This window comes from Xenia sp. Carnegie-2017, unplaced genomic scaffold, assembly GCF_021976095.1.
Source record: "Xenia sp. Carnegie-2017 unplaced genomic scaffold, XeniaSp_v1 HiC_scaffold_6, whole genome shotgun sequence".
Lineage (NCBI taxonomy): Eukaryota > Metazoa > Cnidaria > Anthozoa > Malacalcyonacea > Xeniidae > Xenia > Xenia sp. Carnegie-2017.
Window position 1 is genome coordinate 6,106,748 of NW_025813526.1, and position 72,089 is coordinate 6,178,836.

At 34.7% G+C, this 72,089-nt stretch overlaps 2 protein-coding genes and 1 long non-coding RNA gene across 3 annotated transcripts; all 3 read right to left on the reverse strand.

Moving 5' to 3' along the window:
* Positions 1-3,418: 3,418 nt before the first annotated feature.
* LOC124458269 lies at positions 3,419-3,861 on the reverse strand. The gene is made up of 2 exons (XR_006953109.1): positions 3,831-3,861; positions 3,419-3,649 (listed from the first exon to the last, which is right to left on the reverse strand). It is a non-coding gene; the product is annotated as an uncharacterized LOC124458269 (long non-coding RNA).
* Positions 3,862-7,993: 4,132 nt separating this feature from the next.
* LOC124457010 lies at positions 7,994-10,997 on the reverse strand. The gene is made up of 2 exons (XM_047007310.1): positions 8,435-10,997; positions 7,994-8,002 (listed from the first exon to the last, which is right to left on the reverse strand). Exons 1-2 carry the CDS (start codon positions 9,746-9,748, stop codon positions 7,994-7,996), a joined length of 1,323 nt encoding a protein of 440 aa, XP_046863266.1. The 5' UTR covers positions 9,749-10,997.
* Positions 10,998-18,433: 7,436 nt separating this feature from the next.
* On the reverse strand, positions 18,434-19,683 carry LOC124457991. Its single transcript, XM_047008116.1, has one exon. The coding sequence runs from the start codon at positions 19,470-19,472 to the stop codon at positions 18,642-18,644; it is 831 nt and encodes a 276-aa protein (XP_046864072.1). The 5' UTR covers positions 19,473-19,683; the 3' UTR covers positions 18,434-18,641.
* Between the last annotated feature and the right edge of the window lie 52,406 nt (positions 19,684-72,089).

Genomic DNA, 72,089 nt, shown 5'->3' on the forward strand with positions numbered 1-72,089 from the left:
CTGTAATGTGAGGAGAGGGGTGGCGGTGGCAGGTGAAACTTGAGTGTACAAATATAAGGTTCATGCAAGTTAAAATCGGTTGCTCATGTGTTTAGAGAATATTCTACCCATTCTACGTTCTCAAATATAAATTTTTATATAAATGTCTTGATTTTTTAGATCTTTAGACATAACGTAATGGTTGAATTGTAAATATTTCAATATTGTTGTAATCATCAATATCGCCTTTTTTTATTTTAAGCATATTTAATAATTAATATTTTGAAATAGTTTATTACAGCACGTAATAATGATGGTACTATTTGCTTTGTTCTAATCCAGACCATACTTCAAATTAAATCAATGTTTCCTTTGATGCACTCAATTTAATATAATACACTTGTTTGCATTTTTTTAGTTATCAAATGCTGAAGATATGTTAGATAGCCATGACAATAATTATAATGATGATGCACATCACCCGTCGTCGGGTCGCGAGTGTTTGCCATTTTTATAGTCCCGACCATTTAACACTCATAGTGGCGAATGCACAGGAAACGAACATTATGATTTTGGCCAATCAGCGACGGACAGTGATGAGGCTAGCGAGGAATTCGACATGGTCACTACCCAGAAGCATTTCACTGAACATATTCATTACAATAAAGAAAGTGAACATGGAGATGCATCTTCTATTAAACAAGATTCAAAAAAAGAAGTTTCAAGCAGACACACCAACAATGTGGTCAAAACCTTAGCACAATCCAATAAAGAAAACAAATGCATAAAACGTAGAAGATGCATACCGAAAGTCCATACTCCAGAAAGGAACAACCAAAAACTATGGTGTCTCTGTCAAAAGAAGATGTTGGAAGCTATATTTTGTGCGATGAAAAGAAAGAAGGTTGTCTGGAGTTTTATCATCCAGAATGCGTTGGTTTACCTCATCTTAAAACAAAGAAACAACTCAAAAAATACAGTAATTGTATAGACGGCAAATCTTATATCTGTCCTATTTGTGCTAGCAAAAAATCCCGCAATGAATACCGTCCACAAGAACTGCTGTCACTTTCAAACAAAGAAACTGATGACAATGATCCAATGCACGTTTTTGGCACAAATGATATTCACGACGAGGGTGTCCTGGAGTCACATGGAGAAATTGAAGACGTGGTCGATAACACTGAATATAATGTACTCTTATATTCTTCTTCACCGTGCATTTATGAAAAAGATGAAGACATATGTACTTCAGATCGTGTATGTTACAGCATGGAAAGTAGTCCGTCGATTGAGAAAGTCATTTATCACTCTGACGAATTTCAAAAATGTCATTCCTATGATTCTAAGGAGGAGGAAAAAGCATAACTGACTGACTTCTCAAGCAATAGCGCGATTGTAATGATAAAAAAGTATCATCTCCCTTAACATTTTTTGCAAAACTTGACAATGTTGATAAAAGACCTTCTACTTGTGAAAGTGATTCTAGCGAGGGATGGGAGCCGATAAAAATATCAGAAGATGAAGATACTATGGATAATGTCTGTGCTAATGCAACATCTTCACCACTCAGCTATGTTGAATCGTATGAGATGTCTTCCAAGGAAAAGAACGTTGGCAAAACATATGCTAATATTACCCCAAAGAAAGATGGACTGCCCATATTTGCCACGACCAAATACATTCTTTATAGCCGATGTTTGTAGGTCTGCAACATTTTTTTTGAGTGAAGCAGAGTGGTCAAGGATCAGACCTACCACGGAAAAGCCAGTGAAGAAAAATAGCCAGTGAAGGAAGACAACAAACTCAGCTGGACAAAGACGTCATGACTTCCTTGAAGATGGCTATGGATGATTTAATTCAGCGAGAAAAACAGCGCGAGATGCCTCTCAAACAGATTGAAGGATTTGTTCAAGCAATTTCATTTTGTCCACTTTGGGTATATATGTGGAATGAAGATCAGGTACGATTTTGGCATTACTTATGCATGAAAGATATTGCATACATGGACGCAACCGGAACGATTGTGCAAGATTTTATGGGCAAAAGAGTACTTTATTATGCAATTATTGTTCGACACCCAAAGAAAGGAAATCGATAAGTGCCAATTGCCAAAATGATAACGAATGATCACAGTGCTCCCAGCATACGTTCCTTTATTGAGAGGTTTCGTCGAGATGAGGCAAACGTTTTCAAAAGAAACGTTCGAATACCTCGTCAGTTAAATACAGATTACTCAAAGGCGTTGATATTGGCTGCTCTGAAAGAGTTCAACGGAGAAACCCCTTGCTCAGTTTTTATTTCGAGCATTCAGGATTGTGCAGAGGATGGCATCCAACGACGATTTTGCATTTATGGTTTTACATGTTGGCTGCAGTCATTTCATGAACATAATCCATAGGCGTTTGAAATCAATTATGCGTATCAAAGTCAGTACGACAAACGAGGTGTGGTATCGCTTTAACATGTATTGTGTGTCGCTGTTGGTAAACTCTAGAACCCAAGAAGAATTTGATTATATTCTTCTACCTGTTGCAATTTGCTTGCTTCATAAGACTCAAAATGATGAAGTCCAAAACGCGTTCAGCACCTTATGGAAATTGATCCATGCAATGGAGGAACGAGAACAAATCCTTGAACATGTTGAAGCGCATGGAGTCTTTTCAAATGCAGGCGATGATGATGTCGATCTTTCTGAAACAGACAGAAATACAAGTCAAAATCCATTCAAAAATTATTACGATAGCTTGCTACGAAATGTCAAAGAAAGAGCGATGGAAGATGCAAAACATAGCAAGCCAAGTAATAGATGCTACGCACCAGAATTTTTTGCATTCATAGAATCTTATCTTTGTGAGATGCCGTTGTAGTTTGGTGTACTTTTAGGTTCATTAGACCGATACATAGAAGACAACGATCCAGTTTACGAAACATTATACGACTATCCGCACCTTTCATTTAAATCACAAAACTCAAAAACAGATGCTATGTGGAAGGTGTCATGCGAAACTTAAAACAAGAAGATTTTCCAAACAAAAGAAGACTGCGTCCTGATGCATTTGTTTTGGAAAATTATGACAGAATTAGGCGACGAATGACAGATTTCTCGGATAGAATAACTGCTAATAAACCTACCAGAAAACAAAGACGTCCAATAAATTCTTCGAAAAATTTTCAGACGCAAACATTGGACAAAACATCTGCACAAGAAATCGATATAAAAGAAAATACCAAAGGAAGCGAAAGCAATACTATCGTAAGTTCAGATGACACTTCAGATGACACTTCAGATGATGAAGTTGATGATTATTTGCAAGTCAGTGAAACATGGGGGAAAAAGACTCCATCAACACCAAAACTAATGCTAAAGTTGGACAATTCCAGCAGTCACCGGCAATTCCGTTAAGCAAACTCCAGAAATCAATAAATGTACACAGAGTAGACGTCCACCGTCATCATTCTTAAATTTTTTTCATAAAGGTAGTAAGAAAAAGAGAGCTTCTAAAAATCGCCCTAACGCGTTTTTAACGAAAGAGGCAGCTAAATTATGGCTAGATAGTTCCGCTTCAAGGATACAAGTATGTTAAAGAAAAACAAACAAAGTAAAGACAGCGAGCGTACAAAATCCAGCAAATCCATTGGTGCGTCGCACAAGATGCACGTGTCTTTGCTAAGAAAAGAAATAACAATAGGTTTAATCAATAAGGGTAACGATTGCTGGTTGAACAGTCTTCTACAATGTTTGCATGCATTAAAAGTTGAATACCCCGAAACAACGACAAAATGTTATCCAACTGTAGCGAAAGTACTGAATAAAATCTTGCGAATATTAAAAAACACGAATGACAAACCTTTGTATCCACAACAGCTGCACGACATTTTTAATAAGTATTTTGGTTATGCGAGTGGCCAACAACATGATATTCACGTGAGTTTTATAGTTTTGCATGAACATTGTGACGCAGGCTCCTTTAGAGGAATGTACAAATATAAAAAAATTTGTGATTTATGTGGAAAAACTCGGTTGCATGATGAGGAAATTTTCACGACGCTTTTTGTTTCCGTTGACAATGCAAACAAAACCTTAACAGAAAAAATCGAAGAGAGTTTAATCGATTCTGTATTTACAGACTGTAGCACATGCAGTGTGAAGACGAGTCACGTTCGCATAGGTGAACCCAAAACACTGCCTAAAATTTTATGCCTTGGTTTCAAAAGATTTGTTTCAAATGGATCAGGGATTACGAAGAGTTGTCAGAGAGTTCCACTACCATTAAAATTAACATTGCAGAATGATGGTGCATCGGCCACTTATCAATTATCCTCATGTGCATTGCATTACGGCTCAGGTATTGATGTTGGCCATTACACAGCTGTAATATTCAAAGATGGAAGAGTTTATGAGGTCGACGATACATTCGTCTCTGATATATCACAAAAGTGGAAGCAAAAGGTGTCAACTTATGTGTACATAGCCTTTTACTCCGCTGAAAATTTTAGTGACAAAGGTTATGGAGACGAACGACAGTCGTCAACCCAACTCAGCGATGATAGTGACAATGAGGACATACCCCGAAGTACAAGCTCACCAAATTTTGTGGGCTCTGTTCATAGCACAAGTGCGCCAACCGCACAAACGAATAGTAGAGATGTCCAATCAAAGGTCGATAGTTTGCCTCCGTCAATTGCACAAAAATATAAGAAAATGTGCAAGGTATTTCACTCACTTTGTGATCTCAATGTAAGAAATGAACGTGTTGCTTCATTTAAAACACACGGATACAATCTTCTGGGAAAAGATATCAAAACTCTTGAACCTTTGGAAAAGGGTTTTTCAAACGATACATATGTTCTTTCCAACCCTGGATGGCTCAATGATGAGGTTATAAATTGTTACCTTCTATTGCTAACAAAAAATACGGAAAAGTTTGGATTGCATAGTTTTGCATTCTCGACACAATTCATGACAAAACTTCGATCCGTACGCCAGCCGAACAATAAAGAGCGCTTTCATGAAATGTTAAGGAGGCACTACCGAGGTGTTTTGTTTCATCTTTACGACGTGATTGCAATTCCTATAAATGTTGGACAAGATAGTCACTGGTGTATGGCAATAATCAACACTGTTGAATGTTGCATTTATTTGTACGACCCCATAGCAAGAGGCAGTCAATATCTAACATTGGTAGATAATATAAAATTTTACTTCAAAGAACTTTACCGAATGAGAGGTCAATGTATCGAAATAGCAAACAAAAATTTCGTGTCGGAATTCTCGGCGCATTAGGAAGACAAATTTCCAGCGCAGAATGATTCCATTAGCTGTGGTGTTTTTGTCCTGGCTTATGCTCGTTATAGAATGGGCTTATATGACCATAGTCCAAATATTTTTATGGTAAACGCATTGCGACCAATAATTGCTAATGAGCTGTACATTAATGAGCTTCTTTTCATTTCAAAAACAATATTTCCTCGTGACGTTAGATGTTGTCAAATACCAACGTCTTACAAGCAGAATGTCGGTCGTCTCGTAACTCTTAAATGTTTTTGTAATGGGGAAATAACTAGACATTTCTAATGGAAACATAATGATAAGATTGTTTCTTTAAATCAAACTTATAGCTTCACATTGGAATATCATAATTGTGGTGAATACGTTAGTTATGTTCTTTTCAACGACGAGCAAACACATCTCACAAATACATGTATTGTTACCGCTTTATGAAAAATCAATTAATAAAGAAACTAACTGCATGTCTTGTATATACCGATAAATTCATCGTTGATGCGCAACTGGCTGCTCTAAAGCGCCGTTGCTGCAGAAATGTCAGACAACGCAACTGGCTGCTCTAATGCGCCGTTCCTTGAGAAATATCAGACAACGCAACTGGCTGCTCTAATGTGCCATTCCTGCAGAAACGTCAGACAACGCAACTGGCTGTTCTAATGCGCCGTTCCTGCAGAAATGTCAGACAACGCAACTGGCTGCACTAATGCGCCGTTCCTGCAGAAATGTCAGACAACGCAACTGGCTGCTCTAATGTGCCGTTGCTGCAGAAATGTCAGACAACGCAACTGGCTGCTTTAATGCGCCGTTGCTGCAGAAATGTCAGACAACGCAACTGGCTGCTTTAATGCGCCGTTCCTGCAGAAATGTCAGACAACGCAACTGTCTGCTCTAATGCGCCGTTGCTGTAGAAATGTAAGACAACGCAACTGGCTGCTTTAATGCGCCGTTCCTGCAGAAATGTCAGACAACGCAACTGGCTGCTTTAATGCGCCGTTGCTGCAGAAATGTCAGACAACGCAACTGGCTGCTTTAATGCGCCGTTCCTGCAGAAATGTCAGACAACGCAACTGGCTGCTCTAAAGCCCTGGTCAAACGAGCGCAACATTTTCAACTAACACCATCCAACTTTGTTGGAAGATGTTTGAAGATGTTGTGCCCTACTGGTCAAACGAAAACAACATTTTATATCATTGATGATTAAACATTACGCAATTCGAATAAATATGGCGGCCACTAATTTTGAAATTCATCAATATCACAAAATTCGTCGTTGTGCAGCTGCCTTATGTGTAGTAGAACTTCTAGAGGAAAACAAAAGAAGTTGGACAAGAGGAAAAACAAGACCATGGATGAAGAAAAGAAAAGAAAAGGGCTATTTTACCAACATTGTTAAGGAATTAAGAATGGAGGATACCGCAGGATATAAAGAAATGATGCGAATGAGCTATGACGACTTTCAGACGTTATTACGATATATTGAAAAAGACATTACGCCGTGTCAGGTCTCTGGTGGTCACAAAGTAATCACAGCTGCAGAAAGATTAACATTGACCATACGTTTTTTGGCCACTGGGGAATCATATAGATCATTAAGTTTTCAGTTTCGAGTATCAAGATCTGCAATTTCAAATATTGTAAAAAATGTTTGTGATGCTATAAACGATCATGTTCAACCAGATTATATGAAAGTGCCATCCAAAAAGCGAGAATGGTTGCATATTGCCAAAAAATTTAATGAGAAGTGGCAGTACCCTCATTGCCTTGGAGCCATTGATGGCAAACATGTAGTTGTACAACAACCACCAAATTCAGGCTCCTACTTCTACAATTACAAGCACACTCATTCTATAGTTGTCCTTGCTGTAGCAGGACCTGATTATGAGTGTTTGTATGCAGACATTGGCACAAATGGTCGTGTATCCGATGGCGGAATATGGAATAAATGTGGATTGGCATTGGCTATTGAGGACAATAAATTATCCTTACCAAGTCCTGAATATCTTGCCGGATGTTCAGAGTGTTTACCTTTTGTTTTGGTGGGTGATGATGCATTTGCTCTGAAACCGTACTTTATGAAACCATACCCCCAACAAGGTCTTTCCAAAGAAAAGAGAGTGTATAATTATCGACATAGTAGAGCTAGGCGCATATCTGAAAACCCCTTTGGAATTGTAGTTAACAGATGGAGATTTTTGAGGACAACACTTCAGCTACCACCAGAAACTGTGGAATCCTTAATCAAAGCTGCATTTGTACTTCATAATTTCTTGAGAAAAGGTGCCTCCAGAAATGATTATTGTCCACCTGGTTTATGTGATGCTGAAGATTCAAGTGGTAACCTCATTCCTGGTCAATGGCGACAAGACAATTCAGCTATACTTACATCACTCAGTGTATCATCATCTGGTCATAACTCTTCAAATCTTGCAAAATCAATTATGAATGCATTTATGGAATATTTTTGCACTCATGGTGCTATAGAATGGCAATGGGAAAGATGCTAGTTACTATTTACTAAAATATTGAATAGCCATTACATTGATAATTCATCAACAAACTCAATTTCATGCAATTTTGCAAAACAAAACTAAGTAAATTTTAGTCACTATACAAAGGTGATATGAAGTTTTCAATATGAACATAATAGCCCAACATAATACTTTTAAAAAAGCCATCACAATAATCAAATAGAGAAGGATTTATTAATTACGTTTCGTCTTTAACTTAAGACATCTTCAGATTAATTGAATTAATATCTATACACGAGGTTTTAAATACAAGCATGTAATATGGGGTGTTAAATTACATGTGAGAGGAGTAGGAAGTTTAGATGACGGAATAAGTGAGAATGGCGGTATATTAAAGAAGGTGAAGGGGGATTGAGTTGCCTTGGGTGTTAAGAGAGGGTTTAAGTTTGGATATAAGAAGGCTTTCATGAATCATAAGGTCATAATTGTCGGAGGAGGAAGAGAGAATTGAGAAATCATTAAAATCGGCAAGGTGAGATGTATTTCTTATATGAGAAAGAACTGCAGATGGTGGTGGACATAAGGAAGGCTTCCTGTTAAGGAGAGATTCCAAGTGTTCTGATATTCTGGTGTGTAAATGACGCGTGGTTTGACCCACATACGATGCAGAGCAGCATCGACACTTAAATGAGTATACAACACCAGATCTCAGGAGCTTGGGAACCCTATCCTTAAAAGGAAAGAAAGAGGAGAGACGCCTGGATGAACGAAAAACAAAGCGAACGTTGATATGAGGAAAGGCAGCATTGCAGAGTCGAGTGATTAGAGTGCGAATCTGAAGACAGTGTAGGCCAGTGAAAGGGAGACAGAAGTACATGATTTTCTTAGGAGCAATGTGAATAAGATCTTTGGGTTCAAATGTATTGTTGAGGAAGCGGTGAACATGATTGTCAAATATGTATGAAGGGAAGTTGTTTAAGGTGAACATTTTTCTAACGACTTCTAGTTCGGTATGAAAGTGTTCATAGCTGGAGCAGAGGTTGAAAATTCTGTGAAGTAAAGAGGAGATCAAGGAGCGTTTGTATTGAATGGGAATGAAACTATGGAAATTGGTGAAGAGACCAGTGAAAGTGGGTTTACGATACACGGAGGTGGAAAACTTGCCGTTTGAGCGAGTTATTTTTACGTCAAGAAAGGGGAGCGTGTTGTCTTTTTCCAGTTCAGATGTAAAGGAGATGTTAGGATGTTGGTGGTTGAGATAGGTAAGGAAAAGAGGTATGTGATCCAATGATCGGAAGAGTAGAAAGCAATCATCAACGTAACGTTGGTAAAGAAGGGGTTTGAAGGTGGAGGGACAGTTGTGAAGCCATGAATTTTCAGTGAAGGCCATAAATATGTTCGCAAATAGTGGGCCTAGGGGGCTGCCCATAGCCACACCATCAATCTGTTGATAAACTTGGCCGTTAAAGAAGAAATGACAGTTTTTGACGGAGAGGGAGAGAAGTTGAGTGAATTGTGAACTGTCAAGGCCTTGAAAGGACGTGTTACTGGAGAAGATGTGATTAGTTATTATGGCGATTGTTTCATCCACTGGGATGTTGGTGAACAATGATTTAACATCAAAGCTCGCCATCACAACGTTATTGGCGTTAATGTCACTTTGTAAAAGATCTTGGACAAAAGAGAAAGAGTCCTTGATAACATGGGAGTTGGCGGAGATTGGTGTAAGGAGAGGAATAAAGAATTTGGCTAGCTTGTAGGAGTAGTGGTCAATACTAGATAAGATTGGTCTTAGAGGTATGGAGGATTTATGAATTTTAGGGAGTCCATAAAGTATGCCGATACGTGTACCTGTGGGATAAAGTTCGTTGTATGTTTTTTCATTTATGCATTTTTCTGCCTTTAGTTTTCTCAGCAACGTCTTTACTTGATTCTCGCGTTTCAGTGTAATTTTGATGGCATCATCATTTAGAAGTTCGAATTTCGATGTGTCCGTTAGAATTTCCATCATCTTTTTGTGGTAGTCGTTTTTATTCAGAATAACAACTCCGTTGCCTTTATCCGGTTTCAGGATGACAATGCTGTTGTCATTTCTCAGATCATTTAACGCGTTTAGTTCATTCTCCGTGTATAAGGCATTCGGTCGGCTGTAACTGCGAAAACCCGAGTAAGCTATGTCCTTTAGTTTAGCTTTAATTGAGTCAGAGAAAAAGCCAGAGGGTGTGTGGACGGGTTCTTGTTGAAGGCGATTGTAAAATTTCTCAAATGGTGTGCGGAAAGTGCACGAGTTTAGTTTGGCAGGTGGTACAGCAAAGTTGAGGCCCTTCGAAAGGATTTCTTTTTCTTTTTGGGTGATGAAACGATTTGAGAAATTGAAAACCACGTCTTCAGGGTTGATTGGGTTTGTGTTAATCTGTCCAGTGCTAAGGCGAAATATCTTGCGGTCTTGGGTGCGTTGTTGATGGCTTAGTTTTTTAGAGTTCTCACGATCAGAAACATGTTTTAGATGAATGAAGTCAAGGTTTGAAACCAAAGATGCCAGTCTAGAATGTGCGGTCGTAGCTTGTGATGACAGTACTCGTATCCGAGCGTGCTTTGTGTTTATTTCTTTTTTGTAACAATTTGTGTTGACATTGTCGATAGGCGCTAGAGGATCGCAATCTGCGATTAGCAACCTTGCAATATTGATAAATATATCGAGTAGCAATATTGATAACTATATCGAGTTGTACCAAATAAATCTTGAAATATTGAAATCATGATATGAAGTTGATGAAAATGTTGCAAGCTGTCTATTTTTTTAAAAATAACACATCTATTTTAAGTAAAATACAAAATTTTTCTACCTCATTCTGTCATCCTCAATTACAACAATAGCAGCAGTAGAATACTAAACATGGAACTTATTATTTGCTATACATAGAAAGCTTCCTTAATATTGCACAGCATTTCTTAAAAATGGAATGCGGATTTCAGTTTCTGTAGTCACTTGTGGATTTAACTGCATTTCATACGGACGTTCTTCTGTGAATTGCTGACCAATGTTTTGATTTGCATTTGTATGATTTGAATAAAAAAGTGTTGGATGGGATGTCGAACTATTCATTTCATTTATTTCCAGCTAAAAAATTATATCTGTGATGCGTTTTTCAGCAACTATTCTGGTTCTTGGTGGAAATTTTGATAACTTCTCTGCCACATACATTGAAAATGGACACTGACTAACACTATTTGAAGCAGGCATTGGCTCTTTTAAAACGTCAATGCAAGTATTAATAAGGTCTCTTCTTTCTTCTGCTTCAGCTCGCATCCTAGTGGGTGTTTTATAACTGCCACGTGATGATTTGGATGAAACCGACTCCGAATCCAATCCTGTATCCATCTCATCATCAACAGAATCAAGACGAGGAGATATATTTGAAGATGAATGCTTTGAAAGGTTGTCTTTACTTTTGCCAGCGTTCATAACCGGACGAAGGAATTGTAATCGGTCCCAATAAGCCCACGACGATGAATAGTTCTGTCTCGAACTTTGACCAGATTTCGTTTTGTTTGTTTTCGCGATTTCTCGGCCAAGTTGCGCCCTTAGTGAAACAAGTCTAGCTTTAATATCTTTCACGCTAATCCCCAATATATTCTTCATTTCCTCGTAAGCTAGTTCCTTTACATCTCGGCAGTGGTAGTCCTTTTGAAATATGTGCCACAGACAAGGTCTTTCTTCGAACAAGTCAATCAAGGTGTTGGTCTCATTCGTGGTCCACTTTCTAACTGCTTTTTTCTTTTTGGTATTATATTCTTCTACAATTACTTCTTCGTCACTTAAGTTTGCTATTTCGTCCGCCATGTTTATTATCAAGCTAAACGTATATTGCGCATGCGTATGACCAACATTGTTGCTAACGCCAGGTCAAACGATCGCAACATGCAAAATTAGCATAATTTGTTGGATAAAAATTTGACTACAATCAAATTCCATGCAACATTGTCCAACATCATGCAACATTATAAAAAAGGGTGGTCAAACGGGGCCAACATTTTGTGACAACAAAGTTGGATGATGTTGGATCAAAATGTTGCGCTCGTTCTACCGGGGCTTAATGTGCCGTTGCTGCAGAAATGTCAGACAACGCAACTGGCTGCTTTAATGCGCCGTTCCTGCAGAAATGTCAGACAACGCAACTGGCTGCTAAAAATGCGCTGAGAGACTTCTCGTATTATATCACGAGAAAATGCGGCTGTCCATGTCGGAATTGCACCACCATATCGCGGTGTGGTTCCTAGGCATGCTGATGAGCCCTGATATTGGGCGAAACAGTCACATTCTTTATAGAATAGAAAAGAATGAAATAGATTATATTCAAAGTCGAAGCATCGTATCGTTACACTATTTTGTATTAGTACTTCACTATGATGAGTCATTTCTACGATAGGAGTGAGGTCAGCTCCTTTAAAAGCAAATTAGAGCTCTGTCTCTTATCCCAATACATTAATTCGCACGTACGAATTTTATCTTCGATTATTTTCTTAACCAAGCACAGAAAAAGTCTTCCAAAATTATCACAGCGGTGATATAATGATATTTAATTATATATTCATTCAAATTTTAATAAAAATATTTTCAATCAAAGTCGCACTTGTATTTTGTCCGTCGCTTAGGAGTGAATGTCGCAAGTAGAGTTTAGTTTGATTTTATCGAAGATTTAAATCTTGGTGAACGCAAGCCTAAATTATAGCGACGTAAACAGTGTTTGATTTGCATAATGTGAACGGTTATGTAACGATTGTAATGGATGTATTAATAGTAGCTATTGGTCTAGATAAACGTATGTTATTGACTACTTTGCATTTGTGTACACTTTTTCGTGAAGCCTTTAAAAGATACGCATCAATATCATAAAGTACAACAATGAAATCGATTAAGGAGGCAACATACATTATTTAATTAATAAAGAAGGACTAATTTTTACCTTCGAATTGGATTACAATTACGCATCAAAGTACATGTATGTATGATCGGGTAGACAAGAAAGACGAAGTATTCTCATTTGCAGTCATAAAGATTTTTTTGTCCTGTGATCAGCGTGGCGTAAAAGCCCGATACGGGCTTACCGTACATATACCATATATGTCACCGGTGCTTTGGATATTTGTGTTTGTTTTACCAGTCCTGATATACATGTTTTGGATATAAACTTCAAAGTATTTTATTGCTGTAATCGTGCATAGTTATATACTTACCAACTGTCAACAATTGAAGAAATTACTCGTGTACAATTAGATTTGTTGTTAATTTGACACTCAGAAGATAATGAAAAGCATTGCCATATGTAAAAGTTCCCAATCTCGCTGTCTCGCATGCGAAAATTGGATTACTTATTTTTAAAGAAACAAAGCAATTTTTCAATTGTAGGAAAGCGTAGGTTATACTTATGATATACGCAATATGTATCCAGTATGTAAATTCTACAAGTAGAGGATGCAACATATTTCGCTTACGATATATGGATTATAAGTAAAACCGGTTTCCACTTTTTCCTACGCCCGATAGGCAAGTTTCTTTTACTTAACAATAATATTTTTTTAACCATTACACGAGTTGTACCAAATAAATCTTGAAATATTGGTTGATATTTTCAGTGGCGAAGCTGGTTGAGATAACAAGGTCATGCTCATACGCTAGTGCACAGCCCACGAGACGCCACCATGGTTGGCGCCGAGCGTCAAAAATTTTGAAAATTAAATGCCTTAAACTCCCGGAAAACGCTTTTTTTGATTTTTATTTACGAAGCTATAACATGGAACGTCACGCCTCGTACAACCGTTTAAATTTATTTTTCAAATATCCTTCAGTCTTGGACTGTTTCGCCCTATGTCAGGGCTCATCAGCATGCCTAGGAAACACACAACACATCGACTCTGGAAGTATAAAAATGGGATTCCAACATAGACAGCCCTCATTAGAACCTTTTTAATGAGCAGTCTGGTTTTAAGGCGCCAGATTCTCGCCCTCACACCTCAGTTGAAAAGAGGAATTTGGTTAGAAATGGGAGAGCATCTGGGACATTTTTTAAAGAATGAAAATGCTCAATTCTCATCTTATCCCGGTCTTTTTCCAACCCTTTAAAACTATTTTACAATTTTTCTAGAAAAGTTTAACCTTTATCGAGCACATTTTTTAAGCGCAGTTTATTTGGTTTAGTGATTCTGCTTCAGAGGAGACAAATGGTTGTATCAAGTGCAATAACTAATTATCAAAAACATACATTTTCAAAGATTTCTTTTTGGTTTGCTTAAAGCGGCATTAGAGAGTGAAAAATGAGCCATGCAGACTCATTTGTATGAAAAATTTAGTCTGCGAGGTTTTTTAATAAACTTATCCAGGATGGCTGGATGTAATTGCTTTTGATCGTCTTTTGCTTTTAAAATATCTTTATGAATTGAAATTCTGCATAATGAGCCAAGGCGTTCATCCCCCATTGAGTTCCTTAAAAAAGTTTCACCCTATTTAAACATGAAAACGATCTTTCAGCTGAAGCACTAGAAATGGCAATAACAGCGTTAAGTTTCAATAATTTAACAAATTCGGCTATACACTGGTGAATACCAATATGATAAATGTATTTCAATAATTCCATGGAGTTATCTTTTAAAAAATCTTTATCTTGGTACACAAAAAAAGTTGACTTCGAAGCCTAGGTATATTAAAGAGAGGACCATATTTTGCTGATAGTTGTTGAATTTTTTCATTAGGAATAGCTGTTTTCCACTGCACAAAAAGTTTAGGATTGACTAAGTCAAGAAATGAAAAGCTCTCTGCATCCGTGAATCTTTCCTTAAGCATATTTGTTACACAATCAATGACTTCGTAATAGAGCTGTTTAAAATTTATATTTATCTCAGATTTTCGAGATGGAGGACCAGTTTTACTTTCAGTTGCAGAATAACAAATTTCAAAAGCTGTTTCATTGCGGAGGGAAATTAGAAAATTACCAAATTCTTCAATTTTTCTCATGCCAAATGCATAATCAGTAGACCTATTTTGTAGAATATCATATAAAATGGCTGATCTCTCCAAGATTTGGTAGTAAAGTAGTAAAAGGAAACAAAAAAGAAATGATTCAAGGTAGTGGAGAAGGCCATCAGTACGTGTACTTGTTTCATCAGTCCATTTCCAAGGATTTTCACTTATCTCTGTAAAGGCTTTCACTAGTGTATCATAATTATTAAAAATAGCAGACACAGCTCGAGATTTGAAATACCACCTAGTTTCCCCTGGAGCAGGTATATCAACCCCATGAGATTTCAAATGGGATTTTCTTTCAGGACTGGAATTTGTAAAGGTGGAAAATGCAGAAACATTAGCAAAAAATATTTTCACCTCCTTAATTTTCAAAGCAGATTGACATAAAACCAAATTAAGCCTATGTGCTGCACAATGAAAAAAATAAGCATAGGGGTACACCTGTCTTAAAATTGCCTGTAAACCATTTAGATGACCACTCATCACAGATGCCCCATCATAAGTCTGCATCACTAATTTAGGTATTACAGCCTCTCCATATCTCTCTAAGATGCCTTTAACTATATCACTAATACCTTGTGCACTTCGGTCGGTACTAACATTTCTAAATTTTAAAAATCTTTCCACAATTTCACTCCCTTTATCTAGTCGAATAATGGCACTGAGTTGTGCTTTTGCTATAACATCAGTTGTTTCATCAACTTGAATGCTAAAAAACTGATACTCTTTCATTTCATCATCAATCTCATCCTGAATGACTGAGTCAATACACTCAAGTAAATCATTTTGGACATCAGCTGAAACCCCAGTAAAAACTCCACCTTCATCCACTCTCTCTGTACCTTGCAGTCTACCTTGCAAACGACGGTCAAAAACAGAATCCAATTTTCCAAAGCATTTTAGTAATTCTCTATAATTACCCTGGTTAAGACTAGCCCTGCTCTCATCATGTCCTCTAAATGCTAATTCCTGTTTGGCAAGATATAAAACTGCCTCCCCAATATTTTTAGCATCTCTGTTTTGCCTTACCTCCTCATTGTGCCTCTCTACTGCTTCTCGCCGAGCTCTCGAAAACAAAACATCAACACTCTCCCTCGAATCAAATAACCTCCACTGTTTGTATGCCTCCATGTGAGATTTTGTTTTCTCGTGTTTTATGCTGTCACCACTAAAACTATGCATGTTATGATAGCCTGTTGAAGCCCATGGAGACTTTCTAGGGGAAGAATGAAACAAAAGACATGGCCAGCAAAACAATCTATTCTTCCTCACACTATACCACACAGCCAGTCCTTGTTCGAATACCAACTTTCTTGAAAGCTGCTATCATTCGTCTTTAGTGTAAGCTTCAGTATCGGCCTTGACATGCGAGCTATTTGTTTCTGCTCACTAATATTTCGTGAGGAAAACGATCTCTCTACCAGCTCTGCTACTATATCCTGACCATCAAAGGGGGAAAAGGAAATCGTCGATTGATTTTGCTCAACTCCTTCCATGACCGAAATAAACAATCGAAGTAATTATATGACCGTATAATAGCGTATCGTGAAAACAATCAAACTCCTGCGATGAGTTCATGGCATGACTTCCGCATGACTTTTGGCGGAAGTATGCAAGAACTTAGCCTAATTTGGCCAATCAAAGAAGCGTATTTTCGAAGGAAGTCATGCTCTCAAGTGGAAAGCACGAGTTTCAAACGTCATCAATAAGCAACGTATCCAGCGCTCAGGTGGCTAAGGTTTTCCCTAATTGCGGGCTTTTTTGCGTAACACAACGCGTAGTCCAAAAACTCAAGCGCATTTCTTCCATGCACTTTATTGTAAAAGCCTGCAAACCAAAAGCTACGTCTTACAGACAAATCAAAGAATTAATTATCGAAAAAAATCAAAATTGCCGAAAAAGTAAGTCATGCTCAGCATGACAAGCATGACCTCTAGCTACGCCACTGGATATTTTTCATGACTACTACACTTTAGAGACATGGTTTATAAGATACACATGCTCTTTGTCAATAGAAATATGTCATTAGCGTTGTGTAAAATCCTGATTCATAGGCAATGTGCGTTTGTCTGTGTATTCCCAAGTATAATACAAATAAATATAAGCAATGGGAAATGCTGCTCCCCCCTCTCTTGTCAGTAAAAATTCCCATGTATAGTCGGACACCCTTATTCTACGACTTCGTGTACAGTACATTACAGTGATTTCGTGTTCTAGGATATGTTGCAAATGAGCTTGGATAAAATATTTCAAGACAAGTTTCGTCACCTTCATGTGTTTTGATTCCGTGTTAAAAGGTTCAGCTTTTTTCCATGTTTACAGCTTTCTTCAATCTAATCTACGTGTCAAATGCGAATGATATTATGTACTGCTGACCTTATATGGGTGAGTGCTGTTGTGCTCGGTAGAAACGAAGTCGTGTGCTTGGAAACCGATGCCAACGGTTAAATTCCGGAATAATATCTCCCACGCTTTTATCCAGTCTTTATATGTTATTAACTTAATTCGTTTTAGAAATTTTAAAGATGAATTTATTGTCATTTTGTCGCCTATATCTTTTAATAACATTGTAATTGGACCTTGTTGCCTAATCTAGGCCAAATATGATTAAATGATATTTAATCTTTGAGCTGATCGAGTCATCGCATATAGTAAATATTTCGCTTTTTAGCACATATTTGCCGTCTGGTCCACAGTAATAAAACATAAACATCGGCTAGGTAACACAAGCAAATTTTATGTGTTAACCCTGATAACACAACATCTTTTACAAGCGACAGAAAAGTTGCTAGTGCAGTAGAAAGGCCAAACGGTATCCGGTTAAAGTTCGTGTAAACAACTCAATGTTGCAAATGCAATTTTGTGGCGGTCGTTCTCGTCCACAACAATTTGCCAATGTCTGCTTTCGAAATCCGAAATTGTAATATACTTAAAAGCGCCCAGAGTGTCAAAAAAAACATCAATGAGGGGTGCACATGACCAACATTGATAGAATTAAATTTGCTGCAGTCATAACAAAAATCTAAGCTCACTGCTGTTTTCTTTAACTAAAATAATGAGAGTTGACCATGAACTAGTACTGGGACAGATGACCTCGTTTTCTAACATTTTGTCAATTTGACAATTAGCCTCGTCCCTATGACGGTATGGCAATCGTCGGAGTGTTTGTTTTATGGGTAGACACTGCACAACATTGATCTTATGCGTGGTGACAGTCGTATGTCCTAAAGACTCTTTCATCAGATGGTAGCCGGGTATCGTCATTAACAGTTTCGAATTGTTCAATAAATGTATTCGACGTATTGCACCAAACTGTAGCGCAAACCGAGGAGTGAAAGCGTGATTCAATCAGAGGACAAAATTCTGCAAGTTGTTCACCCGCGATCAATTCAATTGGATGTGAAGACATTCTAAGAACGGGTAAAGGTACAAACTGTCGGTTGTCCTTGTAAACCAATGCACAAACTAAACTAAACCCCTGTCTGGTGTCGTTGGAGACGCCAGAGCGTGGCTCAATCATACCTAGTCGACTTGCGGCACGTCTGGCCAATTTCCCTGTTAGAATCATTTCAGTCGTAGATGCTACGACAACGTTGTCAAGAAGGGATATGGCAGAATTACCGTGCAGGGATGATTTACACAGTAAACGTGTGGAAAAATAGTTGAATTCAGCTGTAGGTAATCCCAGGGGCTTGCCTTTTTATATGGTGAATATTCGTCACACAAAAACAATTAGGAAAATTTACAAAACTGAAAAAAGATGCGGTTGATTCTCGCAAAAGTATACAATAAAAGTGTAAAAAAATGAGTCGTGGTTGCCATAACAACGCAAACAGAATTTCGGGTGAACTGTAAGGAGTCTTCCTAATAAATAGAACTTCGGTTAGTTGTATAGTCCGGATGGGCGACATTTAAGAGACTTGCCCTCTTTAGGAAGTTTTGTATACCTTTTACTTCCACGAATAGCTACGCAGTGGTTGTGATACGTTTTTAAGAAATGACAAGGATTCAAAAGTTTCTTATTCATTTTTTTCTTAAGAACCCAAAGAAGTCTGTTATCAATTCCACCAATGTTCATGTCCATTTTCATTATCTCTAGTACTTCGTCGCTTATAGCATTTGTCAAATTCATGATGTACGTATCATGAGATCCAACGTATCTTCTTTCACAGACTATTCCATGACTCATATTGCATCTTTTCTCTATTTTACCAGAGCGCGTTAAAACATAGGCAATGTTATGCTTTGTTAAAAAAGTTACATTTAGTTTTTCAAATCCTTCGCCAAGATAGACATCCATATTTGTTATAGCAATTATTTTATTTTGCAGTCTTTGGCTCACATACTTTAAGAAATGTCTATATGATGGCATTCCTTCGTAATAACAAATAACGAGCTTGTGCTTATTTCTTACCCCTAAGTGGTTTAAGCGCTTTTCAGCGGATCCTTGATTGACCAAAACGTGTACATTCTTGACGAAAGGGTGATTCAAATTTCTTTGAAGGGTTTCTTCGATTTCTTCCTGTCTTTCCTTTAAGCGACTTAGATCATTCTCACTTTGATTCCGCGACCATGGTGGTAGAAAGATTATGGGGTAATTTGTCACCAAGTGAAGTTGTTTACTTTGAAACGATGTCTCCATATTGATCTCTTTAAAGTTTGATACTGTATCGTCAGTCTCTGTAAGACTGATTTTGGTATTCTCCGCGACCATTTGTTTGTTTTGTTTACATCTGTTCGAGATAGTAATGCAGCCAATTGCAAATACAAAATAATAAATGCTTTAACGAATGTTCTCGAGATTTTCTTCATAATATTTTTCACAATATTACCTTGTCAAATAAATTGTCGATGTTGTCGCTCGTTAGATAGAATCTTGACTTTTATTTGCCACGTCAAACTTGCTGATGTCATTGTTGTTGTCCAGGGGCAGATCCAGGCTAATGCACTGATGCGAGTCAAAATTGAATAGTTCATATCTCGCAGCATTATAACTTACAATCAATACAAGCAAAACGCAAGAAATATATCAGATTGGAATGTTTATAGTTTCTAAATGGTTTAATAACCTAAATGCTGACAATATATAGACAGCAGATGTACATTGATGATTGAGAAATATTGATTAAAGTCTTCGTAGATTGTTAGAGTGCTTCTATGTCGAAAACTTAACGTCAAAAAATCATCGATTTGAGCATTCAATAGTTTAAACACATATCAATTATTGCTTTCGTAAAATGTAAGCAAAAATAATAATATAACGAGGGAGTTATGAACATTTGAAATGTCTAATTTTCTTGTCCGCCATTAAAATCAGCCATTTTGAATATTTGCAATCGGCAAAGGTCAGTGACGTCATAGTCTTAACACGGCAAGAAGCGCACATGGAAAAGTATACAAAGTAATACATAAATAGAGCAAAAAATTGTCAAGTTCATCGAGATCTAGCTCGCTCTCTGAGTCTTCGATCGAGGCAAATGCATCGGTTTCTTCATCGGACTTTACGACGGCAAATTCGGACGAATCTAATATGGAAATATTGTCATTTGCCGATAATATTGACCGCTTGCTTCGTCCAATGAAATTGCTGAGAACGAAGCTGCAGTTGCAGAAGAACGGCGGGTTGAGGATATGCTGCAAGATCATTTTGATGCCCGTGTTGATGTTACTTGATTGGCCAAAATCATAATGGTCGTTTCCTGTGCATTCACCACTATGAGTGTTAAATGGTCGGGACTCTAAAAATGGCAAAAACTTGCGACCCGACGACGAGTGATGCGCATCATCATCATAATTATTGTAAGGACTAGCTAACATGTCTTCGGCATTTGATAACTAAAAAATGCAAACAAGTGTAGTATATTTACTTGAGTGCATCAAAAGAAACATCGATTTAATTTGAAGTATGGTCTGGATTAGAACAAAGCAAATAGTAACATCATTATTACGTGCTGTAATAAACTATTTCAAAATATTAATTATTAAATATGCTTAAAATAAAAAAAGGCGATATTGATGATTACAACAATATTGAAATATTTACAATTCAACCATTACGTTATGTCTAAAGATCTAAAAAATCAAGACATTTATATAAAAATTTATATTTGAGAACGTATAATGGTTAGAATATTCTCTAAACACATGAGCAACCGATTTTAACTTGCATGAACCTTATATTTGTACACTCAAGTTTCACCTGCCACCGCCACCCCTCTCCTCACATTACAGCAATGAAATGCAACATTTATTCGACGTAAATATTCTCTTTTATTTTAAAGGCTATAAGCATGCGTCCTATTTATACTTCCATAGACTTCCATGACTACGTGTATTTAAATCCCTGTCAAATTCTACAAAAACGGTGTGAGGTTTCTGCTGACCTTCCCCTTCTCCCCCCCACCATACCCCCAACAGGAATGCTGACAGCGCCGCCAAGAAAAACAAAGAAAAGTAATAGTTAACGCAGTCGATAAATGTGCTACAATACAAATTCTCCATAATCAATGATCACTGACGTTACGCTCAAAAGATGCATTGACTAAAATTGATAGGACATAAATAGCCAAATATGTAAATAATATGCCAAAAAACAGCGTTTCTTCGACATTTAGACATTTCATATTAAAAAATGAAGTAGAAAAATACGATTCCTGTCAGTCATAGATTTATGGAAATGCATTACCCAAATCGAAACTATTTGCATAAATCATTCCCGATAGAGTTTACATTATCAATATATTTATTGGCATATAGCCACTTAAATGCATTAATTAAAAAGTGAATTATTACATAATTTACTGCAAGTGAGGCAAATGTTGCGTATGGTATTTTTATCGGTATATTTTTATCGAGGTAATTCCCAAAAAATAGTGCAATAGCCTTAACAAAAACAAAATTAAAGTACATGGGACATATATTTTTTTATGTCGCGATATCATTCATTGCAGTTTAGTATTCCGTAAAACATTATTTTTCCGGTTTGAAAATATATATTTAAAGCGCAATTTAGAATGAAAGTTTGCTTATTTCAAGGGCTGTTCCGCCATCTTGAAATGAGCAGCCAAAATAATTCGATTTCATATGTGACGTCACAACAGTGAGACTTTCGCTGATAAATATTGTTAATATTGCAAATTGACAAGCATTCTCATTTATTACGCAAAGTTTGGGACTTTTCACTGCTGTTACAGCACTCAAAATGGAAAATATTAACAAAGATGCTATGGTTCAGTCATATATGTTTGAGCCAATGCCAGATGAATTTGTAGAGAGTGAGAATTCTGACTCAGAAAGTTCGTCGTCGAGCGAAGTAGATGATCAGATAGACGAGGAGTTTGAAGCTATGTATAGTTGGCGTAAAACTTCACTCAGTTGGTGTAAATGCGGCCATTGTGAGTTGATGGCAAAAACGATTGAATGCTTTTGCTTTCATGAAAAAGCGGTTGAATATGACGAATATGATGGCAAACTTAAATCGGCACAGGATGCAGGCTTGTCTTGCGTTACTGAACTTGCTTCCTTCAATCAAAACATATCGGCAAACGTCCTTGAAATAGATACTTGGCAGTATATTGAACAAAACAGTCCGTTAGGTGATGACGAACTTGCAGTCATACACAAAATATACCGTCATGTTGCGTATCGAAGATGTTCGAGATGAATTTTTCATATTCTTTGCAAGAAATGTCGAAGGCCATTTCCATCTTGCATGTACAAATGCATACGAGGGAAGTATGCCAAGTAAATTGAAATTGGATTTGAGGTATTTGAGATTTCAAGGCTTTTAAATTTTCATCATGTATTGTTGCATTTCATGGTTTGGCAACCACAACTTTACGTACATGTACGATTCTTATTCCTACAATAACATCGGCTTGTAGCACATTTTCCCTTGCAAAGACATACTGTGTCATTTATTTTATCGTCGGGCAGAGCAGGCGTTGTAAATGTACTGTGTCTGCGAGTGATGACTTCAATTTTTGGCTGCCTTTGCTTCCCACACAAGTATGTTTCCACAAGTGAGGGAGGTTCTTTTGGAAGCAATGTTTTTGCATTCTCCAATGCTATTTTTGTGGTGTTGAAATCTTTGCGAAGTCTCAGACACTCAGTCTGAACATCTTGCATTAATGTGAAAATTTTAAATGTATTTCGCATTAACATTTTGTCATTAATGATTCTGATTTGTCTATTAATTCTTACTGTAGGTAGGACAGTCGCTTATTGGTTTGGCCACAGCTTTTTCTCCTTTGTGAGCTTTAGGGTATGCAACTGACCATCTTTTATCACCTTTTTGCGTTGTTGCTTGGGGTCTATTAGCATTTTCATTGTAATGTAAATTTGCACAAAATAACCTGAAAAATTCACAATGGGTAACTGTATAGGCTGGAATAACACACTCTAAATTTCCAAGTGTACAGCAAACACCGTATAGGTGTAAATTTACACAACTTTTGTGTAAACGGACAAATTACACCTCTGCGAGTGTTATGTTACCTTTTGAGGTGTATTTTGTTCCAACAAAAGTGTTAGGTTTACACTGATTTGGTGTAGATCGTATATTACCTATATCTGGTGTAACTTTACACCAGACTTTGATCAATAATCACTATTAATGTGTGTTATAACACAACAATAGTGTCATGCTTCTATGGAAAGTCGGCTTTCGCTTTATGGAAACCCTTGTACAAAAATATAAAACATTAAAAGCACTAAATTTCATTTATGGAAAATAATATACTTATATGTTACATGGTTTATTAATTTTCACAATCTGAGAGGTCATATCTCATTCTTACATATTTTCTCGAGAATCCATGTCTATTTATTGTATATACATCCAACGGAGGATAGTCTATTAGATCATCATATTTAACCGTCTCAATATTGTTGAGTATTGCTATTTCGTATGAGTGTAGGTTTTTAACATATTTCAATGTATGCATTTGTTTACAAATAAAAAATGCATCCCCATTAGCAATGACTAAATCTTCGATCATCAAGATACACGGCAGTATTGATTGCTTATAGACAAGTGCAGCTCGTTTGTGGTACTTGACTCCATGAGTTGATATCCAATTAGCCCTGAAAGTAGACAGTGGTAAACTTTGAGTCACGACAGTCGGTAAATCATTTGCGGGCAAAACAATTGATTTCATAGGAACTTAGTACAGCATATCTTGCATAATATAGCCCCCCCCCCCAATTATCGATTTTCAAGTGTGGCCCAAGGCAGTGAACTGGGTACAAGGTACAACAAACAACGTGTTTAAGATAGCGGAGCAAACCTATATAAATGAGGTGAGAATGTATGCAGTGTACACTATGCAACTTTTCAATATTCTTGATTAAAGGAGGTCAATTAAATGTTTTTGATGTCCAGGAAACTAAAGATGATTGTGTGAGACAAGACAATCCTCAAGACTTAGGAACAAGAGAGTGATGAAAAGGTTGGAAGTAGCACACTGACACAGCAATAGAATGTTTTCGCCTTCAGAACAAAAACACAACATTGCTGCTCTTTTGTTTTCTACATTGTGTATAAATTGTAGGTCAACTTTAATTTTGCATAGAACCAGTTTTATTGCAGGAAAAATAATTGTTAATTTCAAATCTTATTTGTATTAGGTATGACAGTTTCCATGCAACAAACCATGGAGATTGAGAAAAATAAAGTACTTTAACATTGATGGGCATGGAATAACATAGCCTTTTATTGCTATACCTAGCTTGTGCACAGTTGCCTTTGCTCCAAAAGGATTTGCTACTTCAAAGTCATCATAGTAAAGAAGAATCTGAAGAGCCTTATGGTTGACTGAAAACAGTGGATGGCGACCAGGATTAAACTGCTCTCCATCACAAAAGTCTCGCATATTCCCATCTAAACTTTGGTGAGGGTTACGAACCTAACAAAAAATTAACAGAAGTTACAGCAGCATATTAGTTTTTGCAATTGTAAACTTTTACTTTAACAACATTTCTTACTTGTGACATGATGTCAATTTGATTAAGCAATTGCTCCAAGACCTTTATTATTGGAATATACTGAAAGGAGTGTTTTTTCACTCGGAACTGACCATTCACTTCAGAAGTTACCACCTCTTCTCCAAGCACTATTTCAATTGGGTCCTACAAAATAAGTAGATAATACATTTAGGTAGTAATTAATACATTATACTATCATGTTCTTACAAGAAGTATTAGAATACTTTAAATACGTACCACCATATTTAATTTCCCTTAAATACTTGTTTCTATCCTTTGATGTCTGCAATACTTTTTGATGCAGAAAGTGAGGGTGGTGACTCAAGTAATTCTTCGAAACCTTCTATATCTTTAATGTCAACACTGGAATGCTCGATGCATAATTTAACTTGCTTTTAAAATAGTCCCTGTTTTGCTCCATTAACTGATAAGTATTTTCAAGCACTGCATCCGTTGCAGTGTCACCAAGTTGATTGAATTCCTGTGTCTTCAAAGCAAACAATGCCATTTCCTTGACTGAAATATACGTATTATGTTTGTTGTTGCAACCCATCTCAATTGAGTCCAGTGTCGAGTCTGCCACTAGATGGCCATTGTCTTGCGTAATATCGCCGTTCATATCATTGACTTCACAATCAACTGCATAATCAAGGTCACGTTTATGTTTTCGACGCACATGAGATGTTAAAGACGATATCAGTGAATAGGACCGACAACACGAGTCAAACGGACATTTAATCTTGAAATTGGGTTCATGAACATGATAATCTCGAACATGACTCATATATCTCTTGAAAGAGGCAAATGATAGATGCGAGCAATGTATGTTTATACATTTAAATTCTTGCTCTTTTCTTCTGGCCATTGAAAATATCTGAAGCAACCAGGGGCGGATCTAGAGTATGTCAAATCCGTCGCGCGACTGATGTTTGAAATTCAATAATTACCTATTCATATTAATTAAAAATTCATTAATTATTCTTATTTTCTTATCACATTTACTTCGTGATAAAAATCCCGCATTATTTATTATTGAAAACTAATGACTAATCCAATGAATATCTCGTTGGTAACCAGATCAGTTGAATTTTAATTGACCTGGAATAACCGACTGATAAGCGGGGTGGCTTGACTGGTTCGACGGATAAAGGAGTCTATGAACGTCAAAAACGCTTATTTTATTGGTCAATAGCCAGATCAGTGGACACTCTGGAATGGTCTCGACTGATAATAAGGGTGGCCGGACGTATAAGGGAGTCCAATTGCTATCTTACAATTGGTTCATTTGAATTTTGCTTTATTGTGATTGGTTTGACGGATTTCGACTATAGCCAACTGAACTAACATAGTCAAGCTCACTGTCTGAATTGAATGTTTGATCGTTTTATAGTAAATTTTATAAGCATGATAGAAACTAAACTACAATCAGATGGAATTTATGGAAATCTTTTACAAATTCATATATTGACATGAATGCTGCTGTCCAAAACGTGAATTTTTTCAAGAGGGTGGAAATTTATGGATAAATTTTAAATGCTTGGCAAAGACGATGTCGCGAGCGACATTTCAGTCATTGATGTTCGAAAGAAAGCCAGCATTGGTTTGAGTTTTATCAGCAGAAATTTACATCCAAAATCGTAAGTAAAGGACAAGTGAAGTGTATGCATGAATGTAATATATCAAAGTCAATTATGCGAGTGTGTGATGCGATTTATGTCAATATGGCGTATGGTAAGCAGATTGATGCTTCTAGAATTGTTGTTGCCAAAGGACTTTAGCTATGATTTCTTTAGTGCTTGGGAATCGTGGCCGTTATACGGCAGCGAAATCCTACATTCCTGCAAATATATTTCAATGGACAAAAATCTGTAGCCATAAGGCGCCATACTATTATTTACTTTATCATAAACAAATGTTTGGGTTTTCAGTTTATGATCATTGATCATTCAATCATTGGACAGTTATACTACATATTGTTTAAGATTTGAGAAAACTAACATTGATTACATGAGAAGCTGTTTACTATAACCTGTGATTTTGAGTCTTCTGATCCATGAAGCTTTTTATTTTGACAATTTGACTGGAATGGTATTAAACCTGAGTATTTCATATGCATGGAATGTTGTCCCATGTCACATATTGTCCCCTTTTCTAACTGAACACCTCATGTAGAGATGTAAAGGTCTGTCAATCTACAGCTCATACCAGATTGTTTGCCATAAATTCCAAAGGGCTATTGATGTATGAAAAGCATTTTCTATAAAGTAAAAATGCCTTTCTATGTATGCAGATAAACCTTGAAATTTGGCAAAACAGCAAAGTATTTTTCATGATCACTAGGTAAATTTTCATATGATCATTATAATTTCTAAACTAAATTATTTCTGATTTACATTTAAACAAGCTTTGATCATATGAAAGGACATTTATCATAACCAGTAAGCATGACACATGAACCAATTTTAACATTCATGTAATTATATAATTAAAGACATGTTGGTTACATTCTGTTTGTATTTGCAAATACAATGCTACTAGTGATTGCTATATAGCACACCTTGCATATACTTACAGGAGATAATAGTCTAGTGAAATGCCTAATAAACATTTATGGCATTAAGCTGTCTTAACTGCAAATTTTCACTCTGATAATTTTTCCTTAACCTTTGGCAGAAAAAAATTTTGAGTTTTTTCTCAAAAGGTGAATTTGCTGGCACTGATGTGGAGATGGGTAAAGGGTTACAATAAACTTGCATGGTTTGAAGTCTGAGCTTTTCTATATCTATGAACTGTCACTTGTAGTACCAAATTTCTAACTTAACTAAATTCATTAGATAGAGGTTTGAATGGGGGTCTCAGGGGTCTATGCCTGACAACTTGGTAGAAATTTTAAAGACTATATCTGTTTTTAATGGCATTATTGTAAAATAAATTTTACGTTCCTAGACATGCTAATGAGCCATATATTTGGCATGATAATGAGCCAAATATTTGGCAAAACATCAAGTATTGTTCACTTCATTTTTTTGAAAAACGTAAGCAAAATGTTTTGTTTTTACGCAAAAACGATGCCCACAAATACATTTTGTATTGCTCTAAAACGCTGAAAATGGCATTTTCAAGGCTCTGAAATTCAAAATTTCTCAGGGTAGAATGCCTCAGACCCCCCCAGGTGCGTAGCGCCTTCGACGTTTTATGACTGATGTTTGAAAAATCCTAGATCCGCCCCTGGAAGCAACGACTGCGAAAATTGCTTTGATTATTAATCACTAAATGATCAGCATTTACCGTGATATTATAGGCGGCACAGAAATCAGTTTGAATTCTGTTTCTTCATAAAAATCGATTTATGTAAATATATTCCTGCAATATAGCTGTCACATAGCTGTTGTCACAAAAATAACTCATGGCTCAGAAAATAAGTCCGACCTCTGAGTAGAATGTAAATCATAATTATTCCATTTTTGATCCCAGTCAATATAACCGCCGGCTCTTTACCATAAAACGTGCCGTGCAGTGTGTATAGCCATTCACAATTTGACCGTTTGTTCTGATTTAACTTGAAAGTATTTCGTTCGTCTTAAATCTGTTGAAAATGGGCTCACTTAAAGAAACATTTTCCGTTGAAGAAGTTGTGAATTGGCTGGATTTAAATGGTTTTCAAGACATCAGCCGGAGTAAATTATAGAATACCCGTCCAATTTGTAAAGGCACCCTTTTAATTCTGCGGATACGTGGATACGCAGTGACGAGTTTAAAGAACGAGGCATAAGATAAGAGGACTAGTTTAAAGAACGAGGCATAAGATAAGAGGACTAGTACCTATATAAAGAAAGTTAGTTGAAGCTAATGTTTTTAGTGGATACGTGGATACGTGGATACGCAGGACGAGTTAAAGAACGAGGCATAAGATAAGAGGACTAGTACCTATAAAGAAAAGTTAGTTGAAGCTATGTTTTTAGTGGATACTGGATACGTGGATACGCAGTGACGAGTTTCAAAACTCTCCAAATTTAAAATTTCATAAAGAATTTTGTTGTTTTCGATACCATTGGATAGTTAGTGTATCAAGGAATTTTGCAATGTGGGAGGCGATTTCTTGAATAACTTTAACAGGTAGTTGAATAATGACTCATTTAGGAAGTTATGTAATAGGAGGTCATATAATTTGTAATATGATTGTTGCCTACAAATGCTAGCAAAGGAATAGCCAGCAATAAGCAGATTAATACCTGAAATACGCAAAATGTATGGCGCTGAGGAAAAGAAAAATGTTGGGATTCAAGTAAGCAAGGAAGGGAAAAGCAAAAGAAATTCAAACAGATTTATCATTGCTAAAGTGCAAGTGTTGCAACGCAATGCGGCGAATGGATAGGAAGTTATCAACGAAAAGCAAACCAGTGTTTATTGACATACGAAGCTTAAAGACGGCGTACTTACCAGTAGAAATTGTGATAAGTTGGCTAATGGAAGGGAAGTTGATCGCTAGTAATCGGCTATGCCCCCTGTTGTGATAGCGTTATGAAATTGGTCGAGTGTGATGATAGGTCGGACGGTTGTAAATGGCAAATGTAGAAAGCAAATAGGAGGTAAACGATATAAGATTGAGTTATCTATTCGGAAAGGTAGTTGGTTTGAGGGCAGTAATTAAACGTTGGAAGAAGTTCTCAAGTTGACATATTGGTGGTGTAGAGATGTTAAACAGGAAACAATGAGATTTGAGGTAGATGTTAGAAATACAGTAGTTGATTACCGTTTGTAGGGAAATTTTGAGTTGAACTATTTTGAATGCAGAGAAAAATTGGTGGTCCAGGTGTAAGGGTGCAAATTGATGAGCAAATTTGGGAAACGAAAATATCATAGAGGACATAGGGTAGAAGGACAATGGGTATTTGGGGTATAGAAGAGGGTAGAGAGTTTTATGTTTGGTAGAAGACAGGAGTGAGAGAACGTTGTTGCCGATAATTGAAAAGTATAGAAAAGGCACGACAACTATGGACTGGAAGCTTATTTAAATCTAGAGAAACACGGTTACAAGCACTTGCGTGAACCATTCAGTGGAATTCGTGAACAAAAAAATGGAGATCACACAAATAAAATTGAAGGACATTGGCGCCAGGCCAAGGTAAAGTTTCCACCATTTGGCATACAAAAATATATGTTCTCGTCGTATCTGGCAGAGTTTCTGTGGAGATACGAAAATAAAGGCAAAGACTTATTCGAAGTTTTTGGAAGATGCTAAGAAGATATATGGAACTTTGAATGAAAGAATAAAAGAATAAGATAAGATGTAAATATACGCTAAAGTTGAAGCGATTAGAAATTCAGCAACATCAAGTCAATTTAAAGAAAATATATATATAAGTTTCCAGATGGCGTGTTGTATGTAAAGCCTGTTGAATAGCCATTTATATTCTTGGCCTGTATATATGGCTCTGCCTATGTTAAAATTAATATAAGATTTTGATGACTGCATATCGGCATATCCACTATAAATTGTCTTCGCAGTGACGTTGAATTTTCTTGTATTTAATTATCACTGACCGCATAACGTGTATGGACTACAAACCGTAGCCCGCACTGTTAACTGCTGACCGCACATCCGCATATCCATTAAAAATTGGATTTGTAGTAAGTGGACGGGTATTCTATAATCTAGCCGACGAGTGATAGGAGCTTTCAAGAAAGTTGGTATTCGAACAAGGACTGGCTGTGTGGTAGTGTGAGGAAGAATAGATTGTTTTGCTGACCATGTCTTTTGTTTCATTCTTCCCTAGAAAGTCTCCATGGGCTTCAACAGGCTATCATAACATGCATAGTTTTAGTGGTGGCAGCATAAACACGAGAAAACAAAATCTCACATGGAGGCATACAAACAGTGGAGGTTATTTGATTCGAGGGAGAGTGTTGATGTTTTGTTTTCGAGAGCTCGGCGAGAAGCAGTAGAGAGGCACAATGAGGAGGTAAGGCAAACAGAGAGATTCTAAAAAATATTGGGGGAGGCAGTTTTATATCTTGCCAAACAGGAATTAGCATTTAGAGGACATGATGAGAGCAGGGCTAGTCTTAACCAGGGTAATTATAGAGAATTACTAAAATGCTTTGGAAAATTGGATTCTGTTTTGACCGTCGTTTGCAAGGTAGACTGCAAGGTACAGAGAGTGGATGAAGGTGGAGTTTTACTGGGGTTTCAGCTGATGTCCAAAATGATTTTATTGAGTGTATTGATCAGTCATTCAGGATGAGATTGATGATGAAATGAAAGAGTGCCTTTTTAGCATTCAAGTTGATGAAACAACTGATGTTACAGCAAAAGCACAACTCAGTGCCATTATTCGACTAGATAAAGGGAGGAATTGTGGAAAGATTTTAAAATTTAGAAATGTTAGTACCAACCGAAGTGCACAAGGTATTAGTGATATAGTTAAAGGCATCTTAGAGAGATATGGAGAGGCTGTACCTAAATTAGTGATGCAGACTTATGATGGGGCATCTGTGATGAGTGGTCATCTAAATGGTTTACAGGCAATTTTAAGACAGGTGTACCCCTATGCTTATTTTTTTCATTGTGCAGCATATAGGCTTAATTTGGTTTTATGTCAATCTGTTTTAAAATTGAGGTGAAAATATTTTTGCTAATGTTTCTGCATTTTCCACCTTTACAAATTCCAGTCCTGAATGAAAATCCCATTTGAAATCTCATGGGGTTGATATACCTGCTCCAGGGGAAACTAGGTGGTATTTCAAATCTCGAGCTGTGTCTGCTATTTTTAATAATTATGATACACTAGTGAAAGCCTTTACAAAGATAAGTGAAAATCCTTGGAAATGGACTGATGAAACAAGTACATGTACTGATGGCCTCTCCACTACCTTGAATCATTTCTTTTGTTTCCTTTTACTACTTTACTACCAAATCTTTGAGAGATCAGCCATTTTATATGATATTCTACAAAATAGGTCTAACTGATTATGCATTTGGCATGAGAAAAATTGAAGAATTTGGTAATTTTCTAATTTCTCCGCAATGAAACAGCTTTTGAAATTTGTTATTCTGCAACTGAAAAAACTGGTCCTCCATCTCGAAAATCTGAGATAAATATAAATTTTAGCTCTATTACGAAGTCATTGATTGTGTAACAAATATGCTTAAGGAAAGATTCACGGATGAGCTTTTCATTTCTTGACTTAGTCAATCCTAAACTTTTTGCAGTGGAAAACAGCTATTCCTAATGAAAAAATTCAACAACTATCAGCAAAATATGGTCCTCTCTTTACTATACCTAGGCTTCGAAGTCAACTTTTTTGTGTACCAAGATAAAGATTTTAAAAGATAACTCCATGGAATTATTGAAATACATTTATCACATTAGTATTCACCAGTGTATACCCGAATTTGTTAAATTATTGAAACTTAACGCTGTTATTGCCATTTCTAGTGCTTCAGCTGAAAGATCGTTTTCATGTTTAAATAGGGTGAAAACTTTTTTAAGGAATTCAATGGGGGATGAACGCCTTGGCTCATTATGCAGAATTTCAATTTATAAAGATATTTTAAAAGCAAAAGACGATCAAAAGCAATTACATCCAGCCATCCTGATAAGTTTATTAAAAACCTCGCAGACTAAATTTTCATACAAATGAGTCTGCATGGCTCATTTTCACTCTCTAATGCCGCTTTAAGCAAACCAAAAGAAATCTTTGAAAATGTATGTTTTGATAATTAGTTATTGCACTTGATACAACCATTTGTCTCCTGAAGCAGATCAGCATAATCACTAAACCAAATAAACTGCGCTAAAAATGTGCTCGATAAAGTTAAACATTTCTGGGAAAATTGTGAAATGGTTTTAAAGGTTGGAAAAAGACCGGGATAAGATGAGAATTGAGCATTCATTCTTTTAAAATGTCCCAGATGGTCTCCCATTTCTCACCAAATTCCTCTTTCAACTGAGGTGTGAGGGCGAGAATCTGCCTTTAAACCAGATTGCTCATTGCAGGCTCTAATGACGGTTGTCTATGTCGGAATCACATTTTTATACTTCCAGAGTGGATGTGTTGTGTGTTTCCTAGGCATGCTGATGAGCCCTGACATAGGGCGAAACAGTCCAAGACTGAAGGATATTTAAAAAATAACTTTAAACGGTTGTACGAGGCGTGACGTTCCATGTTATAGCTTCGTAAATAAAAACCAAAAAAAGCGTTTTCCGGGAGTTTAAGGCATTTAATTTTCAAAATTTTGACGCTCGGCGCCAACCATGGTGGCGCCCTCGGCTGTGCACTAAAGCGTATGAGCATGACCTTGTTATCTCAACCAGCTTCATACTTTGTCAATTTATGCAAAATTGACAATTGACTATAGCTCGTGTATGGTAATTTTCTCAGTAAATATTAAACTTGTGTAAATTTTTCTCCCAAGACCACTCTTAGAAGTGAACCTTTAATCTGGAAGTTAGTACTACATCGATACTGCCATTTTAGGGAGGTCTTAATTTGAGAACTTTCGTCCTGAATTGAGCAAATGGCACATATGCCATGTTGTTCGTCATTGTCATTTTACAAAAACAGTTGAGATAACTTCCGGTAAAACAGATGCATACAAAGTCTTAAACAGGTCCTAGACAAGAGGCAAAATTCACTTTATCTGAAAATGAAAACTAACCTTGCTATGAAAACTACCATCTGAATTTACTTTGCTTTCATGCTGAGCAAATTACCTGCTTAAAAAATTTAAAGTTCAGCTTTGTAAACAAATGCATTGCCAAGAAAAATATCACTACACCGCCGTAAAGATTACGTAAAAGCTGCCCTGCAGCCAATCATTTCAAGGGAAATCGAAATATTGCTTTGCATGCATAAATTAACTTACGAATAGTTTTATATTTATCAATAAAAAGTTGACTATGCTTATTGTAAGTAATCATCTCAGATTAAACTCCAAAATTACGTTTTCATTTTCAACTATATATGCGTATCATTTAAAACAATATCTGTAAAAGATGTTAACCCCAATAAACTGATATAACACTTTTACGATGTACGACACTAAAAAAACAAAGATTTTCCATGCACTTACTGAAGCACTTAGTCAATGAACACTCGTTTTATTGCATTAGATACCATCAAATTTAATATGTCGTGTAGCCTGTATTTTGTGATGTTTTGTGTCCCATTTAAACATTTTCTGTGATTGTTTCAGTAATTGGATTTGTAGTATTTTATAACTTATTCCAACTTTCCTTCGATATGCATTTAGTTCAGGCAGAAATGCTAGTTATTCTTAAAGGGTTGCTCTTCTTAAATATCTGAACGCCCATAAAAACTATCTTTAACAATTACGTAATCGAACTGCTTTTTCCAAAAAGAGGACTTTAAAATTCTTAAACATACAAAATGATTTAAAATTCTGTATCTGAAAGACATTTGCTGATTTCTGTTATACTAACAAATGGAGAGCTAAAACTTATTAGAATCTGATAATCATTGACTTAAGTTGTTGAATATGAATAAAAAAGGCATTGGCATCGCTTTAAATTTCTTTGATAAACTACAGAAAAATTGCAAAAACATCAAACTTCAAAATTAAGAAAATACTGAAGGTTTCAAAAATTTTGTAATGCCAAACATGAAAAGCATAGACCTCTAGCATCTCCGCTTTGTATATATAGAAGTAATTCAACAACAGCACTTTTATCATTTAAAAGTTTTAGAAATTCTCAGATCAAAATTTATGCCAATTTAACACAATTTATGAATTGTTCGAGCCTTTCATGAGAGTATGAAAATGCATATTTTTAGCCTCATGTCATTGGCATCAAAGTGGAATTTACTTTTCTTGCGTTTTATCGTCCTGATTCGTGCTAGTTCATTGCCCTGTATTTCAAGTTGGAATCTATTCGTGATTCACGAAAATCTCTACGTTAATTTCATTCTGAGCGTTCCGTGGAGAAGAGAACACAAACTGCTCACTTGATTTCTCCAATCAATGGGCACGGATACATAAAGCTGCACAGACTGGCAGAGTATTTTAAAACCATGCAAGGACCAGTTAAAATGTAAAAAGCACAAATCGTTAGGTGCATTTAATGAAGCTCTGAAAAAAAATCAATTGGTTGTATGGATATTCGACCTTCTGTACAGTTTTCACGAATTTTTATAGAAAGTCATATGCAAATGGAGACCTAAAGACAATTGAGGTGATAATTGATAGTGTATTTTATTGGACCGTCTAATGTCGCAGCAATAGTTTTCATCACGAAAATGGCATTTACGAAGCAATTGCAGCTTCTAATGGACGCTGGAACTTATACTGTTCAGGCTTACTTGAATACAGTCTTTGTGATGAGCTCATGGACCCACCAAGCAGCTAGTTTATATTAGGTGCTTGGCAACTTTAAAGCTTTTGTGCAAAAACAAGGAGGCCGCAGTTACCACTTAAACATGTTTCTCGTTTGTTACCAAATTGTCTGTTGATGATATATATGATGGGGATGAATTATACTTTCATATTATAGGCGGAAACAAGTATTAATCCTTTGTAAAAATTGATTTCAATGTAAACTAATTAATTGAGACATACATATATAAGAATATTGATGACCCCCAACAGCAATCAAGATTATCTCAAAAAGCAACATCGAAAGAGATATTAAAAATACCATCGTTGAAATTGTTACAGACGGTAATGAAAAACAATCTAACGAAAGAATAACTGTAAAACTATTTTATTAAAATAATACTTTTCCCTTAGTTATTAACTTTTAATTTTCAAATAGTTAGTGATGACTGTGTAAGCACCATAAAACATATTTAAATAATCAATTAAATATTTAAGGCTTCAAGTGTACAGCTGATAATTATTTCCCTACACCAAGCATAAAATACAATTAAAAAGGGCTTTGATGAGTGAAACATTCAGTTAATAAACAGGTGCTGAAATACATCTTAATTCTGGAGGCAGATCAACTCACAAATTAACGTGTCACCGAGTTAAGCCCAAGGTACAAGCCGCCATTATATGTAAGGAAATGTTCAAAATCAATTTTAAAAGTGATATCTGTGCTTTGAATGTGAGAAAAAGATCTAAGTCACAAACTCTTTCAACAAAATCTGTGGAAGGATCAAGAGCATTCTTTTCATCATGAGGTAAAAAAATATATCTTAAGAGGAGAAAAAGTGTAGCTATATGAATAACTTTAATAAGAAAATTTCTCATTGGTACTTGCCTTTAAAACCTAACAATTTTAAAGCGAACACTTTGTAAATGTGTTCTTCATTATTTTCTTCAACTAAAAGCTTTACTGGAATATGAAAAGAATCATGTTATATTGAATTTAATGTGAGTGTAGGCGAAGGAAATATGTACACCCTTAGACAACAATGTATAATTTCTGGACTTATAATTGTTTCCTCAAAAATCGCATACAGATATTGTCTAAATACTTCTGTTGACTATTGAATGAGAGGGAGTTCCATAAACATTGATCACAATCATTTTCAGAAGAAGTATAGCACGCGTTCTCGTGTTTCATTGAATTGTTGGTTGACATGAATAAGATCCTTCGTTATCAAATAAATGTTAGATCATTTATTTAGCATAAAATACTAATGCAAAATTTTAAAGAAGAAAAATTAAAATACGTAACTTCTTTTCTTTGTTATAAAAAGTACTTGCATAATAAAATTTGGAAAAATTTTGAGACAAAGTGATCAATAGGGTCTTTCAGGGGTTTCCATCTTGTTAGAAAAATCAACATAATGAGAAGTTACATGTTTCTAAACGTAGATCGTCCAGGTTAGTATAGTCCTGAGAAGGACTGTTTTTGTTGTTGTTGACTGACGTTTCGACAACCTTAGTGGTATTCATCTTCAGACGTTGTCTATAGTCAGTACTATAAGAATGCATTTTGCCGAGTCCTAGTCAATGTTGTGCTTTGTGATTCGGTGATGTTCGGAGTTGTGATTAATTTTGTTTGTTTCGTTGTAGCTCCTGGGTTGAGTAAGTGTTATGTTAAGTTCCTGCCAGTTTCCCCATATAGGAGGCGTTGCAGTCGGATCAGTTTAATTTGTAAACTACACCTTGTCATTCATTGCGTTCTTCTTTGTCCTTTATATTTCTTAGTAACTTGTCGCAACGTTGTGATTGGTTTATGTGTGACAAGTATGTTGCATGGTCGTAAGATATGCGAGAGTATCAGACGTAACTTTGATGTGCAGTATCGTTGCTGTTGTCACTGAGTTGTTCGTTTCGTTGGGTCTGGTTTGTAAGTGTTGCGTTTGACAAAGTCAGAGCTATAGTTGTTTTTGTTAAAACACGTTTGAGATAGTTGTTTCAAGTAAATGGTTTGAACCCGGGAGCATGTTTGTAAATGGATCGTCTAAATGTAGATAGTTGCATCGCGAAAATCACTATTGGATTTGTGCACGTCTTCTTAATAATCTGATTGTGAGGCTTTTGTGATGTAGGGTTGTAAGATGATTGTCTGGTAGTCAGTAAGTGTGCTGGTTTGCGATAAACTGTTGTTCTTAGTTTTCGGATGTCCTCTTTTACCAAACAGTCGAGAAAAGGAAGAGTTACGTTTTCTTCAACATCTTTGGTAGATTGTATGTGGCTGTTCTGTTAGTTGATGTGAGTGGAAAAGTCATCAATCTGGCCTGCATATAGTGCTGTGATTGGGTCATCTACGTAGCTGAACCAAAAGGTAGGCATGTAGGTAAGTCGTGAGCGCCAGCTACTCTATAGATTGCATTACAATTAGCAACTACACAGAAATGTGGGTGAGCCCATTCTGTTGAGCCCATTTCATTCTTGTTGAGCCCATTTCTGTGAGCCCATTTCATCTTTGATGAATCTAAAGATGAGTTTCTGAAGTCTAAGTCATTTTCAGATGGTTTCCATGTTGTCAGTTGAGTGAACGTTACCATTGGCCTGTCCACTGATTTAATTCATATAGAACAAGTTCTTATTAGAACTGTTGAAACCACAGGTGCCTGACCGGCGGAAGTGGAATGACGAACGGCAACGTGTCGTGGGTATTGTCATCGAAGACAGCCCAGCTTAGCCTAGCTATGCAAGACCCTTATTGGCATCATGTGTGAACACAGGAACAAAACAAAGATATGTCCCAAAGTCGACAGAAAAGAGATGGATTGATACCATGCTCATACTTAAAACGCTTGCATCAGAAGGAAAGAATCATTTATTCAAGAATCAGTTCTCAAGAATATAATGACAAGTGTAAACGCAGATGATCCCGTTGATGTTGATGAAAATCGAAGTAAAGGAGAAAACATATTGTCAAAGATTATTGTTACAAAAAGTATGACTACATACTTTACACGTAAAAGATCAGCCATTACCTTTGCTGCAGCTCATCAGTAAAGATAAACGAGTAAAGTACAATGTCGTCCACAGCTTCTATTTCAGAGGTTAGTCTTTGCATGTATACCGTTGATGAAGAAGAAGTATTTTAATACGAGTTTGTAGTTATCCAGCAGCCTTGTTCGATTCCCCGCTAACGTTGCGACAGCCTCAGAAGTCTAATCTTGCATTACTTGTGGGAAATGCTGTCAACTGATGCTAAGGCCGGCCTGGTCGGCGAAACCAAATTCGTCATTGATGGAGGAGCTCTTCATCGCGTACCATGGCCAAAGAAGCAACTCAAGAATTGTGCAGTATACCACCACTATGTAAACAGAAATATGGGGCAGGAAGTTGTATTGTTTTACGGTTATAATAACCCATCTACTTAGAACATGGCGCAACAACGAAGATCATCCGGTAAGGTTAGCAACAGTGCATTGGAAGCTGACATGAAGATAACAATGAAAAGAGATGTATTCCTTTGCTAATATACACAATAAGAAACGACTTATAACTACTCTTCGAAATTATCTGATTTGGATTGCTGTAACTACACCTGCCGATGGCGACGCTGATCTCTCTCATAGCAAAGTCAGCTGTTCAAGTGCCATGAAATTCCTACCGTTCTTGTTGAGATGATACAGATCTTCTTGTTTTAATGTGCCGTGTGGATGAGGGATGTGGTCTTTATTTTCGTCCAGAACCGAAGAAAACAACTAAACGTAGAACGGAAAGGTATGAACAGTGGGAGATCTTCAGAGCTGGGTGAATCTCTGTGTAAAAATATTTTGTTTTTCACATGCTATTGCTGGTTGTGACGACATCCGGCCCTTTGGCCTTGGAAAATCAGCACCTCTTGAAATTCACAGATTCAAGCTATTTCCGTGAACAAGCATCAGCATTTGAAGTTTCAAACGCCAGCATGAATACGGAATCCAGAGTGTTGAAAATGCCTTGGTCTGCATGTATGGAGGAAAAAAAGGGAGACCCACAGTTTGCGCCACAGGAAGTACTACGAGAATGTGTGCACTAAAGGCCGAATGGTAGAGCCCCAAAGTCTTCCCAACATCTAGTGCAGCCAAGTATCATTCATTGAGAGTCTTCCTGTTAAGCAATGGCAGAGTCAAGACGAAGGATTGTTGATTGATGACGGTGGGAAATGTGCAAGGTGTTATGTACCTAGAACAACTGATCTTTTAGCAGCTCCTGAAAACTTACTTCATTAAGGATACGATACAACTGTAATTACAAATTATCTAACCTGACACCACTCACCCACAAAATGGCATGTGGTCAATGTAGAGGTACCACAGTAACGCAATAGCAGGCGACAAGGAAAGGATGATTAACAAAAGTATGAAATGACAGAAATGTCTCTTTGTACATCAAAGTATTGATCATCGTTCCATATGTAAATGAAAGTGACAGTCTGTAGGCTACTATGTGTAAATATAAAGGATTCTTTTTGTTCGTTAAAGCACTTTAACATGATTTTAATAGCCATGGATTAAGGCAATCAGCCATGATAATCAAGCATAATGCAGTAAGTTATCTTGTAATTTTGTTTATAGTCTTGTTTTCATGTCATAATTTTGCCAGAAAACATTATTTTACAAAGTTAATGGCCTCAGATCATGTAAATTTTAATATGTTGTTCTGTACATGAAATGAAAGATATTTCGGAAGAGTAGGGTTTTGTGGGAATCTTAGTCTGGCTGGTTCAAATCCATGTAAAACCGCAAAAATTGAACTATTAAATGCTTAAATATATATACAAGATGAAGAAGTCATGCATTAATCTAAGGTGTATGCAGTTAAGCAAATTATATAGGAGGTTTTGATCGATGGGCGACAAGAGGAAACTATTTCGCTGGTGTTTATTGTGGGATGATTTGATTGTTGGTAGAGGAATGAAGAACTTTTCTTGAGGCAAAGTCTGCATCTTTAATAGTGCGCTGTTGTATGGTTTGCTGTGCGTGATGATGTTCCCGTGAGGTGTCGTTGTCAATGTTGTTGTCCTTATGTTACCGTGCCTTTACTGAGTTCGGTCGAGTTTCTGTAGTTTTTTGTGGCGGAAAGAGGTAGTGTGGGTCTCTGTGTCGGTTTCTCGGCAATGGGTGTTTTGTTTCTGTCCCCAGTGTACAATGTTTTAGTTTGTGTATTTTGTCCTTGATGGTGCTATTAGTACTGTCTGGTTCTCTGCATTATGTGTTTGTTATGGTTACTGATAATATGTTCCATTAAGTGTCATGAAGCTGTAACTTAATTGCCGAATTGTGTTGCGGGTTAAACAGTTTTCTAAGTTTATGGTCTTATAGGAAAGTGCTTGTCGATTAGTGAAAAAGAGTTTATAGCTAATGTTTTGCTGACGTTCTTGTTGCATGGTGGGTTTGTACCAGAGTATGCTATTTCTAAGTCTGTTTTCTGTTTGATAGTAGCGTTCAGGTTCACATTTCAGTGTGTAGTGATATCCATTTTAATGAAGCGTTTTTTTTTGTATGGAGTGTTCGCTTTGGTCGAATGATGTTTTGTCGGATGATAAGGATGAAAGGCGTTTGTTAATGGTAATGATATGTTCTTTGGGTAATACGGTTGTCGAAATGTAAAGTTAAGGTTTCTTTCCAGGGTTGTTGGTCGTGTATGAGGAAATTTAAATCTTAGGCGTATTGAGGAATGATCTTCAGGCAAACTGACAGATTATATATTATTTGCTGACTATATACATCGAGGTGTTAAGTTACATGACGGCATGCACTAAACATATCGGAACGTTTATTTAAAATGTTCTTTTACGTCCTTTCAGGATAAGTAGCCTTTCTCTTCAAGGGAAAGACGGCAGGTTCTTTGGTTTTGTTTGGAGGTGGAAGTTGTTTGATGAAGTCCCATTTAATGTTGTAGTTACGTTTGTTTTCTTTCAGTGTCCACGTATTTAGAAAGTATTGTCTCGTTGCGGTATTTAATGTTCGTAATTGATTTAATGTGGTTTCGATATCGTGTCTTAAGCGCATGCATGCAGCACCTATATAAGTTTTGTTTCGTTGTTGTCAGTCGTTTCACGTCGGCTTTGTAAATCACGTTGGGTTTCAGGCAATTGCCATTTGTCGGGCATAGATGTTTCTGTCTGCAGTTACATTTCTTTGGTGGGTTGTTCTTGTTCTGGTTTGTCTGCTTAAGTCTTTTAAAATAGTCTTGTTGTGTCTGGTTATGAAAGTTTTCATGTTTTCGCCGCAGCCAGCTTTACGCGTATTGTGTGTCAGGTTGAATATCCTTGGAGTATATTTGGTGGGAAATGTTTGTCGATAAGTTGTAGGAAGTCATGGGCGATGTGTGTTTTACGTTTTGCTGTATAGTAGGTTAAACCAAGTGACGTTACGTTTTGTTGTACGTAGTGTTTACATTGATGTTTGATGGATTAAAGGTGAGTTGGGTGGTGAAGTTGCTTGTTTAAGAGCTTAGTTGTAAATTGGTGCGGTTTTCGAAGGTATTTGCCAGACGAGAGTGTATTAATCTGGTTGTTGATTGGATGTGGGTAGTTGGCGTAATACTGATGGTGGGTGGTTGGACGATCTGTGAATGTAGAGGTCTTCGTTGGGTTTTCATATTGGTGGATGTCGTTGCTAAAGTCAAATGTTACGTCAAGGAAGTTTGTGCGTTGATGGTTTGCATCGCTTGATTTTTAGTCCAACCTCATCAAATAAGTGTGAGAAGGTTTTTCTTCTTTCGCAGAGTCTTCCAGATTTGTATTTATGACTGAAAGGCCATCCTCACAGTATAAGCTGACGTTGTTCCCGTACCGGTGCTGTTGTTGGTCGAGTAAAAATAGCCTTACAAGTTTGCAAACTTCCGCTCCATCATAGCTGCCCATGGTTAAATGAAACGTGTTGGTAGCGTTGCGTTTGGTCCATGTTTTGTTTTGGTGGAAAAGAAATGATATTCTTGCGTTTTTAATAATGGTGTTGTTTTTTTCTGTGATTATTGTGTATTGTTTTGCCCACGCTAGGCATTTGTCCAATAGGTGTTCGGTGATCAAAGGGTAAAAGTCTACTATGTCAAATGATATGAATGATTTTTTTGATTTTTGGTAATGGATTTAAACCAAGTGATAGCATCTGTTGTGTTGCGCCATTGGTTTAGTTCTAGTCCGTTCTGTATTACGTTGTTGATGTTGTCTAGGATGAATTTGCTGACTTTTCCGAGGTGGCTTTTGCGGGGTTGATGATCTTGCAAAACGTAAAACAAAAAATCGCTCATGACTTCTACAACTTATCGACAAACATTTCCCACCAAATAGTATAATCTAAGATATTCAACCGACACACAATACGCGTAAGCTATAGCCTGAAGGAAACATGAAAACTTCATAACCGTACACAACAAGACTATTTTAAACAGACTTAACCCAGAAACAACCAGAACAAGATCAACCCCCAAAGAAATGTAACTGCAGACAGAAACGCCTATGCCCGACAAATGGCAATTGCCTGAAACCCAACGTGATTTTAAAAGCCGACGTGATCAACGACTGACAACAACGAAACAAAAACTTATATATGTGTTACTGCATGCGCTTTTAAAACACGATATCGAAACCACACTAAATCAATTACGAACATTAAGTGCCGCAACGAGAGAGAACTTTCTAAATACATGGACACTGGAAGAAAACAAACGTAACTACAACATTAAATGGGACTTCATCAAACAACTCCACCTCCAAACAAAACCAAAAACCTGCCATCTTTGCCTTGAAGAAAAACTACTTATCCTGAAAGGACGTAAAAAGAACATTTTAAATAAACGTTCCGATATTTGTAGTGCATGCCGTCATGTAACTTAATACCTTTTAAACGATGTATATAGTCAGCAAATAATAAATAATACAGTTTGGTCGTGAATCTCTTGCTTCTGTAGCATCTCTTCCTTTACTTTTTGACTGGTCGACGAAGCCGAGGAGCCCAATACCTTTCTAGGACCTTTGCAATCGTAAGTATAACTCCCCCATGGAGTGTTTCCAAGTGTGCATCTTCCACTAACTTCACGGTGAATAGAGCGTTATCAGGCAAGTAAATAGGAAACTTTCCTTGTATCCGACCGTGACATCTTAAAATCTCGCTTCATGTCGGGTTGTACATTTAACTGAATCAGATCCGTTTGAGACTTTGGTTTTCTGCGACCCGGCTTGTACCATTTTATCCATGACATGTGTTGCTCTTCCACTTCTTCAGATGTCAGTGGCCCGTGCTTTCTATTATCTCTGTTTTGTCGAGCATTATCAATAAATCGTTTCACCCATTCTAATGCGAAATGCCTTCCGCAATGATTGTTTTAAGAATATCACTGAATATTGCTGAGTCTGACCGCTGGATAGCCGTGGCAAAGCTACTTCGTCGCCTTTGCTTCATTTTGGGAGTCAGTCGACGGTTTGTCTATAAGATCTGGTGGCCAAAGACTACGCTCTGATAGCCAGGCAGGACCGTTCATCCACATCTCGGTCAGTTTGCCACCTCTGCTTCCGAGGTCAGCCGAATTCTCGGTTGTTGGTACATGATGCCACACTATCTCATTAGAAGCTGGATTTTTGCACTCGATGCGACACGAATTGTTTATAACCCTATCCTTTAATCTACCATGCTTGTACTATCTGACCAGCAGTGTTTCTGTGTGCAATGTGTCTCAGCGCATTGCTAGCATTCAAAGTTGAAACAAAGTTTCTTTTGACTAAAATTGCTCTTCTTTACTTGAAAGTACTGATTACTTTACATTCCCTGATTTATGATTTCCTTCAAGTAGACGCACATCCACTTTTCTTTTAGTATGACAGACTTTCTGACCTTCTGGATTTTCATCCAGGTTTGTCTGACTCTTTCTCACAGACTGATTTCGCCTGGTCCACTATCTGACTGTTTCAGTAAGCTTGGAAGTCCCAACTTTCCCATTCTGGAAAGTCCATTTCTAAGAGGGTCCCCACGTATGGCTGGGAGTTTGTCTAGAGTCAGAAACATTTTGGACATCTTTCAGTTTACCTGCGTTTTGAAAGCTTGGACACAATGATTTAACTTTCACTAAATTCGGCAATCTTTCTCGCGTTTGCTCCGGAGATATGAGGCAAGTCCATGATCTCTTTATGTAAGCTTTATAATTCCCGAATTCTTCACATACTGATCTTTAAAATTTACTTTGCTCTATTGTATCCTTCGGTGGTAAACGGAATGATTCTAGTCGTCGCTTAACTTTGGGCTCCAAGGAAACCACAGATATGTGAATTTGTTGATGGCAGCTATTTTGACTTGTCCACTGTCTCCGTAAATTGCCACCAAATCTAGGCCAATCCATGTATCCCTCAAATTTCGTAATATTTATTTTGATAATGTCACCGACATACCTTCATACTTATATTTTGAGTCCCGGACATTGAATTTTGATTTTTGCATTTACTTGAGCCTTTATTTCTAAGCTTTATTCAAATTTAAGTTGCTCCTCGCGAGCGTGAATTTCTCTCTTCTAATTTCCTATTGTTCAGCCAGAGTTAGCTTGTTTATTTCGTATTCGGCTTCATTATTTTTTTTGTTTTGATTTCCGCATTCCAATCGCTGATTTCTTCAAGGTCTTCTTCTTTTCGATTTCGCTGCTTCTACAGCTATTTTAAAATTGTCAGCTTTTTATAGTTGTTTTGAGGCGTTCAGTTATCGTTCGATAGTTTCGCTTTCCTGAATTGAATATTTTAGCTGTTCTTTGAGCAGATAACTTTAGTTTGAGTTAATTTTATATTGAGTTTTGCTTCGTCGTTTGCATGTTTGTATGGGACGCGTAATATCTCGTAACGAAATTTTCACAATTTATCACAATAATAACCTTCGTCGGTAGGTAACACGTATTCCGAAAATTGTCCTTGTCTCAATGTCCTCGAACACGAAGAATATTCACAATCACAACTTTGATTTCTTAAACAATTTGTTATTCTTATCTACAAAGTACCTCGCTTCCTGCTTCTCACTTCCGTTCTCTGCTCTATCTACCTCCGTTCCACACATGTTTTTATATTGTTCCTTATCATCCCCAACGTTCCTGAATGTACAATTGAACTCAACACAACTTTAACATAATTTGCAACAGTGTATCTTGTTACGGTTCCTCGATGTTTTGTAGTTTATGTCGATAGATTCGTAAGCGGTTGTGGACATCTGATAAAAGGACGTTTAACATACGGCGGCTGTTTGATTTTGCAATTTGTTGAGCATGAGTTTTCTTAATGATGGTCGGTAGATGATGCTGTCTGGTAGGATTTGTTGTTGTTTGCAATTGTGTAAGAAGTGAAGCTGCTCCAATAATTATGACTCTGTGCGTGCGAATAATTCCCATTTTTTGTTCTGCTGAGGATATCTATCCCATATATCGTGAATGTTATAAACATACCCACGGAAACAACCACACATTCGGCTGAACAGAAGCTAAAATACTCGGACGCTCACAGGCTAAACACGCACGCGAATTTAAATAAGCTTGGTACAGTAAAGGAAACCACACAATAAACAGACATATCGACATAACCATCATAAACTCAAAACTAAAGCAAAAGGACGAAAGAACTACAAACAGCACCAAAACTACAACATTTCACTCTAATAAAATAAACCGATTATATTTACAATACACCAAAACACATGGCAACGCACTTCACTCCATCTAATCACATTAACCCACCTGCTAATGTTATTATACGCTCTAAGTGTCTTCAAGTTAAAGAAAATGTAAAAATATTTCCTCATTCTAATGAAGGCTCGAAGCAATGAGTCGAAAGCTCAATAAAAATCATTTTATACAACGGAGAACTTTTATTTTATATATTTAATGCCTAGATTGCAAATATTTAAACTTATAAACTTTTAAACCTCAGGGAAAGATCCCTGAAGAGTAGGCAATCACTTACATGTTTTCGGGATGAATCTGTGTTTTCGTGAATTTTTTCAAATAAAATAAGACAAAAATAAACAAGATTTTGCTGTTTCTACTTGGAGTTTCACGCCGTAGGGCGATCTTCAGGCAACTGACCATTTGTTTATCTTTCACTGATTATGTTTAATTTATTAAAGGTGTCACGTTAGGGGACTGCATGCACTAAACAGATCGGAACGTTTATTTAAAATGTTCCTTTACGTCACTTTAGGACGTAAGAAACTGATTAAAGAAAGCAAAGAAGTTTTCAATAGAAATAGAGCACAAGACCCTGCCTTTGAGCTCCATAAATTTGAAAATTATTTTTCAGCCTCAGGATATTGCCCATTTTGCAACACCCAACCCCCATAATTAGCCTGATCTTGGTTTGTCAGACTATGTTATTTCGTCCTCATGAGAAAACAACTTTTGGTCTGTTATCAACTGCTTACTTTTTATAAGTTCACTCGGACTTAGACCTCTTAATGCAAAATCTGCTGGGTTTACCTCACCATTTACGTAATGCTATTTTGACGAGTTTGATATCTCATGGAAAAATTCGATTCAACTAGCCTCTTAAAACAACTGTCTTCATTTTCACAGTTAATGCATGAATTTTTCTGTCATCAATTTATATTGTGTTCATTGATTGTTGCTCAAAGTATACTCGCCCGGTAAAGAATTAATAAACTCATGGATGCTTGTTGAATCTGTTAAAACAATGACGTGCAACATCTAAGTCGAGGTCCTTGCATCTTTGATATTACCAAAATACACTCTTCAAAAGTTATCCAAGATGGTCAGAGAAACGCATATTAGCATTGCGTATATAATACCTGACATGGATGCATTGAAAAATTATGTAATTGAAATTATTTTGCAATTAAATTTTGCTTGTAAACTCCTTATTTTTGCAGTTCTGCGTCACAATTCGTATTATTTTGAGCTTCAATTTGCGTATTTTCATTTATGCATCTCATTATAGTTTTCTTTGAATAATCCTGCCAATCTTTAAGCCACTGGGCATTTTCAGCCATTGCCAGACTATATATACTCTTTCCAACAACTCCCTTCTTCCTGCAAGCTGTGCAAGTTTTTGTTTTCTTTCTAGCTTCAACTAATTGTTTGCATGTGCAGTGTGATAATATTCGCAATTGGGCTATATTTTTCATAAACGTGGGTACGAGTAGTTATATTCTGCTTCAGGGTTTCCTTTGATGGTGCAACGTGTGTGTGAATTTTGTAGAAACACTTTCTTATGCAGCTTAGTATGGTAGGGTATTTTTACGGGATTCTTGTATTTTAATTGTTCTGTCATCTAATTGGCTTTCATTGTAGTATTACTTTAGAAAGGGGAATTCAGTGGAAAGGCAAAGAAAATAAACCGCTTCGATAGATCCTGTCTTCTTTAAAAGGATATAATTATATCTCTCTTTTGAACAATTATGTTTAAAATATTAATTTTATTGCAAAACTGCCGGTTTGAATCATAAAACAAGGGAAGAAACATAAGGCAAGAAACAGAATTCAACTATATAATCCGAGGCAAGGTACGTAGTTGTACTGTACATAAGTAGCAAATAATTTAAAGGTGTGCAGCTAATGGAGAATTTTAAAGACTTTTTAGGGTTTTTGCATATAAACTAGTGGTCGGGCTAGTGGTTGGCCTTCATTAGGAGTTTAAAAGGTACCCACTTCTTTTGAGTATATGCAAAAATAACAAAAAATAGTATAATGGTTCTGATCTATAATAAAAATTTTCTGTGTCAATAAAAGAGACATTGCATCAATTCGACTAAAAAATTTAGTAACTATGCCTTCCTAGTATAGTCAAATTTTAATTTTATGTCTGCGTCATGTTTAAACTAATAGTACTTAACTTCCAGTGTAGCCTGACCAATAGTCTATTAGTGTAGCCCTAATATCCTGACTACTAGTCTATTATATACTATTTGTTACATATAATACCGAAAAGCAAATTCAATACTTGCCTCTGATTATATACTTGAATTCATTTGTTTTCCTTTAGTGGAAAAGATTGTGTAGTTCTTGCATCTTTAGAGTTTGTTTACAATTTCAACCAGCAGTTTTCAGCATCCAAACTAATTTTCAAACATACTTCTTCCAAGCCAGGATGCTCAATGAAACATCTCCCATCCATTTTCCACCATCATTTTTCTTTGTATGGCAGAGTTTTAAAATAACAAAGACACTCGCTATGTTTCATATTCAAATTTCCTGTTGCCGCATTTATACACGTACAAAGCTTGTAAGCACTCTAGTATTTATACAATAATATACAGAACACTCAACAAAACACCGTAAACTGACTTTATATAGAGACTAAATTTTGGTATTGTTGGTTTCTTTGCAGATAATTGTAAAGTTTTAATTATTGCTTTACTGTTACACGTACTTAACTCTTGCTATTATTCCATATGCTCTATACAATTAGCTGCAGCCTAAAATTTTAAAAAAAACACAAGCTTCACCAAAATTTGCTTCGTCTGTGTTAGTGTTTGCGCTAAGTGACCGCTCAGAAGACGATTTGGAGTTTACTATTGTTTCTGAACATTTGTCAAATGACATAATTTAAAAAAGTAGACTTCCAAAAACCTGAAAAATATCTTTAAATTTTATATTACGAGGCTAATACGCACAGCATTTCAACTAAGAAATAAAAGTCGTTTATTGTGTTTGCACAGGCTTATGCAAACCGAGGAGACCTTTGAGGAACTTGAGAGCAGATCAGTGAAAGCCCGAGACTGAAGGTCGATGGTCGCACATGGTCGAGGGTTCTCACAACATCTACGAGGCTTGCATACGCCAGTGCAAACACGAAAAACATCTTTTGTTCTTTATAAAATAAATAAATAAAAACGACAAAGATTTAAATTTTTCTCTAAATTGATTTTATGATTGATTTGCAAATTCTTTTAACTGATTGATTGTTTTGATTGATTTGATTTGTTGAGCTCAGATGTATTTGCTCAAGCCAAAAACCCACCTCTAGACCAATCAGTGCACTCGTTTCATTGTGTTGATTTTATAATATTATTTGTTGTGACGGGGACAATTTCTGAAGTAAATAATTTCATGTGTGATAAATGTCCCATTTCTTTACTCTAGTTTTTATTTGCGCCGTAAAATTTCAGGTTTGAGTAAAAAAACCTGAATAATGATAGCATTATTCGTTAAAATTTGGCGAGTGTTTTAATAAACTTTTTTTCTAAAATGCAGTAAAATCATTGACTCAATTTTTTCGTAACAGGGCACTTTGAGCACACTCCTTAGGCGGCATCAGTGATTGAAAAGGTTCTCATAATCAAACGATATTTAGAAATTTATTCTTAAAGGTATTTAAAGTTGTAGAAAATATTTGAAGAAATTAAAAACTTTATATTATTTCATTCATTTTACACTGATTAAAAGACCAAAAATAGGTCTTGTACTTGATAATTATTACTGGGTGAAAGAAGTTCTAACAATAAGAAAATAGTTTGAGTTTACGAAGCGACTAATATTCCAAAACTAATTTTTCTAATATATTTTATAAGACAAGAGCATCAAGAAACTGGCAACAGTAATTCATTCCCTTTCTAAAAAGAGCAATTTGTTAAAGTCACTACTCATATCATGATGTGTTTTAAAGGAAATGGACAAGGCCGAAATAAACCCAACGGTATAATTGGAGACGTAAGTGAACATGTTCATGAAAGTCATAAAGCTGCAGATAATATTGAGTTCAAAGTACACTTGAAAAGTGCATCAAAACAAGCAGGTACTTATACAATTTTAAATTTCTTACGATCGTTGATTTGCTATTTAAACTACAAAACATACCTAATTGTATTGTGTTTTGAAATGTAAAGCTACTAACATTCATTGTCTTAATGAAAACTTTGACGATGGAAAACAGTACGTGGCAAACTATATTACTCATAAACTTTAGTAAAAACTTGAAGTTGAACAGGAAAACGTCGTATCAACATTCCAATTGGTTATACAATTCATTTTGATTCCATTTATTAATGGCTTTGCAATTTCAGAGACACTATCTGTTAGTAAATTCACTATAAATGTAGAAGAATGAGAAATAAAACTGCAGGGCATTGACTTTGGTAAAATTCATCATCAAAACATGATTTCAAGAATGGGAAATATTCCCATGAAACAATTTAATAATAATAAGTGAGTTTCACGCTTCCATCCCAAAATAAAAGGACTAAGTAAAATAAGAACGTAGTTCGTTTGTAAGAGACCAAAATGTCGATAATGTTTACAGAAACAGTGAAACATTGTCGCCATGAACAATTTATTTCTGTTATTGTATCTTTTGTGCAAAATTAGATGGTTGTCATGAAGTATTTGAATTGTGTCTGTCACTTCAGCAAGGAATCCAATAAAATATGAAATTAAATTCTGTATGATAAAACATTGCTTCATTGTTGCCTGCTTTGTACGATATTTTGTGCACTTGTTGAGAAGTATGGTCGTGAGAGGTAATCTGTTCGCTACGCTCACTCTTCTTTTCAATGTTTTCGCCCGTGCATAATTATCGTACTAACTCCAACTATAAAGTAATCTATTGTTTTGCATGTGTCTGCATCAAGTATTTTGGCAAAAGAAGAAAATGTAATGACACTTGCAATTTCTTCAAAATAGTAAGTTTGGTTTGATTGTAATCAATTTTTTTTTTTAAGATAAATGGAATATCAATTTAGAAGTTTCTAAAATACGACCAAAAAAAGTGAGCAAAGGTTACCTGTATGTATATGGTGATTCTGTTTCTACCCGATTTGGTTTTCTATTAAACGAGAAGATGTGTGCACGTCTACATTCAAAGCTTGCAGAGTTTTATACCATTGGATATATCCTAAACGAATGACCGAGTTTATGAGAATGGATAATTACGACTTTTGCCCCCAATATTGTCATACATTACATAAAAGAGGTTCTAGGAAGAGATTTAATAAAGGGAAAGGAAAACGTGTTTATGTTAAACTTTGGACTTCATTACGTACGAAGTGTTAATTTTACGACGTTTAGAAAGGTTATTGATGATGTAATAGTTGTGTTACAGAACCGTACAAAAGAGCTCAAAACCAATGCAACATTTGTTTAGAAAACTACAACAACAGTCCGTCGAGGACGAGAAACAACACTGCCTGGAGGTTTTACACAAACAGGTAAAGTTTTATAGTCTCATACTATTTCGCAATTAAAAAAGTGTTTACAAAAAAATGTTACTATAAATGGATGGACTTTAAACAATTAATTTTGTCAGCTACGACGTGCATTGTTTTTTATATCATGAAAAGTGAATTTTGTATATTTTTTTTAATTAAAGAAACTGTTGTAATTGCACGTAGTTTTAGCTTAGTTAATATATTGTTGTCATGATAGAGTTGGACAGTTTTATTAGTAAAGTAAAGCTGGAAAGACTTGTTTAATAAAATAAAGGTGATGTTTTTATCCTGCTAAAACCCGTTGGCGGTGCTGTTAATTTTGTATGCTGTGTTATGGCAAGCTAAACACGTGAAAAATGTTGTTTTGAAAAAACACTTGTTGAAATACAGTGTTTATGTCTTAAGAAGAGAAAATTGATGTGCGAGAAAGAAAAATTTGCTATGCGGGAAAAATGATAGTTGAGTTCGTACTCCATTCCATTAAAAATGCAAGGGAACCATTGTCCATTTTCTAAATTGATGTTCGCATAGTCTGTTTTATGAGGTACATTATTGACGTGATTTCTGAATGAAATAATTAAATTACAGAATACATAAAATGGCTATCACGCCATGCAATCTTATTATCTGAAATCATTGTCGGTGGCGTGGCTAGCAGTCAGTCTAGATCCTCCCCTGTGGACGATTAAATATAAGAAACTTCTCAAAACCATTCGTATATGGTGACTTCTAAATTTATACTACATGTAAAGGTTTGGCTTGGATTAATGTGAACTCTTTATGTCACAATCACAACGTGCAGGCATTCAACTTTTAAAATAAAATGAAAGAGGTATGAGGAAATAGAGAAATAAATGAAAATTTTACAACTGTTTTTATTTTAAATGGATATAATTGTATTTGTCATGAGTTTCATGTCTAATCAAATGATAATATAAATAGAGAATTTTAAGAACTTCTTTGAGAGCTTCTATAATGGATTCTGTCTTAGAAAGCATTTGCATTATAGGATTGTAAAAGCAGGTCAAGTGTGAGTGGATGAGTTCTGCTAATGTATCACCAGAGATGTAATATTTTGATTTGTTGACTTGAATTGATCATAGAAGAAAAATATTTTTAAGAAAATAGATCATTGTTGTTTGTGATTATTCAGGTTGATGCAAAAACCTATGTTTCTTGCTAAAAGCAATTAAGTATTATTTGCATGAATAAGATGAGAAGTATCATTGAATGGTGGCTTGGATTTTAAGTGAATGCTGAGAGCACAGCGCAAGTGAGCCCTACAGAGCTCTACCTTAGCTAGAACGTCACTTGCAATACAACTGCAACTGTTATTTTAGCTGCATCATCTGTTTGTCCGATGAGTGGCTCTGAGGTTTCTATGTTCATTCAATTTATCCTTTCCAATGCTGATACAGCAGTTGCAGTTCTATTACAAGTAAAGTATAAAATCCAAGCTGCATTTCAATGATATCACTTTTGTCCATATAAACAATTATAATTAATTGCTCTTTATTTTATTAATATTTGTGTTTTTACTACGTAAATCACATAATCTAACTTCTGTCAGATAATAAACTTTCTTTATTCATGTCCATTTTTATTTTATTGTTAATTCTAAAGCTACAGAGTTTGTATCCCTTCATGCAGGTTAACAGAACATAGATAATTGTTTGTAATCTTTAAAGAGCGAGAGTAAATTACTCAAGTAGTACTAATTATGTTTAACGTTTACATTGAATGTTGTTTTTTAAAACATCCTTTTGTAAATTCAAGGATTGTAAAATTAAACTAGTAGGTTGTTTAGACTGTCCAAATTTTCAAAAAAATTTGTTAAGATTGATATCGATAATGAACTCAACACCTTGAAAACTTTTGGGATCATGTTTGTAATGTTGTACCAACTTGTACTAAACAAGCAACCAAAGTAGCTTGGCTCACCCACTAATTCTTCCTAAAATATACCTTTTATTTGTATTGAAATCAAATCGAAACAAACACCATAAATGACCTACAATTATATAATCAAAGTGAAACCATGCAGAATTTTCCAAAGGAACAAACACAAATGCTCAGATTGAAGATCCATTTTGCATCATTAACTAGATCCATTTTGCATCATTAATCAAAGTGAACCATGCAGAATTTTCCAAAGGAAATAAACACAAAATGCTCAGATTGAAGATCCATTTCTTTTGCATCATTAACTAGATGAAGGTTTCTTAGATGCGCTTTATTCAAAGTGATGAGCAGCCAATCCATTTTGAATCCAAGCCTATCACACTAATCAATTGATACTTTATCAGACAACAACAACATTTCTGTGAAGCAGGTGGGATTCTAAATAAATATGGTTTCTATTCTTAATACATTACATAGCTTTTACTAATTTTTTATATTAAATTCATGTGGGCGTAATATATAGCTATAATTTCACAGGATGCTATTTTGTTTGCCAGTCGATGTCAAGATTTTGTTTAGTATATTTCTATGCACAATCCATTGTTGATGCTTTTACATAAGATTGAAATTTTGCGGTGGAAATTATTTTCTAGAGCATATGCTAGGAACTTATTGAGGGATATATTAGAAAAAGAGGGGGTAGATAAGAGATAAATGGTCCAAATATTCTAACATCCACAGGTTCTTGAATGTAGTTTGCATATCACCATGATTCTCATGATGGCACACCTGAAATGTTCATGTTGGATTTATTACAAGTTTCTGGGTACATTTTTTTTATGGTGGTTCTATGGCTGCTGAAACTCCTAAAATGAATTAAATAATTTTGGCGTATAAACAAAATGCATTGTATAGAAGTATAGCTTATTCAAGGAGCTGAAAAGAGTAAACAGCTGAACTAACCCTCATTCACTCTGTGACCATAGGCGCTCAATTCTTTAATTGTGAACGCTTCTGCTGTAATGAAGCCTCTCTGTAAAACCACCCTGATAAACCATATATTTTGGTGACTTCTACATTTCCCATTCCACACCCTCTTAGGGAAATTGCCTTCCATCTTATATTCCAAGATGACTGGTAGCTTTTATTGATGATACAGCATTGAAGGTAACTAATGGTTTGGCCAAAGCCATCAATGAAGCTGTGTACAATAAATGCACCTAGATATAAGTTTCTATGATTAGACTCGATATGCCACAGCATGATTAGGGCTTTTGTACTGCAAACTGTTCTGACTATTTGGTTCTTTTGGCTGTCTTATAGCCCTTCCATCAGGGTCTACTGAATGAGAGACTCTCAAGCAATTCTAGCTCTTTGAATATTGATCTTCTACTCTTTTAGGAGCCCCTTAAATATAGGTCTCACCACTGTGCTGATCTTAAATATTATCTTTTAAGGCAGTCCAAGCACTGTTCCATTGATGCAAATGTCTCAGCAATATTCAAGTCTAACCTACAGCGATACAGTGCTGTCATGTATCCGTAGTTTTCTAATCGCCTCAATTTTATCACTATTCTTTGAGTTGCCTCAATTTGACATTTTGTGATACTGATGTGCAGGTCTTCATCCATACTTTGAGACACGTCCAGAATATGATCATTGAATGATGTGTTTCTAAAGCGCTTAAAATATCTCTAATTGCACGCAGCTTCTTTTAAATGTCAAATAGTTGCTAAAGCAAACTTCTCAGCGTAATTTGCTCATCCGGTTTACGTGCAAAAAGAGCAAAATGCTACAACTATTCAAAGGCTTTCTCAACTTTCCTTTGTAGATTTCTAACCCAATGGAATCTTTTAATGTTCTAGCTTCGTCAAAGATTTTAACAATTAAAGTTCCAAAAAATTCTCTTAATCGTCTTCGCCATCAGCCATTTTGATTCAGCATTAAACTAAAATAGATGGAAATAAATAAATATTTAGTTCAATGTTTGGTTATAATTCTAACGGAGGATGCTAAAAACTCGCAGTGGCATTTGCAGTTCTGTATTTCTTCAAATGGACTGGGTATGAATCAACCTAATCATTTTCTGGATAAGAAATTTTTTCTTGCCTTTCTCGCACATCAATTTTCGTCTCATACTGACAAAATTTTCTCGCATCGCCAATTTTCATGTCAAGAAAGAAGAAATAATTATATTTCCAACAAGTGTTTTTGAAACAACACTTTGATGTGTTTATTTGTCTGGTAATGAGTCTGTGAGTATGCGTAATAATGCAGTCCTGTCAAAGTAGAAAGTGGAAAAACTGAAGCATGATAGATGCGTCGACGTCGTACAGGTATCATGCGTAATTTTGATAAAATTTTAAAAAAGCTTAGTTTGTTCTTAGTTGGTTTTGCAGCAACGGTACATCATCGTATCGTAACTGTATTTGACAGTTCTAGTATCGCGCATTACAGCAAGCTGTCTTACTTTCAGACATTTCTGCAACTACTGCACATTACCATAATCGGTAGAACTGTGTCCAAATGTAAAAGTACATAGTTTTTCTACTTGTGGGATCTGTTGCTTTTCTTGTTTGTTACATGGCACCTTTCAGCTTTACTTCATTAAAATATATAGCAAAGCTAGAACTTTTGAAAGTCTTGTGAACGTCTTCATTTTTATGTTGATAATATGTCTTAATGTATAGAAATCCTGGTAAAAAGAGCTTAGGACTACCTTGACTCATGGTATTTCTAAATAACTCAGCACTTTCTTTTAAACAAGAGAGTGGGATCTTTCAACGGGAAGCTTTTACTTGCCCTTTCCAAAATATCATTCATCTCATCAACTTTTATGGGACTTACTCATTACTAAAGATAGAACTCAAAACATATATTCTGGCAATCCCACAGCTTTAAAATTTTTTTGAAAACTTTATCCTTGACAATTAGCTGATTAGACTGAATAATCAGCCATCACACCTGTTGTTGAATCAAGAAACTCCAAACACACAAGTTGTTGTTGGTGCCCCATTATATTACTAGCTAGAGTCTCCACATCCCAAAAGGCTCTGCAACTCTACTCTCTATTCTTTTATTTAAAAAGTCGCCTTTGTCTCCAAAAAAAGTAGAGAATTCAGTGACTGCTGAAAAAAGTACTTCAGAAAAAATAAACAAAAAACAAACAAAAATCATTTAGGGAAATTCTAAGTAAATCAGTTAGAAATCTTAATGCCCATTATTATCCTGTCCTTTTACGCAGTTACTTTAAGAACTCTAATATTTCAATAAGTCTCTACAGCTTACTGTACAAAACATTGACAATACAAGCCCTATAGTACTAATAGTACCATGGTGTGTCTCTAGGATTACGAAACTCAACATTATATAATGGAGGAAATGCCTTCCCTTTTAGGTTGTTTCTACTAAAAGTAAAACACCAACATTAACAAAAATATTTTACAGATGTTAGAAGATATGGGATTGATTACAAATACAAGAACTATAACTGTATAAAGAAACATCTATGTCCGACGAATAAGTAATTGTTTCCAAAACCTAATGTGATTTACAAAGCCGACATGACTACGTCTGACAACAACGAAACAAAAACTATATATTCAGACATGATGTCGAAACCACATTAAATCAATTGTGAACATAAAATAATGCAACAAGACAAAACTTCTAAACACACATGGACACTAAAGGAAAATAGACGAAACTATGTTCGCTAAAGGTTTCTTCATCAAATAATTTCCACTCTTAAACAAAAAACTAGAAAACCTGACAGTTCTCCGGATTGTTGCAAAATCACTTTATTGAGCTTGACTCAGATATATGCAGACATGTTGAGCTTGAAGAAGGTAGTCACAGCGATCTTATCAATTTCATTTCGTGGACTTTATATAAAAATTCAAGAGAGCTACGAAGAGCTAAAAAGGATGAAAGTAAAGCAGACCCTAGGTTATACCTATCAAACTGTTTAGAAATGATGACTGAAGAAGATTGTTGGTTCAATTTTGCTGCTCGGGCAGTTTGAAACAATTAATCATGAGCATGTCTTGGAATGGAATATGTGAAGCCCTTTAAGTTTACATAAAGTACTGTCACTACTTTTAAAACAGAAATGAAGTAACAGGATCCAAACTGCAAGATTTCATAGACGACTTGCATAAATTCTAGAAAAAATTCATCACTGGTGACAATATCAAAAATTGAGGAACGTACTTTTGCACTGAGAGCTTATTTTTAGGGAAGTGTGTCGGAAGTACCTAGATCTTGTAAATAAGACAAAATGTGGGTACTTGTAAGTATCCTTTGATGCCACCATTTAGAACATGGTTGACTGTTTGGAAAACCCTTTGTCGTGTATATTCTCTGAGATGACTGTGTTGAGATAGTCCATTTTAGTTTTGTAGATCAAAATCTCTACACTCAGTACACACTGTTTCTCGTAGTTAACTCTGACTACAAGAAGCCTAGTTCATCTCCACTCTCCAGGCCTAATCGTCTCTCTTCTGCTCTTGCATCTGTACATTTGGAATACCATGCAGTTCTAGGGTCTAAGGGATGATGGTCTTCTATTCTGACTGGAGCGCAAGAATCAATGAGGAATAGTAAGACATTATTATACAAATCAAGGAGATGGATGCAAATTCAAAATGATTTATTGAAGAATCAAAGGCGTGTTGGACTCTAGGGCTGGTGAGGAGAATCTATAATATCCTTGAGGAAACTGCTGTAGCTTTATAGATTTGAGTTGACGATACTGTATCCTCCTCTCTTTCAAAAGGTGGCCTCTTGAGATCCAAGGAATAGATTATGAGCCTGTGGTCAGATATTGGTACATGAACAACATTAAGTGAATTAAGAATATTTTCTAGAGTTCCTTTGAGATAATAAGATCGACAGTGTGACCGGCAATTGCCACTAAGTATGTTTGGACATAGGATTGAAGGATTCCAGTAAATCAAAAAATTATTGGCATCCACGTCAAACTTGTTAATAACATGAAAGTTGAAGCCACCTGTAATGGAAGGGGACGAGGATCAACTACAGAATTTTCCAACAATGTTCCAAATTCAACCAAGAGGGATCTTACAAGAAACATCGATTTCACTTGAAGGTGGAGGCCTGTAGATTACATGTTGACTGATTTATCTGCGAGCTGATTCCTGGCATTAACTACTTTCAAAAGAGCTTATAGCTTCAGCCACAGGAAACTCTTTACATTCAGAGATTACTTAAACATTAGACTGACGTGCCACCTCCCCAACCATCAATGACGGGTAGAGGTCCAAAAGAGTAAATCCACTAGGAAACGAGTTCAGCCAAAACAGGATTATCCAAATCATTTCCGTGCTGCCAAGGTCTCAGTGATACCCAAAGATATCAATATCCCATCGACTACTAGATCTTTGCACAACCAAGGTCTTGTTGCAGACAGTCCGACACCATTAAACCAATAGAACACGTTGAAATAGAATCAGATGAATGTCTGGGAATCCTATTCATCCAGAGTGCCTGAATTGTGTTCTTTGAGTAGCCGAAGAAACTAATAGATTGATTAGCATAATAGCGTGGAAAGCCACACAAATAAGTCTGACGAATAGCATAAAATGGAGAGTAAATAACTACCTTGAAAACTTAGATGTCTAAATCTGAAATTGTGGAGTTATCACCAGAATAACGACCATAACTTTGATTGTAGGGAACGTCCCTTGCCTCTGAGGCACCAGCTCTTACAAACAATGTCGAGTAGCCAGCCCTGCAATATCAGCCACCTTTGAGGATTATTCTGTAGGTAGTTGACTCCAAAACTGTGGAATTTAATTTATGGAAAAAAATATGTCCATAAAGCAGACCTTGAATATATAAAACTCATAGCTCACTTGTACGAACTCTTTAGACAAGTAATAATACCCAAAAATACCTAATGTGAACACTAAATCGATAAAAACTTGAAAACTTTAAAAATCTTGATGAAAACTCCAAAATTTGATCCAGCTAACGAAGCGCAGCAAATTAATTTAATGCAGAGAGCTCTTGATCTTGGCAGAGTTATAAATTTCAAACTTATCTTATTAATGGCAGTGTCCAACATTTATGATTATATAAATGGCGTTCCACAAAATTAGTGATAACTACATTTATAAAATTCCATGATGAAACTGCGATTTTGTATTGATGTTCATCTTTTTCGATAATTTTGCCATTTTTGTAAAGTAAAACACACGTTTATGGACACCCAAATTTTACATTAAAAAATGCTCCCCTTGTTGATATTTTCTAATTTTGTGAAATAATTCACTGCATATGTTTGGACCACAGTATAAAATTTAGCTACGGAACCATTACATGTTTGAAAAAGAGATAAAATACATGACCATTGCATTCTGAACATTGTGATTCCATTGACTTGTAAACAATTGAAACAATTCTGTTGGGGCAAAGCAAAGCATTAAAAATGCACCCTTTCTCTCAAGCATGGAAGGCACATGTTCTGTAAATATTCTACGTATGCTTTAAGACCTCTTTTAAAAGGCTGCAGAGAATTACAAAGTGCATGATTCTTTCGTACAATTGTTTTTTCCATAGTGTAAGAAAAATATCATAACTACCCTGTAATTCATTGATTATTTTTTGTATCAATAAAGTGAACCAGGTTTGGTGCTCTTTTTGGCACGCTTCATTCACGACAGTAATAATAAAAGCAATTATTTTTCTACTCTACAGCAACGATATCTCTGACTCTATTTTAGCTTTAGACGAAACTTTTTGACTGTCTCTTTTGATTGATTCTCATGCTTTCACACATAAAAATAAATCCATTCATGGTTAAGTTGATGAATAATCGGACAGTATTTAAATCTAAGGTAGCATTTTGTTTTTTCCTGTTACCAACATTTCCCACTCCGGATGCTTTCTCTAATGAGCTTCTATCCTCAACATGCGTAAGAATGCAGCCTTATGTATTATCAGTAATTTTAAGTTTTCATCATTCCTGATCAGAGCACGAGAAAACTAAGGAAACTATACCCATTTTAAAAGGTATTGGGCTTTCAAGCACATACAGCCTTTGAAAATACATAATTTGACGTGCTGGCCTGATCTAGACCACGAGCTTTAAAACGAGCGAATGCCGTTCCATGTGCTTTAGGCATTGATTATGAAATGTACGGTAGAAACGTAATTTAGTGCAAGTAATAATGAGGTATTTCAAATGGAAGTAAAGCATTAAAAATAGGATGTTTTCCCACTAATATTCATATTATAAACAATATTAAAATATTTTGCCAATGAAGTGCCAGGCGGGAAGCGGATTCTAAATAAATATTAGTTAAACTAGTTGATGATGCTACAAAGAAAACCATTTTGCATTGCAAAGAGAACAATGTTATTAATCCAGTTGAGATTCTACGAAGTTGAAAAAGCTTGGTTATTGGAAGGACCTTAATGTGGAAGATCTTGTGTTACTGATGATGGATCAACAAATTTCATACTATTATTTGACTCTGAAAGATGACTACCGCTAAGTAAGGTTGAAAAGTCAGTTAGCAACAATAAAAAACAGTAATTTCCAAGACTATACCCAACCTGTACAATGAACATTTACAAACATCAAAGTACTTTTAGAAAAAACAATATTGGTTTTGAATTTCTAAAGTATATAATTTCACCCAATGGTTATGCCCCTAAGGGACTTACATGGCAAAAAGCTAATGATCACCAACAAGGTTAAATATTGCATACAAATATACGTAAAATTGCTCTTACCTGGCAACAATTTGATATTGTCGATTAACTGACACGAATCAACCTCGTTAATTTATTTACATGGCGAATAAATTTTGTTAATTTCAAATTCCTAAAGCTTGATCGGATAAATTATTTGTTTTTTCATTTTCTCCAAGTACAGAGTAAACGGATATAAGATTGCCTAAAATTCAGCCTTTGCTAAATGGCTTGTTGGGAATAGACATTTCTGTTTTTTGATTAACAAAGTCGTTCAAAGATCTAACGACCATGACAGTAATACTTTGCCAGATGGCAACGACGTTATTAAAGCCAAAACGACGATGGAAGTCTGTTCGAAATTGATCCTAAAGATCAGAGTAAACTTGAATCTTCAAACCCAGGAGATGGAGTCTGAGTGATCTAACGACCATGATAGTAATACTGTGCCAGATGGCAACGACATCTGAAAGCTAAGGACGAAGATAACAGTCTAACTGACATTGGTCCTAAAGATCAGAGTAAACTTGCATCTTCAAACCAAGGAGATGGAAAGTCTGAGTCATCTAACGACGATGACAGTAAACCTTGCCAAATGGCAAATAAACGTCATGAAAGTTACATTAATGATGGCAGGTCTATTGATCAGAGTAAACTTGAATCTTCAAACCAAGGAGATGGAAACTCTGAGTCATCAACAGAATGTTGTTTGATAAAGACTTATATAAGATTATGTCGTTGGAAAATTTTGTAAACTTCTCTAACAAGAAATTATAAGCAAAAATATTTAAGCGTAAATGTTTTATAGAAAATTTTATGTAAAATATAATTAATGATTTGAATATTTGACTTCATGAACTTTGTGCTAATATCATTGCATTTGCATTGTCATTCTATTTATTGTGTCATATAAATTTTTATCTGTATATCTTGTATATAGTTTCTTAAATTCGCTACGTGAACTTTGCCAAGTTTCCATATCGAGGTTAATTCTGCACCCTGTTTACTATCACATAGTATCTTATTGGTTCTACTACAGCACTCTAACATGCAGCAAATAAAAATGTTGTATCATAATTTGACAGTTTGAATCTGCTCTTATGTTTGAGGAAAAACAACAAATTTCATTTAACAACACGTTGTGGTTTCAAATTACCACCAACGAGGTGTTAGATGCACTAAGTGTTAACTTTCATATTAGTTGTTGATTTACAAACAAATTATGAATATCTTTTTACAGTTTCTTGCAGGACAAAAAGGCTATCTGATGGCATAAACATAACCTTTAAAAAGTATATGGTGTGTGGGTCATGTAATTTTGACAGAAATAAGATTGGATATAAATGCGTTAATGGGTTTTGTTTGCCAGGTTCTGATAATCTATTTTTAAGGTAAATCCATCTGCACCATTCTACTAGCAAAATTTTATATAGGAATGAGTTCCTATGATAGATGAGATATCATATCTACTAAATAAAAAGAAAGTAACAAGAACATATTTTCACTCTGTTTTGGGAGTTGAAAGAAACCAATGGCTTCAGATGAAAGATGTATCTAAAGTTTATTTGAGCCTGGGGCATTTAAGATATCATGAGACACAACAGAGCAACATTGAATATGTTTTACTGTTCATTCTAACCATTTTATCAATAATCAATTAAAAGCAAATTTGTAAGGTGATTTGTAAGACTTATTCTGTCCTAATTGAATAATTTCGTGTGCAATTACCATAACATCTTGACTCAACTAAATAAAGTGAATTGTGATCCTATTAGAACCTATTTCTTTATAAAATCAACTTACTGTTATCTCAGATAGTATATTGCATGAAAATATTAGAGACCTCTAAAATGCACAACGACATGTACACGATAAATTACTCAATCGGTGTCGTAATAAAATGAAAAACCCAAAGAATTAAAGTACTTTTTATATGGAACCAATTTATCTTTTTGTCACAGGTGGTGATGGTGCAGTAATACTTTAAATTAGGCATAAACTTTAAGTGTCGATGTAAAGCAAATTCCCACTGATACTAAATAATTGAAAATGATCAATATCTATGAAAATCTTACCGTGTGTCATTCATTGAGCTCTATAAGAACTGGAGGGGAAAAGGGGCCTGGACCCCGTGGTCAAAAACATGGCGGTAACGGCGGATTTTGGTTGTCAAAACTTCCACTTCAAAAAAATTTTTCAATATTCAATTCTCCTGATTTCCACTACTGTTTTATATGAACGATAACAAGTGAAGAAAAACAATTACGATACCGACTGCGTGAAAACACAGTAACACACTCAAAATAAAGAAAATCGACGGTAGAGAAACGCATTTTTTTGGCTGTAACATTTGTTAATTTTATGACATTTTAACCTTTTAAAAGTGCATCAAACGGCATTAGTAGACCTGTAAATCTGTCAAACTTATATACATTATTTCATGCTTCTGTGTGTTTGACTGTTTGTAAACAGTTTGGTGCAACTATTTTTCTTGCTCAAATGGATAAATCTATGTTAAAATGCTATAAGGAAGTGATAAAATGTTTGTTTCAGTCCTATGACATAAGTCAACTGAAATTTACCATGGATAAGTATCATAAGTGTATTGTCATTACCTGATAAATCTACTGAAAACTCATAACGAAAGTATGTTGAACTAGAAGAGCTACGAAAAGAAAAGAATATTAAAACACCATGATGTTGCTTGTAATTTGTATTTGTAAAGAGCTTGGCAGAATCTTGGATCTATTACTGAAAAGAACAACATTAATATTCCATTGAAATTACAAACTTGGAAACTAAAGTGCATTGGTTTCTCTGACCAAACAATGTCTATTGCTGCATGAAGGCAAATAAGTTATTTGACATGTAGGCGAAGAAATTTATCGAATTCTATAGATATTATTGTGCATTACTTACAGTTTTTGAATTGTGTAATATATGTCAAGAACAAGATATAATTTTCAAAAATGCTAACCCCTTTGAGCACTACTAGTCTTCTGTTTTATTAAACAACTTAGAGCTACCAATACTAATTATTTATATGTACAAACTAGCATTTGAGAATTAAATGATAAACAACTTGTTAAATCTTTGTATTAATATGTGGACCTCGAACTCTCTATAAATATTTTAACAAACTGTTTCTGGCTACTTGATAGAACTAATGCTAATGCACGGAGAAACGTCCTCCTTTTCAACACCTTTGACTACGCTTTGATGTAGTTGTAAATTGAAATATAAATCAACTATGTAATTGCTTTGAAACAAAAATATAAATTTTAATGTTATTGCATTATGACTTAAGTTGTTTTAAGACCACGTAAATGTGGAAATGGGAATCGGTAGCAGCAAACATGAAAATAGAAATGCAAAATGGATAAAAAAATCATAATCGTCCTAAAATGTTTTGTTTGGGTGTTAGTTCCGGACGCAACGATCTCAATCTTGAGGTCATTTGCAAGCAGGATACACAAGTAAAACGGTCAAAAATTATGGAACTGTCGCAGTTAAGGCGGTAAACAGATAACACAGTGAGGAAACGTCACCTGTAAACGAGATCATTGATCCCTTTAATTATGAGTAATTAAAAGTAATTGACATCTACTTGCAAAATTGTTACCATGAGTGACATCGACAAGTTCCTAGCCATTGTTTACTTTGACCCCAAACGTTCAGGATGCTATGGGTGTTGAACATTTGTACAATGATATGAAAACAGAAGGAATATTTGAACAGGAAAGACGAGCAAGAAGATGGTAATGAAGTTGATGTTCCTCATGGAAAACAAGAGTCAAAAGTGCTGGCCTGGCCTGGAACAAGAAAGAGGATGCTGGTATAAAGTAAAAGTAGAAATATGCCACACCTAACAGCCAAAGTTCACAAAGAGGAAGATCCTAAGCCAAGTCGCAGAATATATGACCCAATAGGCTTTGCAGCACCTTAACTTATAAGGGCAAAGACTGGTTTGCAGGAACTGTGGCAGCAAGGACTCGACTGGGACCATGAACTATCGCAAAGTGATCAAACAAAATTGTTGACTTACATTAAAGTGATGGATCAGTTAAACGAAATATCGGTGGAAAGATGTCTATGTCCCGTTGTAATGATTGAGCCTCCGATCGTATGTGCCTTTGCCGACGCATCGCGAGAAGCATTTGGAACATGTGCATATTTGAGAAGTATAGGACCTAATGGAGTGGTGAACGTACGGTTTGTTGCAGCAAAGTCACGAGTCGCCCCATTGAGAGCAACAATACCCAGATTAGAACTACAAGCAGCCGTAAGTAGCCAGCCGTTTATGCAAGACCATCCAAAATGAACTCCGTATACCACCAAAAGAGAGGTCTTGTTTACCGACAGCGCAATTGTTCTTGCGTAGATCCGCACAGGGAAGACGACTCAAACCATTTGTTTCAAGTCGAGTAGGGGAAATACAAAGCAACGTCCAACCTGCTCAATGGAGACACATCCCAACGGATCAGAACGTGGCAGATGAAGTATCCCGTGGTCTCCGTGTTGTTGAGCTGTCGGATAGATGGAAAACGGTCCTGAATTCTGTACTTTCCAAAGGAAGAATGGCTGGTCGAAACGCAAAACCAGATGCAAAAAGAAGTTGAAAGGGAAATGTAGAAGTTCAAAATTGGTAGGTGCAGTACAACGTCAGTAAACGTAATTGACAGTGAAAGGTTTTCAAGTTGAGAAAGCTCGTACGAGTTACTGCTTGGGTTTTGAGAGCTAAGTCATTATTAGCAAAGTTACGGTCGACAAAGGGGACACAGCAAGAGGAGATTGCTTAACACCGGCAGAACTCGAAAGAAGTAGGGATCTGGATTAAAAGAGCTCAAACAAAGATTCGTGCACAATTGAAATCTAACAAATTAAGATCTCTGAGCCCTTTTACCGATGAAGAAGGCACTGTCAGAGTTGGCGGAAGAATTGATAACTCATTAGTCTCTTACAAACCAAACATCCAGTAGTTAACTAATATATATATATATATCATCGTAGGTTTCATATTTTATTATAAAATGTATTATGTCTACAAATAGTCATAATACATCTTATAATAAAAACCGGGGATCGTTTTGAGGTAGTCATGGTAGTAAACATAAAAATAGAGAAGGGTGAGCCTGTGATAATATACATATATATATTAGAAAAGTGAATAAGAGTAATATAAAATATATAAACAAGAAGATTTTATAAAAAAAGATATATTTCAAATACAATATAAAATAATTACATTGATAAAAGTCCAAAGTCCAATTTTTTAAAATGATAATATGGAAAGTCCAAAGTCCAATTTATTGATGATACAAATTGTCTGCAACAATGCATAATCCAAAATATAAAATCGATAAAAGGACTAAAAAATGAGGATAAACAAGTAAGTGTCATAATGTTAATAAATATTAAATATTAAAATATTTACCAAAAAATTGGATAAATTTAATCACAATCACCAATATTAGTGGTCTGAACTAAACACGTTGTTGCTTTATGAAGACAGAAAAAAATCCAATATGAAGAAGACCTGTCATAAACAAGTATTGACCATCATATTTCCAAAAATTTTCAGATCTTGAATAATTGAATTAATTCTACTTTGAAAGACATCTTCTCTTTGAGCGACTGAATATTTATGATACAAGTAGATATATAAAAAGTATAAATATAGATAAAATTGTAAAATGAAATTTATTGTAAAAATTGAAAAAGTTGAAAAAATTGAAAAAAAATAAATTTTAAAATGTAAAAAATGAAAAAAAAAAATTGCAAAACAATTTTAATCAAGAAAAACAATTACATGTTTTACAATTTAAAATGTTATATTTAAGAAAAGTTTTAAAATAAACCACTAGGTCGACCATGAGGCCATGAACCGAAGGGCACACTACCAAATTTTGATTGACAAGATCCATCGAATGTTAATAGATTTTCCTCTTTACTAGGTAAATCAAATGTTTTTTTACCATCACCAAATGCTTCTGGTTTTTCTTCTTTACTAAGTAAATTAAATGTTTTTTGAGCATTAGATTTTCCAAATAACCAGTAGTAGGTGTAACAAATGTTGATTTTTCAGTTTTATTTTTCTAACACATTAATTTTATCAAGTAATTTCAAATGTATTTTAACATTTTCTTCCTCAAATTTTGTAATTATATCTTTATTTCTTTAATTTCTTTTGCACTAAGATATTTGTTGTTTTTATAAATAAAGATATTTCTTGTAGTCTTGTTTTTATATCCTTAGATTCATTCATTTTTTTGTATTTTCTTTCTGTAAAACAACAAAGTTGGTATTAGGAATACATTCTGCTTTCAGTTTTGTTAATAACATAACTTACTGCTGTATAGTTCTTTTTATGAATAAAATTAACTCTTTTTCAATTTTTTTGTAATTTTTCTTCTTTCTTTACAGCAAGTATATGTATGATAAAAAATACAATCTGATGGGTATACTGGTAATGATGCGTTATTTAAAAGCTTTTGAGATTTGACATTTTTACAATAAAAAAATATTTATAAAATAATTTTTTATATCTTTCATTTTTGAGAAAATTATCACTTTTATTTTCCATTCAAAATTAAATTTTACAAAAGAGAAATAGAATAATGTGTTTTTTCTTTTTATTTCTTTAAGTTCTTTCTTAATATATCTTTTATTTTCCTCTTTTTTTTCTTCTTCTTTTATCGATTGAATTTCTTTCTTCAATTTTTCTTTTAATTCTTTTTTTTTTACAGCAAACGTTTTGCATGATAATCAATACTTTCTGCTCCAGTTGGTGTTGAAATTTTTTGAACTCAAATAAATTTGTAATCAAAACATATTTTGTAATAACAATATTTATAAAACAATTTTCTGTATTCTGTATTGATTTTGTTTGTATGGTATGTTTTATATGACATTTAAGTTTTTTCCTTTCTTCTTCAATAAAACTAATTTCTTCCTCAATTTTTTATTTCTTCTTTTCTTTACAGAAAAACATACAAATGATGAAAAACACAATGTGTTGGATTTTTGTAATGAAGCACTATATAAAGCCTCCATTTGATATCTTTGACATTCTTTACAATAAAAACAATATTTGTAAAATAATTTTCTATATCTTTCATTTGTAATACTAATTTTATTTTTATCCATTTTCCAAAATAAATCACCTATTCTCCACTAAATATTAGTATGAAAATGAATAAAGTTTACAATTTAATGAGGTTACAATAAACTATCATGTTTTTTATTCTATTTCTCTTTCTTGTATGCTTTTTTATTTTTTCCTTCTTTCTTTTTCTTTTCGATAAATTCAATTTTTTCAATTTTTTCTTTAATTTTTCTTCCTTCACAACAAAACTCTGCGTGATGCTTGATAGAATCTTCAGTTGTTAATGGCGCGTCCATAACACAATAATTTAATATTATGAGTTTGACAAAATGAACAATTAAAACTATATTTATAATCTAATTTGATGTAGAGCTTAAAGATGTGATCATAGGGTATAGTTATTTTACTTATTTCTCTATTAGAATTTAGTTTCTTTTATATTTCATCAACTATTTCTAGTTTCTTTGCAAAATATTCTTTTTCTTCTTTGTTTTCTGCAATTGTTAGCATGAAAATGAATACGTTGTAATTGACTTGAAATGAGTATAAATTATGATGAATTTTATATTTTGACACGTTTTACAAGAAAAGCAATAATTATAAAATAGATCTCTATATATTGCATTTATGCTAGCAATAGACATTTTTTACTTAAGTTTTTTATAACCTGTCTATTAGTAATGAATACTAATACAATACTATTAGCAAAACTATCTATATTTTCTTTCTCTTTTAAAAAAATTTACATGAGGTTTTAAATAGGGAATTTTTGATTTTTATTTCTTTTAGTTTTTTCTTGTATACTCTTTTATTTTTTTTCCTTTTTTCTTTTTCTTCTTCGATATATTTAATTTCTTCTTCAACTTTTTTCTTTAATTCTTCATTTTCTTTACAACAAAATTCTGCATGATACTTGATAGCATCTTCATTTGATAATGGTGTATGACCAAAGCAAATTAACTTAATTTTATGACTTTGGCACGATGAACAAGAAAAACAATATTTATAATGTAATTTGTTGTATAGTTTATAGATGTGTTCATATGCCATATCTATTTTGATTTTAAAATTTTACACTACAGACTTTATATAGTTTTGTAATAATAAAAGTGTTTTTTTTTTTTCCATTTTTAAATTTTTGAATTTTTTTTATTTATTTTTTTTATTATTCAATATGATTTATATGGGTAATAATAAATTCATTAAAAGATAATTCACTTATATATTTATAATTATTTGGTAAAAGTATATATATATACATTTACTACAGTTAAATTCAGTTAAAATTCATAAATTTTATTTATTTCATTTTTTACCCATTTTATTTTAAGTGTGTTCTCTTAACTCTATTGATATAATATGGAACAAAATTTAAAGAGCACAAACATATCTTTCTGAATGGGAAAAATATCTGAAAAAAAAGGAAAGATTTTCTAAAAGATATGCTTGTTTGTAATGAGAAATTGGTTTCTTCTATTCATGATTATATTCGGATTATTAGATATATTTTGAAGAATGAACAATTGTACAATGATTTAAGAAATACACCATGGTATAATGAAGAAAAAAACGAAGAGGCGGTTTTCAACTTGAATAAATATGAAGAAAATGAACACGATTTGTTTTTAAAGAAAAATGTAGATAACGAAGTATTTATTTACTTGGTTGATTGTTGTTATAAACATTTGTTGTGAAATTTACTATTCAATCATATCAATAGTATCGTTGTATGAAGTTTTGCTTTGTATATTGTATATAAAGATATCAATGGCATCTATATCTCCTGAAACTTTGGAAAGAATAAATAAAGCTTACGAGGAAGAAGAAAGAGAGAAAAATTTTAAAAGAAGTGGTGTTAGAAAATGAAGTTACTTTATGTTCATTAATTCATGGTTATATCGATTTGTTAAACGCTTTGTTAGTTTCTTCTGATTTATATAATGATTTAAAAATGGCATGGAGAGGATTTGAAATTTCTCTAATATTGTTGGAAGTTATTCTCAAATGTATGTGAATAACGAAAAAATCAAATATCTACCTTTGGTTTTTCTGATTCCACGTATAAAGATCAACGAACAAATGAAGACATGAAAAAAATGGATGAGAACTTTTACTTGTAGATAGTGTTTTAACTAACGAATATTTTATAGAATTTACCATAAAAATGATGAACAATATGATTATTTTAAAATATGTATGCAATCTATAGACGATAGTGTATATAAAGAGAATGCTTGGATTTGTAAACAAAAGACATGGTTTAAATACAGTGAAGGAATTATTAGAGAAGATAAAACTATTTTAAATATGGATAATGGTGAGAGTTTTGTGTGGTATGAATAGATATTTTGATTTATCTCGTGAGACTAATCAATATTTTTTGACGAATATTTTGAAGCTTAAAGAAAGAGAAAAGATAAAAAATTATAGCTGAAATATCGCTGAAAATTATAGTAATCAAGTTCAAATCACAAATTACGTGTTGGAAAAAAATATTGCAGAACAAAAGATAAAGGATTTAGAAGAAAGACTCTGAATTGCTGAAGAAAAGAATAAAGATTTTGTGGAAAGACAAGAAACATTATTTCTAACTATTGAAGAAATGAAAATAGTAATTAAATCTTTATGTGAAAAAATGAATTATTTGATATAAATAAAAATTGCTAAAAACTTGAAGACAAAGACGATGTCCTAGTAGTTGATTAATACATATATATACTCATAACTGTATTAAGAAGAAATTTTTATTATAATTTTTTATTTGAAATTGATGACAGATGTGAATAAACAACACTTTTATGGGGATTATATTTTATTTTTCGGTATACAAAAATCTCAAGAAGTGACTGCTTTAAATTTAGATGTTGAAAAATTGAATGTAGAGATTGAAACTCTTAACCACAAGATTAAAGAGCAAGATATTATCAATAAAAAGAAAAAGAAAATAAAATTATAGAGTTAGAGAAATTGATAGAAGAAGAAAGAAAAAATATTGAATGAAAATGGAAAATAATCATGATATTGTGGATATATTTATAATTGTTTTGAGTTAATATTATGTATTTTTTTATTATTTTAATTTATGTTTGTGTTTATATAAAGAGCAATAAGAGCAATAAGAGCAATAAGAAATGGATGATTCCTACATTTGTCTTTTACTTATATCTGGTTGTATTCTTCTTAAATTGAACGAAATACATTCAACGAAAGTGGAATTTTTTAATAGCAAGATAAAGATATTGGAAGAAAATATCAAGGAATTAAAGATTTTATTTGATGAATGTGCTTGTAGATGAAATGATTATAATGTTTCTTATGACATTATTATTTTCATTAATTTTTCGTGGTATATTTGTTATCACTGTTATATTATTGAAGAGGGATTTATGAAAAAGATAAAATACCAAGAAAAGAAAATTCTGGAGATACAAAAACTTATGAAAAATACGTTTTTCTTAGAAAAAGGAACTATCTGTATTGGTGGTGATGATGAATGGGAATAATTTAATTTAATTTATTGTTATTTTAATGGAATTTATTTGTTTCAATTCGACGAAAAATTTTTTAAAAAAATTTTTTTTAAAAATTATATATTTGACTTTTTATCAAAGAATAACGAGTTGAAAATTACTGATCAAAAAAAAATTTATAATTTTATTTTAAAATATAAATCATATCTCAGAGACTATAATAATATTTATATAAATGAACAAAAATATATAGAAAAAAATATTGGTAAAGAATTATATTTTTTTAAGGGACCATATATTAATATAACAAAAATGGAATGGGATTAATGAAAAAACATTTGTTGATAATTTTGTAAAAAAAATTTGTTGATTTTTTGTAAAAAATAAAAAATTGTCGATTTTTGTAGGGTATATATTCATCTTATTTTTCATGTTTTGTATCATTTGATTTCATATACTTTCAAACAACACATCGATATAAGTTTTTTAAGGAAAAGATAAAACAAATGGCTCAAGAGTTTACCATTTATAAAAAACTTTATTGGTAACAGTTTTACAAAGTTATACTAATGGAAAAGCAATCATTGGAAATAAAGTATGCAGTTTTAATCGTTTTAGTAAGTTATGTTTTTTCAAAATCTGTTTACTCTCCATACAATGATGGGTT

Excerpts from the sequence above, each read along its gene's own strand:
- LOC124457010 (XM_047007310.1), bottom strand. The coding sequence starts at position 9,748 with ATGATGGAAATTCTAACGGACACATCGAAATTCGAACTTCTAAATGAT.
- LOC124457991 (XM_047008116.1), bottom strand. The coding sequence starts at position 19,472 with ATGGTCGCGGAGAATACCAAAATCAGTCTTACAGAGACTGACGATACA.